General features: G+C 44.4%; 3 protein-coding genes and 1 non-coding gene across 6 annotated transcripts in view; 2 read left to right on the top strand and 2 right to left on the bottom strand.

Moving 5' to 3' along the window:
- The window catches only part of timm10b (translocase of inner mitochondrial membrane 10 homolog B (yeast)), a 5899-nt gene extending 3859 nt beyond the window's left edge, over positions 1 to 2040 (bottom strand). The window contains exons 1-2 of the mRNA XM_029699394.1: positions 1730 to 2040; positions 1521 to 1616 (exon numbers count right to left, since the gene is read on the bottom strand). Coding sequence (XP_029555254.1) covers positions 1521 to 1616; positions 1730 to 1756 — 123 coding nt within the window. The 5' untranslated portion in view covers positions 1757 to 2040. The remainder of the gene's footprint in view (positions 1 to 1520; positions 1617 to 1729) is intronic.
- Positions 2041 to 9053: 7013 nt separating this feature from the next.
- Positions 9054 to 16062, bottom strand: kpna7 (karyopherin alpha 7 (importin alpha 8)). The gene is made up of 13 exons (XM_029699291.1): positions 15929 to 16062; positions 15549 to 15686; positions 14596 to 14681; positions 14036 to 14204; positions 12901 to 13000; positions 12738 to 12820; positions 12091 to 12177; positions 11836 to 12012; positions 11594 to 11650; positions 10987 to 11163; positions 9770 to 9952; positions 9488 to 9634; positions 9054 to 9220 (listed from the first exon to the last, which is right to left on the bottom strand). Exons 1-13 carry the CDS (start codon positions 15992 to 15994, stop codon positions 9134 to 9136), a joined length of 1557 nt encoding a protein of 518 aa, XP_029555151.1. The 5' UTR covers positions 15995 to 16062; the 3' UTR covers positions 9054 to 9133.
- A 2818-nt stretch (positions 16063 to 18880) lies between these two features.
- Positions 18881 to 18954, top strand: trnaa-ugc (transfer RNA alanine (anticodon UGC)). The gene has a single exon. It is a non-coding gene; the product is annotated as a tRNA-Ala (tRNA).
- A 16473-nt stretch (positions 18955 to 35427) lies between these two features.
- Positions 35428 to 53545, top strand: LOC115153803 (ras-related protein Rab-38). Of its 3 annotated transcripts, none has more exons than XR_003867760.1 (6): positions 35428 to 35684; positions 35876 to 36041; positions 48770 to 48921; positions 49121 to 49249; positions 52486 to 52735; positions 52781 to 53545. XR_003867760.1 is itself a non-coding variant. In XM_029699393.1 (5 exons), the coding sequence occupies exons 1-5, from the start codon at positions 35613 to 35615 to the stop codon at positions 52636 to 52638; spliced, it is 672 nt and encodes a 223-aa protein (XP_029555253.1). In that variant the 5' UTR covers positions 35428 to 35612; the 3' UTR covers positions 52639 to 53545. The 3 variants fall into 3 exon arrangements, 1 of the variants encoding a protein (XP_029555253.1); XR_003867761.1 differs by having other exon boundaries at positions 52486 to 52750; positions 52796 to 53545; XM_029699393.1 differs by having other exon boundaries at positions 52486 to 53545.
- Positions 53546 to 72089: the final 18544 nt, after the last annotated feature.

Raw genomic sequence — 72089 nt, 5'->3', positions numbered from 1 at the left:
CCCTGTTTACATCACATACACAATCAAGCATTTCACACATATTATTTAGATACTGACTGTTAGCACTTGGTGGCCTATAGCAACACCCCAATAGAAAAGGCTGTAGATGTGCCAAGTGAACCTACAACCACAACACTTCAATAACACTTGACATAAGATCTTCTCTAAGCATTACAGGGATGTGGCTCTGAATATATATACATCATGAACAAAAGTATGTGGACACCTGCTCGTTGAACATCTCATTCCAAAATCATGGTCATCAATATGGAGTTAGTCCCCCCCTTTGCTGCTATAACAGCCTCCACTCTTCTGGGAAGGCTTTCCACTAGATGTTGGAACATTGCTGCTATAACAGCCTCCACTCTTCTGGGAAGGCTTTCCACTAGATGTTGGAACATTGCTGCTATAACAGCCTCCACTCTTCTGGGAAGGCTTTCCACTAGATGTTGGAACATTGTTGCTATAACAGCCTCCACTCTTCTGGGAAGGCTTTCCACTAGATGTTGGAACATTGCTGCTATAACAGCCTCTTCTCTTCTGGGAAGGCTTTCTACTAGATGTTGGAACATTGCTGCTATAACAGCCTCCTCTCTTCTGGGAAGGCTTTCCACTAGATGTTGGAACATTGCTGCTATAACAGCCTCCACTCTTCTGGGAAGGCTTTCCACTAGATGTTCGAACATTGCTGTGGGGACTTGCTTCCATTCAGCCATAAGACCATTAGTGAGGTTGGCCATTGATGTTGGGTGCTCCAGAGCTCTCAGGACCTCAGACAGGGGACGAAGGTTCACCTTCCAACAGGACAACGATCTTAAACACAGCCAAGACAACACAGGAGTGGCTTTGGGACAAGTCTCTGAATGTCCAGACTTGAACCAAATCTAACACTCTGGAGAGACCTGAAAATAGCTGTGCAGTGATGCTCCCCATCCAACCTGACAGAGCTGGAGAGGATCAGCAGAGAAGAATGGGAGAAACTCCCCAAATACAGGTGTACCAAGCTTGTAGCGTCATACCCAAGAAGACTCGAGGCTGTAATCACTGTCAAAGGTGCTTCAACAAAGTACCGAGTAAAAGGTCTGAATACTTAGGTAAATGTAATATTTCAGTTTTTTATTTTTAATAAATTTGCACAAATTTCTAAACCTGGTTTTCTTTGCCATTATGGGGTTATTGTGTGTAGATTGCGAAGAGAAAATCAATTTTAGAATAAGGCTGTAACGTAACAAAATGTCAAGGGGCTTGAATACTTTCTGAATGATGTGTGTGTGTGTGTGTATTCATTCAATAGGCTACATCGGTCAATACAAACTTTGAATGAGTTAACGATTTTTCCCTCTCACATAAAAAACTAAAATCTCTACACCACTGGGTAAAGACAGCCATGTCCCTGAGGAGTTTATCTACCTATCCCCCATTGTCATCTCTCACACACACACAGCCATGTAATGTGCCAGGCCTCTCACACACACACACACACACACACACACACACACACGTAATGTGCCAGACCTCACCTCGTCCATGGTGAGACTTCTGTAGTTGAAGTTACTGGTGCATCTCTGGAAACAGATCTCTGTCATACGGTTGTAGACCATCAAAAAGTCCCGTAGCTAAAACAACCAAACATAAGATCAACACAAAATGCCTCGTCTTGGAAGTCATCTCATGGGTACATTTATAACATGTCCGTGGATAAAAGCATGATCAAATGAGATGAACTTACGTTTCGTATTTGTGCTTCGGGCTCCATGGTGTAACGTCCTGTCAAAGCGGCTAGTTAGCTTAGCTAGCTTCCTAGCTTTTCAATGCGTTAGCGTTGAAATTATCTTGCCAGCCTCTATCGTTTGTAATTGAACTGAAAAGACGCCTCCACACGATGTGCAGTTCATGTATGAATAAGTAAAAAACATATAATAATAATAATAATTACAATGAAGAAAACATACGACTGAATAATAATCACGTTGCTATGACAGAATGGAGTAGGTTGACTTTCAGGTTAGTGCTATTCGGGATCCTTAGGACGTACCTTCTTCTTCTGTGGTGTTACGCCGGTCCAAAAAACCGACGTTAAAGGTGCATGCCGCCACCTACTGTATGGGTAATGAACGGGTACTGTATGGGTAATGAAAAATACATCCTTATTAAACCCATCCCACTCCTTCAGTCATAGTCCAGATCACATCCCTATACAGACTCAGGGGCCTGTGATGAAGGAGTCCCCAATAAACGTTCAGCCACACCCACAATTCCTATTTCCTTCTATTTTCCTCTCTGATATGTGCAGTTTATAACCAATGCAATAAACAATACAAAAGTCCACCTTTTTAACATGTCAGGATCCTGTTGGCGAGGAACATTTACTGATGTCTCTAATCCAACTACCATGGTTTGTTCAACGTTGCTCCCTTCTTCCACTCTTCTCACCGCCTCCGGATAGGAGACAGGTTGGACAGCCCTTATTCTCAACACCTCTGGATAGGAGACAAGCTGGACAGCCCTTATTCTCAACACCTCTGGATAAAAGACAAGCTGGACAGCCCTTATTCTCACCGCCTCTGGATAGGAGACAAGCTGGACAGCCCTTATTCTCAACACCTCTGGATAGGAGACAAGCTGGACAGCCCTTATTCTCACCACCTCTGGATAGAAGACAAGCTGGACAGCCCTTATTCTCACCACCTCCGGATAGGAATCAAATCAAATCAAATTTATTTATATAGCCCTTCATATATCAGCTGAAATCTCAAAGTGCTGTACAGAAACCCAGCCTAAAACCCCAAACAGCAAGCAATGCATGTGAAAGAGGCACGGTGGCTAGGAAAAACTCCCTAGGAAAAACTCCCTAGAAAGGCCAAAAACCTAGGAAGAAACCTAGAGAGGAACCAGGCTATGAGGGGTGGCCAGTCCTCTTCTGGCTGTGCCGGGTGGATATTATAACAGAACATGGTCAAGATGTTAAAATGTTCATAAATGACCAGCATGGTCAAATAATAATAATCATTGTAGTTGTCGAGGGTGCAACAAGCACGTCCGGTGAACAGGTCAGGGTTCCGTAGCCGCAGGCAGAACAGTTGAAACTGGAGCAGCAGCATGGCCAGGTGGACTGGGGACAGCAAGGAGTCATCATGCCAGGTAGTCCCGAGGCATGGTCCTAGGGCTCAGGTCCTCCGAGAGAAAGAAAGAAAGAGAGAAAGAGAGAATTAGAGAGAGCATATTTAAATTCACACAGGACACCGGATAAGACAAGAGAATACTCCAGATGAAACAGACTGACCCTAGCCCCCCGGCACATAAACTACTGCAGCATAAATACTGGAGGCTGAGACAGGAGGGATCAGAAGACACTGTGGCCCCATCCGATGATACCCCCGGACAGGGCCAAAGAGGCAGGATATAACCCCACCCACTTTGCCAAAGCACAGCCCCCACACCACTAGAGGGATGTCTACAACCACCAACTTACCGTCCGAAGACAAGGCCGAGTATAGCCCACAAAAATCTCCGCCATGGCACAACCCAAGGGGGGGGGGGGGGGCGCCAACCCAGACAGGAAGACCACGTCAGTGACTCAACCCACTCAAGTGACGCACCCCTCCCATGGACAGCATGGAAGAACACCAGTAAGTCAGTGACTCAGCCTCTGTAATAGGGTTAGAGGCAGAGAATCCCAGTGGAAAGAGGGGAACCGGCAAGGCAGAGACAGCAAGGGCGGTTCGTTGCTCCAGCCTTTCCGTTCACCTTCACACTCCTGGGCCAGACTATACTTAATCATAGGACCTACTGAAGAGATAAGTCTTCAGCAAAGACTTAAAGGTTGAGACTGAGTCTGCGTCTCTCACATGGGTAGGCAGACCATTCCATAAAAATGGAGCTCTATAGGAGAAAGCCCTACCTCCAGCCGTTTGCTTAGAAATTCTAGGGACAATTAGGAGGCCTGCGTCTTGTGATCGCAGCGTATGTGTAGGTATGTATGGCAGGACCAAATCGGAAAGATAGGTAGGAGCAAGCCCATGTAATGCTTTGTAGGTTAGCAGTAAAACCTTGAAATCATCCCTTGCCTTAACAGGAAGCCAGTGTAGGGAGGCTAGCACTGGAGTAATATGATCAAATTGTTTGGTTCTAGTCAGGATTCTAGCAGCCGTATTTAGCACTAACTGAAGTTTGTTTAGTGCTTTATCCGGGTAGCCGGAAAGTAGAGCATTGCAGTAGTCGAGCCTAGAAGTAACAAAAGCATGGATTAATTTTTCTGCGTCATTTTTGGACAGAAAGTTTCTGATTTTTGCAATGTTACGTAGATGGAAAAAAGCTGTCCTTGAAACAGTCTTGATATGTTCTTCAAAAGAGAGATCAGGGTCCAGAGTAACACCGAGGTCCTTCACAGTTTTATTTGAGACGACTGTACAACCATCCAGATTAATTGTCAGATTGAACAGAAGATCTCTTTGTTTCTTGGGACCTAGAACGAGCATCTCTGTTTTGTCCGAGTTTAAAAGTAGAAAGTTTGCAGCCATCCACTTCCTTATGTCTGAAACACAGGCTTCTAGCGAGGGCAATTTTGGAGCTTCACCATGTTTCATTGAAATGTACAGCTGTGTGTCGTCCGCATAGCAGTGAAATTTAACATTATGTTTTCGAATGACATCCCCGAGAGGTAAAATATATAGTGAAAACAATAGTGGTCCTAAAACGGAACCTTGAGGAACACCGAAATGTACAATTGATTTGTCAGAGGACAAAGCTGGAGACAAGCTGGACAGCCCTTATTCTCACCACCTCCGGATAGGAGACAGGTAGGACAGCCCTTATTCTCGCCAGCCAGCCAGTCAGCCAGCCAGTCAGCCAGCCAGCCAGCCAGTCAGTCAGTAGTCAGTCAGTCAGTCAGTCAGTCAGTCAGTCAGTCAGTCAACCAGCCAGTCAGTCAGTCAGTCAGTCAACCAGTCAGTCAGTCAGTCAGCCAGTCAGCCAGCCAGTCAGCCAGCCAGCCAGCCAGTCAGTCAGTCAGTCAGTCAACCAGCCAGTCAGTCAGTCAACCAGTCAGTAGTCAGTCAGTCAGTCAGCCAACCAGTCAGTCAACCAGCCAGCCACTCAGCCAGTGTGATTGTTTGGGCCAACCCCTCCCTGAGCTCTAAGCCATGTGATCTCAGCACTTTGATGTTATTTAGTTTCAATACAACCACTAGCATAAAAAAACAATGAGGCTGACGAAACAGATCAGAACATTTAGCTTAAAATGTTGATAAACTATTTGTCTATTTCTTCACATTATCAGCGCAGCAATGCTCACATGGCAGTAGGATATAAGCGTGAATGTTCCATTAGCTGGAAAACACCATTATCATCAGTGACCGTAAATGAGATTATGCAGGTAAGGCTTTTATTATAAAGGTGCATTTTTATTGTGAAAATGATCTTCCCCCAAACTGGAAACTCACGCGCTGCTTATATATGTATTAAGGCTCTACACCACTTGGAAAGTGGATTAATGTGCTTTGTTTTAACAAGTTATTTGGCCACTTTAGTTGTGATACAAACCTTATTAAAACATATAGGACTATGGACTACTAACCTTATTAAAACATATAGGACTATGGGCTACTAACCTTATTAAACATATAGGACTATGGGCTACTAACCTTATTAAAACATATAGGCCTATGGGCTGCTAACCTTAATAAACATATAGGACTATGGGCTACATGAGGTGTGATACTAACCTTATTAAACATATAGGACTATGGGCTACTAACCTTATTAAACATATAGGACTATGGGCTAGGCTACATGAGGTGTGATACTAACCTTATTAAACATATAGGACTATGGGCTAGGCTACATGAGGTGTGATACTAACCTTATTAAACATATAGGACTATGGACTACTAACCTTATTAAACATATAGGACTATGGGCTACTAACCTTATTAAACATATAGGACTATGGGCTACTAACCTTATTAAAACATATAGGCCTATGGGCTGCTAACCTTAATAAACATATAGGACTATGGGCTACATGAGGTGTGATACTAACCTTATTAAACATATAGGACTATGGGCTACTAACCTTATTAAACATATAGGACTATGGGCTAGGCTACATGAGGTGTGATACTAACCTTATTAAACATATAGGACTATGGGCTAGGCTACATGAGGTGTGATACTAACCTTATTAAACATATAGGACTATGGACTACTAACCTTATTAAACATATAGGACTATGGGCTACTAACCTTATTAAACATATAGGACTATGGGCTACTAACCTTATTAAACATATAGGACTATGGGCTAAGCTACATGAGATGTGGGACTATGATTAGAAAACGTTTCTTGCCTTAAGCTAGGCATCATTCACAAGTGATAATATATCTTTCACAACTGATAGGCTAATATTGTCACCAATCAGACTATTACTGATTTTTATCTTGTTTTTATATATACTAAATATTATGTTTTAGAATGGACCGTGATCATGTCTCGGAACAGGGGGAAAAATAAAAAATACATGTCATCTATGCACTTAAATAGCGGATGGGGGACGCTTTTTCCCCGTGGTTTATTTTCATGCCAGCCAGGTAGGCTTTATTCCTGTTGTAAAGAGAAGCGATGTGCTTAATATTAGGAAAGTTGATAAATAAATATAGTAGGTCTAGCCTATAGAAAGCTGATGGGATCCTCCTCTTTTTAATAGAGGAGGTAGAGCCAATCAGTTGTGTTGCGACAAGGTATACAGAAGATAGCCTTATTTGGTAAAAGACCAAGTCCATATTATGGCAGGAACAGCTCAAATGAGCAAAGAGAAATGACAGTCCATCATTACTTTAACACATGAAATTCAGTCAATGCTTAAAACTTGGAAAGTTTCTTCAAGTGCAGTCGCAAAAACCATCAAGCACTATGACTGGCTCTGAGTAGGACCGCCACAGGAAAAAGGAAGACCCAGAGTTACCTCTGCTGCAGAAGATAAGTTCATTAGAGTTACCAGCCTCAGAAATCGGCAATTGACTGCACCTCAGAAATTGCAGCCCAAATAAATGCCTCACAAAGTTCAAGCAACAGACACATCACAACATCAACTGTTCATGCCTTCATGGTCGAATTGCTGCAAAGAAACCAGTACTATTTAAAAAAAAAAAAAAAGTAACCTTTATTTAACTAGCCAAGTTTGGTAAGAACAAATTCTTATTTACAATGACGGCCTACACCGGCCAAACCCAGACGACACTGGGCCAATTGTGCACCTCCCTATGGGACTCCCAATCACGATCGGGTGTGATACAGCCTGGATTCGACCCAGGGTCTGTAGTGACGCCTCTCGCTCTGAGATGCAGTGCCTTAGATCGCTGCGCCACTCAGGAGCCGTAAAGGACACCAATAATGAGAAGAGACTTGCTTGGGCCAAGAAACACGAACAATGGACATTAGACTGGTGGAAATCTGTCCGTTTGTCTGAGTCCAAATTTGAGATTCTTTGTGAGACGCAGTGTAGCTGAACAGATGATCTCTGCATCTGGTTCCCACCGTGAAGCATGGAGGTGTGATGATGTGGGGGTGCTTTGATGGTGACACTGCTTTATTTTAGAATTCAAGGCACACTTAACCAGCATGGCTACCACAGCATTCTGCAGCGATATGCCATCCCATTTGATTTGCGCTTAGTGGGACTATAATTTGTTTTTCAACAGGACAATGACCCACCACACCTCCAGGCTGTGTAAGGGCTATTTGACCAAGAAGTAGAGTGATGGAGCGCTGCATCAGCCGACCTGAACCAAATTGAGAAGGTTTGGGATGAGTTGGACTGCAGAGTGAAGGAAAAGCAGCCAACAAGCGCTCAGCATATGTTGGAGCTCCTTCAAGACTGTTGGAAAAGCATTCCAGGTAATGCCAAGAGTGTGCAAAACTGTCAAGGCCAAGGGTGGCTACTTTGAAGAATCTAAAATGTGTTTAACACTTTTGGTTACATGATTCCATAGGTGTTATTTCATAGTCTTCACTATTATTCTACAATGTAGAATTGACTGTGTTTGTTTAATCCATGTGTAACTGTGTCAAACTGCTTTGCTTTATCTTGGCCAGGTCACAATTGTAAATGAGAACTTGTTCTCAACTGGCCTACCTGGTTAAAAGTGAAATGGTTGTTCAAACTTGACTGGGACTGCAAATAAGATTTTTTGGATTGGATTCGTTTTTGCTTTGTCAGTATGGGGTGTTGTGTGGATTGAGGGGGAACCCCCCCCCCTCCATTTTAGAGTAAGGCTGTAACAAAATGTGGAAAAGGGGGTCTGAATACTTTCCGAAGCCAATAACTTCAGTTTTTAGAAAGATACGCTTGAAATGGTCTAATTGGTTGACCCAGAAATACACATCCAGGTTTAGCTTTAATGAACCCCACAAAATAATAATTTCTGGTTGTTTCAAGTTGGCAAACTCATTGATCCTGCTTAGTATACCCCAAGGTCATTCACTACAATGAAGGTGAGCTAGCCAGGTGTCTGTACAAATAAAAACACCCAACTTCCACCATGCCTTATCTGAACACAATGGTCTGTTAGCCATCTATGGGTCTTTTCTCATCCATATAAAACGATGTTCCATCGAATGCAGTAGTGAGCCATAACCAAAGTACCTTGTCAATAGTACTCAAATGGGCTTCTGCAAGATATAACAGGGTGTGATTGAGATATAACAGGGCGTGATTATGATATAACAGGGCGTGATTATGATATAACAGGGCGTGATTATGATATAACAGGGCGTGATTGTGATATAACAGGGCGTGATTATGATATAACAGGGCGTGATTATGATATAACAGGGCGTGATTATGATATAACAGGGTGTGATTAAAAACTATTCTCAAAAGAGTTGGGATGAGGGTTGTGCGACAAACGCTCAGGAGCCAATTACACTCACCCTGGTATGACATAGAACCATGTGCACTGCATGTAATATCATTTTCTCCAGAAGGGTATGAATCTGATACCACCCCTAGTAAACAATGAAACATTACAGCGGGGATGATAAACAAGTCAACTGGTCCAGAAGTGCAAAAAAATATATTTATTACATATTCCAAAAATCATGTGGTATTTTAACACTGGACATCCTGTTGGATTATTAAAACCGGAAGGTCTTCTGGACATCCTGGGTCTTGAAGGCCAAGGCCGTGTCAGTGGCTTCAGTCTGCAGACCGTCAGCCTCCTCCTGGGACAATGCAAGGTGTTATTAGATCAATTAAGATTTAACTACAAATGGTTTCACAAAGTGAAAATGCAATAAGTCTGTCTGAAGGGGCCCCGTCTGAAGGGGCCCCGTCTGAAGGGGCCCCGTCTGAAGGGGCCCCGTCTGAAGGGTAAAAGCAGTCAACTCAATGAGTTCTCAAGCAAAAGCAAATTGGAGGAAGAGTAGCATTGCGCCAAGTGGAGGGGGACATGAGAGATCAAGGACTACTTCCTGGTGATATTTACTGACATCAGTGAAGAACTTCTCTATGAGTCCCTGGGCGCTACGGTACACGGTGTCATTCTCATGGTTCTGCAGCATCTCGATCTTATCCAGGCCTCCCAACTCCTCAACCAGTAGACACAGTTTGTCAGTCTCGCCCATCTTCTGTGCTGCCTGGAACAAGGGGGGGATGAATGAACATAATGAGGTTTGACAAGGCATCTCCTCAAACAGAACGCTTCTGCTGCCTAGGAGGAAAAGCGGGTCACCCTCTAAATTAAAAGTAGCAGCAATGACTAGGTATCTCACCATGAAGAGGTTGTTGATGGCATCCAATATGACGAGGATGGTCTTGGAGTCTTTGACAGTCAGTAGGTTGAGGATGGCTTCCAGGCCTCCTGATTGGACCAGTTGGATAACCTGCTCCACAGTGCCCCCGCTGGTGAAGTTAGTTACAGCCCACACTGCCTCACGCTGGGTCTTAAAGTCACCCTGAGAGAACACCAGATACAGGGATTAGACTGGTGTGGTTAGTTGTGGCCCACACTGCATCAGTCACCGAGAAACCAGAAACACAGGGTAAATGCTTATGCCCTTTACAGTAAAGTTATGTCCAAATTGCCACCTGTGAGTGCATCTAATGTGGAGCGAGTGGTGTTTAACTACCATTGCGTAGCAGAGGGGTATCCGCCTATACAAGTCAAACCCTGATCAGCCACGCCACAACCTAGCCAGCTGCACATTCCAGGGATCAGCCACGCCACGACCTAGCCAGCTGCACATTCCAGAGATCAGCCATACTACGACGTGGCTATTGCCTCCTGCTAACTCCAGCAGGCTTGTAACTGCATGTCCCACAAGGCTAGTCAAATGCTGAACTTATTGAAACAATGCTGAATCAAAACGAGTGTGAGGCTTTTAGAAGTCAGTCTATTACGGATCGTTAATGCAGACTTGAGCTTTTCAATGCACCACCTTTCTCCCCTCGCCTGTTGATATGTGTTATTATGTCTTACTGTGCATGAGGCTTATTTTAACTACTATTTCACAAAAAAATATTTCATTAAATGAAAAGGATGACAAATCTTTGCGAGGGAATCTGATCCATTTGGTCCTCAACTAATTGCTCAGACACTTCATTTCGGGGTGAGTGGAGTTGTCGATGGCAACGAACCCTTCAGAACATGTACCTGGCTAAAGGTCACCACACTTGTATGACTATTTATCCCGTGTTGAACTCAGCCAGCTAACTTCTGTAACTTAAACCCGCTTCGTAGGACACCTCTGGCCTATAAGTACAGTCGGTAGACTAGTGGTTCCAACCCCCCAGCCAGCCGTTCCAGAACTAGCTAATCTGATACAGCTAGTCAACTAATCAAGCCCCTTGCTTAGTATGTTCTAGTTCAGGGCTACAAATACATTGTAACATCTGGGGGTGGGGGTCCAAAGGAGAGGTTTAAAAAGCACAGGCGAGTAGCTGCTGTATCAGTTGGCTGAGGTGGCTAGTGTGGCGGTGTAGCACCAACGTTGCGTAGCAGGTCAATAAGCGGGGGCAGCAGGCCGCAGGTGAGCAGTTGTTGTATCTGTTGAGCGGGACCAGCAGCGATGTTGGATACAGCCCAGGCTGCCTCCTTCTGAACGCTGGGCTTGCTGTGTCTCATTAAACTAGGTAGGACAGACAGCACCCCTGCATCGATGGCCACCTGCCAGGAATACAATTAAAGTAACAAAGTTAAAAATCAAGCAATACAGGTAGTTCAGTATCCTTTAACCACCTGATCATAATGATTTACCCTAATGAACTCATAATACAAAATGATTTACCCTAATGAACTCATAATACAAAATGGACTGTCCAAAGCTTTGTAGTAATCATAGCGTAGTAGCAAGTTAATGTAATTAAAATTATCAAATGAATATTAGTTAACTACTAAAGCTTACAGGCAATCATAAAACCACTGGCTAAGTGCAGTGAAATGTGTTTTTTTTCTAGGGTCAGCCATAGTACAGCACCCTGGAGCAGGTTTGTGTGAAGTGCCTTGGTCAAGGGCACAGTCAAACGGTTCCACGAGCTGAACAGCAACTACAGGCCAAACACTAAGTGATAAAGTGCATCAGTCCATAGTTAGTCACCTGAGTCTGGATGTCTGAGCCACTCACTATGTTCCCTATGGAGCGCAGAGCTGGGGTCTGGAGAGGAAGAGAAGCTTTGAGTTACTGTCAGTTTAGAACACCATAGGCATTCAGATGTAGTGTTTAGAGTCTCCATAGCAAGCCCTGGGTCGGTCCCACCCGCCACAGCGAGCCCTGGGTCGGTCCCACTGACAGTAAAGAAGCACTAGTCTTTTAAAGACAAACCAATTAACTTTATTTACCACCACAGTGAGCGCCTCAAAGCCCATGAGGGACACCAGACGGGGGACAATACCGGTCTGGACCACAATATCAATACGGTCGTTGGCGCCATCAGTCAGGTAGGACACGGCCCAGCATGCGTCACTCAAGATATCCTGATCACTCAGGTGGAGGAGTTGAAGCAGAGAAGGCAGCACCTGGGGGGAGGAAGTGCACACTTCTAGATGAGGGGGTTGAGAACTGAGTGCAACGTAGTGTGCGTTTGTGGAGGTTACCTGTCGGACAGCAGATAGGGGAGGGAAAGGGTTCTTGTTCCTACAGAGGTTAGACAGGGTCCATGTCAAGTTACGAAGGTATCCCACCTGGAGAGGAGAGATGATTTGTAACCAGTTCAGGAAACTGAAAATGGGGGGGAAACCATATTCATTCTGTTCCTACCTTAAATGTTAGAATAAGTCAGTAATGTAACAGAACGTGGAATAAGCCAAGGGGTCTGAGTCCTTTCCGATGTACTGATACTGCAGGCCCAATTCAGCACTGGGCATCCTATGACATGCATTAAAGCCAAGCCTCCACCCTCACCTGCATCTTGCACCCTACTAAGTCGCTCTGGATAAGAGCGTCTGCTAAATGACGTAAATGTAAATGTACTCATCTGGTCAAAGCATGTAAATGCCCACTCCATAGAACAGCTGTTCGAGCAACACTAATTGGTGAAATCTTACAGTTTATTTGATTCAGAAGAGGTTAAGAATTGTATTTTGCAGGTCAGAACAGAATGTAAAATTGGTTCAAACATGGCAGGTGACAAAGGTAGCCCACCTGGTGGGTAGAGCCAAACCATCACATGAAAAGTAGATGAGCAGGTGTACATTAAGGACCCTACAGAGTGTTTACCTAGGACAGGTGTATGTGAACTTACAGGTGTGTCTGGGGTGATTCTAGAGAGCAGAGCAGGGATCACGTTACATTCTATCAGAGTATCTCGATACGCCGGACCGTCACCTGAAAACAGGAAACAGTCTTAGTCTGTAGGCTTTCGTTCAAGCCCAGTTGTCCCTCCTGTTTCCTGGGCTCTGTGTTACCTGCTATGTTGCCCAGGGCCCAGACAGCCTGCTCACTGATGTGCAACATGGGGGATGCCAGCAGAGCTATGAAAGCTGGGACTGCACCATGCTCTACCACCTGCAGAGGGAGACATTACACTAGTCAACTACAGCCAAGTAATACATCAAATCAAAGGTTACATCACATGGGTCAAATACAACAGGTGTAGACCTTAGTGAAATGTTTACTTACAAGCTCTAACCAAACCAGAAATGCAGTAGTTAAATTATAAAATAATTAAAGAGCGGGCACCAAGGCTGGTACTACTTGTGTTCTCCACATTAGTGCCATCTAGAGGATGCTGAGCAGAGCAACAGTTTGGAAATATACTGAACAAAAATAAACATTAACACAGTTCATAAGGAAATTAATTGAACGGTATGCCCTAATCTATGGATTTCACATGATTGGGCAGGGGACCAGCCCACTTGGCAGCCAGGCCCAGCCAATCAAAGTGTTTCCCCCATAAAAGCACTTTAGCTAGAAATACTTCAGTTTCATCTGTTGGGGTGGCTGTCTCAGACTATCCCCCAGGTGAAGCAGTCCTGGCACGTTTACATGTGGTCTGCCATTGTGAGGCCGGTTGGACATAATGCCAAATTCTCTAAAATGACATTTGAGCGGCTTATGGTAGAGAAATGAATCTTCAATTCTCTGGCAACAGCTCTGGTTGACATTCCTGCAGGCAGCATGCCAATTGCACTCACCTCAACTTGAGACATCTGTGGCATTGTGTTGTGACAAAACTGAACATTTACAGTGGCCTTTTGTCCCCAGCACAAGGTGCACCTGTGTATTGATCATGCTGATTAAACAGCTTCTTGATATGTCTCACCTGTCAGGTGGATAGTTTCTTGGCAAAGGAGAAATGCTCACTAACAGGGATGTAAACTGCACAAAATTTGAGAAATAAGCTTGGAACATTTCTGGGATCTTTTATTTCACTTCATGAAACATGGGACCAACACTTTACATTTTTTGCGTTTTATATAAATTTTTTGTTCAGTATAGTAGGCTTTCACCACCGAGAGGGACTCACCAGGTTATCCGAGCCATAGCTAACTGAGTGAGTGACTCCACATGGTTAAAGCCCAGGGTTGTGTGTGCATGCACCTGTTGTGTGTGCCAGGAGGTCCCCGAGGCGATGTTGGTAAGAGCCCAGGCGGCTTCAAACTGCAGACCGGGGTCATCATCTCTCCCTAGGAATTCAACAAATCTGGACAGCAGCCCTGCCTCCACAATCTCCTTTAGAGGGGGGTTACGCTCACGGGACAGCAGCTTCCTACGGGGGGGGGAATGAGTTACCCCTTAGTCCCTGTAGGTCTCGTCAACCTAGTCCTGTAATTAATGCATTCAGTGGTGCCACCGACTCCGTATCTCCCACAGCCATTAACACCGATGTATTAGAAACAGTCAATGTTTCAATGGTCCCTCGCTTGCCAGTGGACATGATTATGACCTTACCAGTGCCTTTACTACCTTCAAACCATCATTTGACTGATTAGTCTAAATTGAGATGAACAGCAAAGACTAAACAGGTTGTGAGAAATGAGTCTGCTGCCAAAGTGACAACATAACCAGAAGTGGTCATGCGTCTCATTAGGTAAGCGTTGCTAGTAACAACCAAAGTCAGGGTCAATTACCTGAGGAACCAACTCATTGGAGGACCTTACCTGGCAGCCTGACATCCTCTGGTCTGTCTCTCCATGCAGTCACTGTTCACATGACCAACAACCTCCGCGATGGTAGTAACAGTCACCTGGAGACAAAGCATGACAACCAAAATGTCATGACAGGAGTTAAAAAAAACTACTCTACAACAAAAAGCCATACTACAAAAACCTTAGAGGTGGGGTCATATCCTTTTCAATAGTAATTCAAGGGTCAATTTCAATTTAGTCAACTGACAGTTAAATATAGAATCCCCACAGTACTGACATGTGATATAGGAAATTTGAGGTTACTTCCTGAATTGACCAACCTTACCCAGACCTGCTTCCCAAATGACACCCTAGTCCCTACTAGAGGACTTTTAACCAGGGTGCATAGAGGCTAAAGTAGTAAACCATGTACAGAAGGGTGTTATTTGGAATGCTGTTTTAACTTCGATAAGCCAACAATATCCTGAAAGTGCCAAAACAAGTTATTATAAACGGGGTGGTTTGAGCCCTGAATGCTGATTGGCTGAAAGCCATGGTATATCAGACCATATAAAAATGGGCATGAAAAACATTTATGTTGGTAACTAGTTTATAATAGCAAGGCACCTCAGGGGGGGGGTTGTGGTATATGGCCAATATACCACAGCTAAGGGTTGTATCCAGACACTCTGTATAACACCCCTTAACCATGGTTTGATTGTAAGCCACAAATATGACTGTTAACTAGTGATTACTTTAAGGTACAGTTTGCCATCAATCCATGGTTTAGTTACCCCAGAAATTATTCCTCATTTGGTACTACAATTGTTGATAAAACATTGCATATGGAGACAGTGACAGTAAACTACGGATTACCGGCGTCATATCTTGTCCATAGACTTCACAGCCTAAGTAAAAACATTTTTTTCTCAAAAGACATTAATTTGGGAGAACCATCCCTTTACTGTAGCAACTCAAAGATGTACCTCGTTGTCGGTGTTGAACTCCGGTGACTGGACCGCATCCTCCGCTAGAGTGGAGATGTTCCTCCTCTTGAGGAAGTTCTCGTTCTTCGCGGCTTTACGCAGCTCTACGCACTCCGCTATCCGCCGCTCACGGAGCTTCTACAGACAAAAAGGAGATTGATATCAGGCTACAAGGTATTCAATAAAAATTAAAGTGACATTTATGGAAAATCGTTACGATTGAAGGCTATACGTGCTGTCATCCTGCGCTCACTGAGTTGGATGGAGGGAAAAGATCCAAACCGAAATGTGGAAAAATAAACGCAGAACAAAAACAAAAGGGAGGAAACATCAACTAACTCGACCGTTTAGAAAAATCAAAGTCTACGGATCTGACTTACCGACGGCTCTTTCCCCTTGTTCTTAAACTTATTCAGACGGTCATCAGTAGCATTCGTGGTGGGCATGTTGACCGTCGGGTTAGTTTAGACGAACAAAGTTCTCTCTTTGAGACACAACAGCCGAATACCTCCAGTAGTGTTGTCGGGAGTTTAAATACATCTTCAGTATTTAACGACAGGTGCGTCTCCATGCCGGTGATTGAGAGCGACGCCCGGTCTATCCAATGGTGCGCTTGATTAAGCTCGCCTGTGGCGCCGCTGGGCAAATATCCCGCTGGAAAACCAATGGATTTCCACCGTTAGCGCACAACCCGGACCATATCAAGCACATACATGATGTGAAACGGTGTCTTTTTCTTATATTTACAAACTCAATGCTCTGTTTAAAATATTTCATAAACCTGCTCTATATTAGTAGCCAAACGCAGTGTTAAAGGTCCAGTACAGTCAAAATGCTGTTTTTTTCTTCCTGTGTTTTGCATCATATTGCACATCACTTGATGAAATTAATGCTTTGAAAGTGGGACACATTTTGATCTGTGTTATGTTCTGATACACTGCCTTCAGAAAGTATTCACACCCACTTTTACCACATTTTGTTGTGTTACAGCTTGAATTAAACATTTAGATGTTGTGTCACTGATCTACACACAAAGTTATTATTATTTTAAAAAAGGTATTCATAAAAAATGTAACGCTGAATTTTTTAAAACAGTTTAGTCAAATATTATACATTTCTAATTTTGTCAGAAAGTCGTTTTCATTGCAAGTTAAAGCATACTGTTAGCTAGCTAGCTAATGTTAGCTGGCTGGCTGGCACGCTAACTAACATTAATTATGTGATCTGTATAGTAATATTATTCATATCTCAGAGTCATTTGCATTACTAGTTATAGCCTAATGTTAGCTAGCTAGTTGGTTAGCTTTAGCTACCTGTAGATTCATGCAGGGTAGTAATGTTATGAGTTGGGATTATGGATTATGGATCATTGTTTACCTAGCATTTCACTGTGAGGTCTACTACACCTGTTGTATTCAGCATTTCACTGTGAGGTCTACTACACCTGTTGTATTCAGCATTTCACTGTGAGGTCTACTACACCTGTTGTATTCAGCATTTCACTGTAAGGTCTACTACACCTGTTGTATTCAGCATTTCACTGTGAGGTCTACTACACCTGTTGTATTCAGCATTTCACTGTGAGGTCTACTACACCTGTTGTATTCAGCATTTCACTGTGAGGTCTACTACACCTGTTGTATTCAGCATTTCACTGTGAGGTCTACTACACCTGTTGTATTCAGCATTTCACTGTGAGGTCTACTACACCTGTTGTATTCAGCATTTCACTGTGAGGTCTACTACACCTGTTGTATTCAGCATTTCACTGTGAGGTCTACTACACCTGTTGTATTCAGCATTTCACAGTGAGGTCTACTACACCTGTTGTATTCAGCATTTCACTGTAAGATCTACTACACCTGTTGTATTCAGCATTTCACTGTAAGGTCTACTACACCTGTTGTATTCAGCATTTCACTGTGAGGTCTACTACACCTGTTGTATTCAGCATTTCACTGTGAGGTCTACTACACCTGTTGTATTCAGCATTTCACTGTGAGGTCTACTACACCTGTTGTATTCAGCATTTCACTGTAAGGTCTACTACACCTGTTGTATTCAGCATTTCACTGTGAGGTCTACTACACCTGTTGTATTCAGCAATTCACTGTGAGGTCTACTACACCTGTTGTATTCAGCATTTCACTGTGAGGTCTACTACACCTGTTGTATTCAGCATTTCACTGTGAGGTCTACTACACCTGTTGTATTCAGCATTTCACTGTGAGGTCTACACCTGTTGTATTCAGCATTTCACTGTAAGGTCTACTACACCTGCTGTATTCAGCATTTCACTGTGAGGTCTACTACACCTGTTGTATTCAGCATTTCACTGTGAGGTCTACTACACCTGTTGTATTCAGCATTTCACTGTGAGGTCTGTCTACACCTGTTGTATTCAACATTTCACTGTGAGGTCTACACCTGTTGTATTCAGCATTTCACTGTGAGGTCTACTACACCTGTTGTATTCAGCATTTCACTGTAAGGTCTACTACACCTGTTGTAATAGGAGCATGTGACTAAATTTGATTTAATTTGATTTGAAATGGCTTTTTGCTTCAAAATATGGCGAATTATCTACCCTTTTTTCCTTTAGACTTGATTGACATGGTATTGGACCAATGTTATTTGAGATTTTTTTATTTTTAAATACCCCTGATCCTGCACACGTTACTGTGCTGCCATACTTCCTCTGTCCAGCAGGGGCCGCTCTTCTACTATATATACCGCAGATGGAAACATGCTTCGCCTTATCAACTTTTAAGAAACCTTCATTATTTATGCCCTTTAAATAAATATTATGAGTATTCATGTTATTACGGCCTATATTATTCATGTTATTATGGTCTATATTATTCATGCTATTATGGCCTATATTATTCATGTTATTATGGCCTATATTATTCATGTTATTATGGCCTATATTATTCATGTTATTATGGCCTATATTCTTCATGTTATTAGGGCCTATATTATTCATGTTATTATGGCCTATATTATTCATGTTATTATGGCCTATATTATTCATGTTATTATGGCCTATATTATTCATGTTATTATGGCCTATATTAGACTAATCTTTCACAAGTTAATAGCAGTGTGACTATCAATAACACCTGAAACAATAATTCATTTCATAAGACTTCAACCTTTGCTCCGCGTTACACAGGCAAACCTGAAGTTGTAATTCAACCTATTCTGGGATCCTAGTGTTTTTGAAAAATGTTATATATAATTTCTGAAGATCCTGTATATATGGTAACAGCAGTGACCAAGAAAGTTCACCAAAGACTCTGTATGTGTTTGACTCCAGACAGTGGTATGTGGTCCCGTGTGGCTCAGTTGGTAGAGCATGGTGTTTGCAACGCCAGGGTTGTGGGTTCGATTCCCACCGGGGACCAGTACGGGGAAAAAAATGTATGAAATGTCTGCATTCACTACTAAGTCGCTCTGGATAAGAGAGTCTGCTAAGTGACTAAAATGTAAATATAACAAGAGTGAAAAAGAAAGTCCTTCTGTATCAGTTTGTTTGAATGTTGTTACTCTCAAGCCTAGTGTGTGTATGTGTATCAATTCAAATAACTTTTATTTCCTGGGACGGAACTTCATTTATGGTCAAGACACATAGCAACACATAACAACGTAGAACATGAAACATCCTGAAGGAAGTGTTCTGTGCTCTCAGCAGCATTGAACTGTGATGACCGTTCTGCCGCAGCACCCTCTCTCTTGACCTGGGTTTGGACCCGAACCCTGTTTCGTCACAGTTGTAGACGAGGTGTGGTTTGTCTTCAAAAACCATGTTTGATGTAGACTGGCTCGTGGCATTGCTCCGTGGACCCTGGCCTGCTCCAAACGGTCTGGAATTCTAGTGTTCAGTTCAGGGTGGCGAACTCGGAAACTGGACCATCCAGTTATCGCTCAACCCACTCTTCAGATTTACAATGGTCGGTCGGCCACTTTCTTTGATGAATGCGAGAGCCAAGAGCTTGACCACAGTCCGGCTCAAAGGGACAAGCTGGCGCGACGAGCTGGCGCGACGAGCTGGCGCTACTCTTCTGGGGTGATGGCCAGGTTAGAGTGAGGGGAATTGGGATATTTCCTCTTTTTATAATCGTGGAGAGTGGTGTGTGGCATCCCTAACTCTCGGGCCACCACAGCTACTCTCCTCCCCACCGCCAGCTCCTCAAGAACAGCCTCAGCCTGCTCAGGCATTTAGCGGCGCCATTTCCTGGGCTCTTGATTACCCTTACCTGCTGTTTCCTGGGCTCTTGATTACCCTTACCGGCCATTTCCTGGGCTCTTGATTACCCTTACCAGTCATTTCCTGGGCTCTTGATTACCCTTACCAGTCATTCCCTGGGCTCTTGATTACCCTTACCTGCTGTTTCCTGGGCTCTTGATTACCCTTTCCAGCCATTTGCTGTCAAAATTAAATCTAATTAGTTTTGTTTGGTGTTTAAGCAACATGCTGTTTTCCAAGTAAATGGACTTCCAAAATTGTAATTCAGTATATTGCTGTGTGTAACAGTTTGTGTAATTTAGAGAATTCCCTTCTGCCAGTGGAGCTGTCCCCCATGTTATCACATCTCACTCCACCCATCCTACTGATGTCACGTCCTGACCAATATTTAGGTACTATTTGTATTATTATTTGGTCAGGACGTGGCAGAGGTATATTTAGTTTGTATTGTGGGGTTTTGTGTGTGGTGTAGTGGGGTGTGTTAGTTTTGGTATAGGTTCTAGGTTTGTTTTTCTATGTGTGGTTTTGGGTGCTGGACTCTCAATTGGAGGCAGGTGTTTCTAGTTGCCTCTGATTGGGAGTCCTATAAGTAGGTGTGTGTTTGTTTGGTAGGTTGTGCGTAGTTATATTTTGCACTGCTAGTCATAGCCTGCGAAACTGTCATTTGTTGTGCTTGTTTTCACGTGTTCACATTCATTTAATAAATTAAGATGATGAGCACTAACTCCTCTGCGTATTGGTCCACGTTCTCCGACGATGATTTCGCTATATCGTCTGACGACGAAGAAATCTGTGACAACCGACAGTGCTACAGAGAAAGCTTCCCAGCTTCTGACCTCATGGAGGTCAAGAGATTTTGATGGGGGGGAAACATCCTGTCTAACACTGTGGGAGGATGGGTAGCCTTATAGGTTGACTGACAGCGCGTATGTCTGCTCAGGTCAGAGCCTCCTCAGTCTCTCTCCAAAGGGGATATGCGTCGGTGCTTTATATAGTCATTTACTAGCTGATATTATTATCGTTGCTCTTGTGCTAATCATTGTCATGCTTTGTTAATTATTTAAAGTAACATTTTTCATTCATCTCTCTCTTTTGAACCACATCTCATCTCATCTCATTCCGTCTGGAAATAAAGTTTCCTCATTGGTCTATTTACTTATCAATATATATCGTTAAGCAATGATTGGTGTAAAGTTAATAACTCCTGTGCTCATGGACAATCAAGGATTTTTACGACATCAATACATAACCTGCCACCATGACACCAACATCCGCGACTGGAGACAGCCAGAGTTTAGTTGAGTTGAAGCTAACATTAGCGGCGCCGTGGAAATGCATTTTTTTTTTAACACGGTTTTGTTTATTTTACAAAGCAAATCTTAAAGCAGATATGAAATGAAACATTTTATAAACTCTTTATGATGTTTTAATTACATTTTATATGTAATAAGTTTGATAAATTAGGTGAACAATGGCATTTTTCCACACAACACTCTTCCCTCGCGAGCCATCGCTTCCCCCCAGCATTTTTAAAGAGACAAGACAGAGCTCCATTACCTACTTATGTGTAGCATGGAAGTCTCGTCGTGGATTTGGTTGGAAAGGGGATTTTGCTGATTTTGCTGGAAAGGGGAGAAATTATGCTTTGCAACGGTATTAATATTCAATATTCAATCTCTCCCTATCCCAGTCTGTTGTCCCCACATGCTTCAAGATGTCCACCATTGTTCCTGTACCCAAGAAAGCGAAGGTAACTGAACTAAATGACTATCGCCCCGTAGCACTCACTTCTGTCATTATGAAGTGCTTTGGGAGACTAGTCTATGAAAAGCCAACTGACATTTACTCCTGAGGTGCTGACTTGTTGCACCCTCGACAACCACTGTGATTATTATTATTTGACCCTGCTGGTCATCTATGAACATTTGAACATCTTGGCCATGTTCTGTTATAATCTCCACCCGGAACAGCCAGAAGAGGACTGGCCACCCCTCATAGCCTGGTTCCTCTCTAGGTTTCTTCCCCAGGTTCTGGCCTTTCTAGGGAGTTTTTCCTAGCCACAGTGCTTCTTCACCTGCATTGCTTTCTGTTTGGGGTTTTAGGCTGAGTTTCTGTACAGCACTTTGAGATATCAGCTGATGTATGAAGGGCTTTATAAATACATTTGATTTGATTTTAGTCAAGGACCAAATCACCTCTAGTGTACCTGCCACCCTAGACCCACTTCAATTTGCTTACAGCCACAATAGATCCACAGATGATGCAATCGCCATCGCACTACACAGTGCACCTGTCCCATCTGGACAAGAGGAATACCTATGTAAGAATGCTGTTCATTGACTATAGTTCAGCATTCAACACCATAGTACCCTCCAAGCTCATCATCAAGCTGGAGGCCCTGAGTCTGAACCCCTCCCTGTGCAACTGGGTCCTGGACTTTCTGACGTGTCGCCCCCAGGTGGCGAAGGTAGGAAAAAACAGCTCCACTTTGCTGATCCTCAACACCGGGGTCCCACAAGGTGCTCAGTCCCCTCCTGTACTCCCTGTTCACCCATGACTGCATGGCCATGCACGCCTCCAACTCAATTATCAAGTTTGCAGATTATACAACAATAACGAGACAGCCTACAAGGAGGAGGAGAGGGCCCTGGGAGTGTGGAGGCTGTGCTTTGGCAAAGTGGGTGGGGTTATATCCTACCTGTTTGGCCCTGTCCGGGGGTTTCATCGGATGGGGCCACAGTGTCTCCTGACCCCTCCTGTCTCAGCCTCCAGTATTTATGCTGCAGTAGTTTATGTGTCAGGGGGCTAGGGTCAGTCTGTCACATCTGGAGTATTTCTCTTGTCTTTTCCGGTGTCCTGTGTGAATTTAAATATGCTCTCTCTAATTCTCTCTTTCTCTCTTTCTTTCTCTCTCTCTCTCGGAGGACCTGAGCCCTAGGACCATGCCTCAGGACTACTTGGCTTGATGACTCCTTGCTGTCCCCAGTTCACCTGGCCGTGCTGCTGCTCCAGTTCCAACTGTTCTGCCCGCAGCTATGGAACCCTGACCTGTTCACCGGACGTGCTACCTGTCCCAGACCTGCTGTTTTCAACTCTCTAGAGACAGCAGGAGCGGTAGAGATACTCTCAATGATCGGTTATGAAAAAGCCAACTGACACTTACTCTTGTGTTACTGACTTGTTGCACCCTCGACAACTACTATGATTATTATTATTTGACCATGCTGGTCATTTATGAACATTTGAACAACTAGGCCATGTGCTGTTATAATCTCTACCCGGCACAGCCAGAAGAGGACTGGCCACCCCTCATAGCCTGGATCCTCTCTAGGTTTCTTCATAGGTTTGGCCTTTCTAGGGAGTTTTTCCTAGCCACCGTGCTTCTACACCTGCATTGCTTGCTGTTTGGGGTTTTAGGCTGGGTTTCTGTACAGCACTTTGAGATATCAGCTGATGTAAGAAGGGCTATATAAATACATTTGATTTGATTTTGATTTGATTTGGTGTCAGGAAAATAACCCAGCATCAACAAAACTAAGGAGCTGATCATGGACTTCAAGAAACAGCAGAGGGAGAACCCCCCTATCAACATTGACGGGACCGCAGTGGAGAAGGGGGAAAGTTTCAAGTTCCTCGGCGTACACATCACTAACAAACTGAAATGGTCAGACAGTGTGGTGAAGAAGGCGCAACACCTCCTCTTCAACCTCAGGAGGCTGAAGAAATTTGTCTTGGCACCTAAACACTCCCAAACTTTTACAGATGCACAATTGAGAGCATCCTGTCGGGCTGTACGGCAACCACAGGGCACTCCTGAGGGTGGTGCGGTCTGCACAACGCATCACCGGGGGCAAACTACCTGCCCTCTAGGACACCTACGGCACCCAAAGTCACAGGAAAAACAAAAAGCTCATCAAGGACAACAACAACCCGAGCCACTGCCTGTTCACACCGCTATCATCCAGAAGGCGAGGTCAGTACAGGTGCATCAGAGCATCGACAGAGAGAATCAAGGCCATCAGACTTCTATCTCAAGGCACAGTGATTGTATTAGAGGAGCCGTAATGGCAGCCAGTCACAGTGATTGTATTAGAGGAGCCGTAATGGCAGCCAGTCACAGTGATTGTAGTGGACTATAAACTACTTGTATTAGAGGAGCCGTAATGGCAGCCAGTCACAGTGATTGTAGTGGACTATAAACTACTTATATTAGAGGAGCCGTAATGGCAACCAGCAGTGATTGTAGTGGACTATAAGCTCCTTGTATTAGAGGAGCCGTAATGGCAGCCAGCAGTGATTGTAGTGGACTATAAACTACTTGTATTAGAGGAGCCGTAATGGCAGCCAGCAGTGATTGTAGTGGACTATAAGCTACTTGTATTAGAGGAGCCGTAATGGCAGCCAGTCACAGTGATTGTAGTGGACTATAAACTACTTGTATTAGATGAGCCGTAATGGCAGCCAGTCACAGTGATTGTAGTGGACTATAAGCTACTTGTAGTAGAGGAGCCGTAATGGCAGCCAGTCACAGTGATTGTAGTGGACTATAAGCTACTTATATTAGAGGAGCCGTAATGGCAGCCAGCAGTGATTGTAGTGGACTATAAACTACTTGTATTAAAGGAGCCGTAATGGCAGCCAGCAGTGATTGTAGTGGACTATAAGCTACTTGTATTAGAGGAGCCGTCATGGCAGCCAGCAGTGATTGTAGTGGACTATAAACTACTTGTATTAGAGGAGCCGTAATGGCAGCCAGCAGTGATTGTAGTGGACTATAAACTACTTGTATTAGAGGAGCCGTAATGGCAGCCAGCAGTGATTGTAGTGGACTATAAGCTCCTTGTATTAGAGGAGCCGTAATGGCAGCCAGTCACAGTGATTGTAGTGGACTATAAGCTACTTATATTAGAGGAGCCGTAATGGCAACCAGCAGTGATTGTAGTGGACCATAAGCTCCTTGTATTAGAGGAGCCGTAATGGCAGCCAGCAGTGATTGTAGTGGACTATAAACTACTTGTATTAGAGGAGCCGTAATGGCAGCCAGCAGTGATTGTAGTGGACTATAAGCTACTTGTATTAGAGGAGCCGTAATGGCAGCCAGTCACAGTGATTGTAGTGGACTATAAACTACTTGTATTAGAGGAGCCGTAATGGCAGCCAGCAGTGATTGTAGTGGACTATAAACTACTTGTATTAAAGGAGCCGTAATGGCAGCCGGTCACAGTGATTGTAGTGGACTATAAACTACTTATATTAGAGGAGCCGTAATGGCAGCCAGTCACAGTGATTGTGGTGGACTATAAGTGTCTTCTGATCCCTCCTGTCTCAGCCTCCAGTATTTATGCTGCAGTAGTTTATGTGCCGGGGGGCTAGGGTCAGTCTGTTTCATCTGGAGTATTCTCTTGTCTTATCCGGTGTCCTGTGTGAATTTAAATATGCTCTCTCTAATTCTCTCTTTCTCTCTTTCTTTCTTTCTCTCGGAGGACCTGAGCCCTAGGACCATGCCTCGGGACTACCTGGCATGATGACTCCTTGCTGTCCCCAGTCCACCTGGCCATGCTGCTGCTCCAGTTTCAACTGTTCTGCCTGCGGCTACGGAACCCTGACCTGTTCACCGGACGTGCTTGTTGCACCCTCGACAACTACAATGATTATTATTATTTGACCATGCTGGTCATTTATGAACATTTTAACATCTTGACCATGTTCTGTTATAATATCCACCCGGCACAGCCAGAAGAGGACTGGCCACCCCTCATAGCCTGGTTCCTCTCTAGGTTTCTTCCTAGGTTTTTGGCCTTTCTAGGGAGTTTTTCCTAGGGAGTTTTTCCTAGCCACCGTGCCTCTTTCACGTGCATTGCTTGCTGTTTGGGGTTTTAGGCTGGGTTTCTGTACAGCACTTTGAGATTTCAGCTGATATACGAAGGGCTATAGAAATAAATTTGATTTGATTTGATTTGATTTGATACTTATATTAGAGGAGCCATAATGGCAGCCAGCAGTGATTGTAGTGGACTATAAGCTACTTGTATTAGAGGAGCCGTAATGGCAGCCAGTCACAGTGATTGTAGTGGACTATAAGCTACTTGTATTAGAGGAGCCGTAATGGCAGCCAGCAGTGATTGTAGTGGACTATAAACTACTTGTATTAGAGGAGCCGTAATGGCAGCCAGCAGTGATTGTAGTGGACTATAAACTACTTGTAGTAGAGGAGCCGTAATGGCAGCCAGTCACAGTGATTGTAGTGGACTATAAACTACTTGTAGTAGAGGAGCCGTAATGGCAGCCAGCAGTGATTGTAGTGGACTATAAACTACTTGTATTAGAGGAGCCGTAATGGCAGCCAGCAGTGATTGTAGTGGACTATAAACTACTTGTAGTAGAGGAGCCGTAATGGCAGCCAGTCACAGTGATTGTAGTGGACTATAAACTACTTGTAGTAGAGGAGCCGTAATGGCAGCCAGCAGTGATTGTAGTGAACTATAAACTACTTGTATTAGAGGAGCCGTAATGGCAGCCAGTCACAGTGATTGTAGTGGACTATAAACTACTTGTATTAGAGGAGCCGTAATGGCAGCCAGCAGTGATTGTAGTGGACTATAAACTACTTGTGTTAGAGGAGCCGTAATGGCAGCCAGCAGTGATTGTAGTGGACTATAAGCTACTTGTATTAGAGGAGCCGTAATGGCAGCCAGCAGTGATTGTAGTGGACTATAAACTACTTATATTAGAGGAGCCGTAATGGCAGCCAGTCACAGTAATTGTAGTGGACTATAAGCTACTTGTATTAGAGGAGCCGTAATGGCAGCCAGTCACAGTGATTGTAGTGGACTATAAACTACTTGTATTAGAGGAGCCGTAATGGCAGCCAGCAGTGATTGTAGTGGACTATAAACTACTTGTATTAGAGGAGCCGTAATGGCAGCCAGTCACAGTGATTGTAGTGGACTATAAGCTCCTTGTATTAGAGGAGCCGTAATGGCAGCCAGTCACAGTGATTGTAGTGGACTATAAACTACTTATGCAGACGACACACAATTAATCTTCTCCTTTCCCCCCTTCTGACAACCAGGTGGCGAATCGCATCTCTGCATGTCTGGCAGACATATCAGTGTGGATGACGGATCACCACCTCAAGCTGAACCTCGGCAAGACGGAGCTGCTCTTCCTCCCGGGGAAGGACTGCCCGTTCCATGATCTCGCCATCACGGTTGACAACTCCCTTGTGTCCTCCTCCCAGAGTGCTAAGAACCTTGGCGTGATCCTGGACAACACCCTGTCGTTCTCCACTAACATCAAGGCGGTAACCCGATCCTGTAGGTTCATGCTCTACAACATTCGCAGAGTACGACCCTGCCTCACACAGGAAGCGGCGCAGGTCCTAATCCAGGCACTTGTCATCTCCCGTCTGGATTTCTGCAACTCGCTGTTGGCTGGGCTCCCTGCCTGTGCCATCAAACCCCTACAACTCATCCAGAACGCCGCAGCCCGTCTGGTGTTCAACCTTCCCAAGTTCTCTCACGTCACCCCGCTCCTCCGCTCTCTCCACTGGCTTCCAGTTGAAGCTCTCAATCCGCTACAAGACCATGGTGCTTGCCTACGGAGCTGTGAGGGGAACGGCACCTCCGTACCTTCAGGCTCTGATCAGGCCCTACACCCAAACAAGGGTACTGCGTTCATCCACCTCTGGCCTGCTCGCCTCCCTACCTCTGAGGAAGCACAGTTCCCGCTCAGCCCAGTCAAAACTGTTCGCCGCTCTGGCACCCCAATGGTGGAACAAGCTCCCTCACGATGCCAGGACAGCGGAGTCAATCACCACCTTCCGGAGACACCTGAAACCCCACCTCTTTAAGGAATACCTGGGATAGGATAAAGTAATCCTTCTAACCCCCCCCCCCCCTTTAAAAGATTTAGATGCACTATTGTAAAGTGGTTGTTCTACTGGATATTATAGGTGAATGCACCAATTTGTAAGTCGCTCTGGATAAGAGCGTCTGCTAAATGACTTAAATGTAATGTAAATGTATTAGAGGAGCCGTAATGGCAGCCAGCAGTGATTGTAGTGGACTATAAGCTCCTTGTATTAGAGGAGCCGTAATGGCAGCCAGCAGTGATTGTAGTGGACTATAAGCTACTTGTATTAGAGGAGCCGTAATGGCAGCCAGTCACAGTGATTGTAGTGGACTATAAGCTCCTTGTATTAGAGGAGCCGTAATGGCAGCCAGCAGTGATTGTAGTGGACTATAAGCTACTTGTATTAGAGGAGCCGTAATGGCAGCCAGTCACAGTGATTGTAGTGGACTATAAGCTCCTTGTATTAGAGGAGCCGTAATGGCAGCCAGCAGTGATTGTAGTGGACTATAAGCTCCTTGTATTAGAGGAGCCGTAATGGCAGCCAGTCACAGTGATTGTAGTGGACTATAAGCTATTTATATTAGAGGAGCCGTAATGGCAGTCAGTCACAGTGATTGTAGTGGACTATAAACTACTTGTATTAGAGGAGCCGTAATGGCAGCCAGTCACAGTGATTGTAGTGGACTATAAGCTACTTATATTAGAGGAGCCATAATGGCAGCCAGCAGTGATTGTAGTGGACTATAAGCTCCTTGTATTAGAGGAGCCGTAATGGCAGCCAGCAGTAATTGTAGTGGACTATAAACTACTTGTATTAGAGGAGCCGTAATGGCAGCCAGCAGTGATTGTAGTGGACTATAAACTACTTGTATTAGAGGAGCCGTAATGGCAGCCAGTCACAGTGATTGTAGTGGACTATAAACTACTTATATTAGAGGAGCCGTAATGGCAGCCAGCAGTGATTGTAGTGGACTATAAGCTACTTGTATTAGAGGAGCCGTAATGGCAGCCAGCAGTGATTGTAGTGGACTATAAGCTACTTGTATTAGAGGAGCCGTAATGGCAGCCAGTCACAGTGATTGTAATGGACTATAAACTACTTATATTAGAGGAGCCGTAATGGCAGCCAGTCACAGTGATTGTAGTGGACTATAAGCTACTTATATTAGAGGAGCCATAATGGCAGCCAGCAGTGATTGTAGTGGACTATAAGCTCCTTGTATTAGAGGAGCCGTAATGGCAGCCAGCAGTGATTGTAGTGGACTATAAGCTACTTGTATTAGAGGAGCCGTAATGGCAGCCAGTCACAGTGATTGTAGTGGACTATAAGCTCATTGTATTAGAGGAGCCGTAATGGCAGCCAGCAGTGATTGTAGTGGACTATAAGCTACTTGTATTAGAGGAGCCGTAATGGCAGCCAGCAGTGATTGTAGTGGACTATAAGCTCCTTGTATTAGAGGAGCCGTAATGGCAGCCAGTCACAGTGATTGTAGTGGACTATAAGCTATTTATATTAGAGGAGCCGTAATGGCAGCCAGTCACAGTGATTGTAGTGGACTATAAACTACTTGTATTAGAGGAGCCGTAATGGCAGCCAGTCACAGTGATTGTAGTGGACTATAAGCTACTTATATTAGAGGAGCCATAATGGCAGCCAGCAGTGATTGTAGTGGACTATAAGCTCCTTGTATTAGAGGAGCCGTAATGGCAGCCAGCAGTGATTGTAGTGGACTATAAACTACTTGTATTAGAGGAGCCGTAATGGCAGCCAGCAGTGATTGTAGTGGACTATAAACTACTTGTATTAGAGGAGCCGTAATGGCAGCCGGTCACAGTGATTGTAGTGGACTATAAACTACTTATATTAGAGGAGCCGTAATGGCAGCCAGCAGTGATTGTAGTGGACTATAAGCTACTTGTATTAGAGGAGCCGTAATGGCAGCCAGCAGTGATTGTAGTGGACTATAATCTACTTGTATTAGAGGAGCCGTAATGGCAGCCAGTCACAGTGATTGTAATGGACTATAAACTACTTATATTAGAGGAGCCGTAATGGCAGCCAGTCACAGTGATTGTAGTGGACTATAAGCTACTTATATTAGAGGAGCCATAATGGCAGCCAGCAGTGATTGTAGTGGACTATAAGCTCCTTGTATTAGAGGAGCCGTAATGGCAGCCGGCAGTGATTGTAGTGGACTATAAGCTACTTGTATTAGAGGAGCCGTAATGGCAGCCAGTCACAGTGATTGTAGTGGACTATAAGCTCCTTGTATTAGAGGAGCCGTAATGGCAGCCAGCAGTGATTGTAGTGGACTATAAGCTACTTGTATTAGAGGAGCCGTAATGGCAGCCAGCAGTGATTGTAGTGGACTATAAGCTCCTTGTATTAGAGGAGCCGTAATGGCAGCCAGTCACAGTGATTGTAGTGGACTATAAGCTATTTATATTAGAGGAGCCGTAATGGCAGCCAGTCACAGTGATTGTAGTGGACTATAAACTACTTGTATTAGAGGAGCCGTAATGGCAGCCAGTCACAGTGATTGTAGTGGACTATAAGCTACTTATATTAGAGGAGCCATAATGGCAGCCAGCAGTGATTGTAGTGGACTATAAGCTCCTTGTATTAGAGGAGCCGTAATGGCAGCCAGCAGTGATTGTAGTGGACTATAAACTACTTGTATTAGAGGAGCCGTAATGGCAGCCAGCAGTGATTGTAGTGGACTATAAACTACTTGTATTAGAGGAGCCGTAATGGCAGCCGGTCACAGTGATTGTAGTGGACTATAAACTACTTATATTAGAGGAGCCGTAATGGCAGCCAGCAGTGATTGTAGTGGACTATAAGCTACTTGTATTAGAGGAGCCGTAATGGCAGCCAGCAGTGATTGTAGTGGACTATAAGCTACTTGTATTAGAGGAGCCGTAATGGCAGCCAGTCACATTGATTGTAATGGACTATAAACTACTTATATTAGAGGAGCCGTAATGGCAGCCAGTCACAGTGATTGTAGTGGACTATAAGCTACTTATATTAGAGGAGCCATAATGGCAGCCAGCAGTGATTGTAGTGGACTATAAGCTCCTTGTATTAGAGGAGCCGTAATGGCAGCCAGCAGTGATTGTAGTGGACTATAAGCTACTTGTATTAGAGGAGCCGTAATGGCAGCCAGTCACAGTGATTGTAGTGGACTATAAGCTCCTTGTATTAGAGGAGCCGTAATGGCAGCCAGCAGTGATTGTAGTGGACTATAAGCTACTTGTATTAGAGGAGCCGTAATGGCAGCCAGCAGTGATTGTTGTGGACTATAAGCTCCTTGTATTAGAGGAGCCGTAATGGCAGCCAGCAGTGATTGTAGTGGACTATAAGCTCCTTGTATTAGAGGAGCCGTAATGGCAGCCAGTCACAGTGATTGTAGTGGACTATAAGCTATTTATATTAGAGGAGCCGTAATGGCAGCCAGTCACAGTGATTGTAGTGGACTATAAACTACTTGTATTAGAGGAGCCGTAATGGCAGCCAGTCACAGTGATTGTAGTGGACTATAAGCTACTTATATTAGAGGAGCCGTAATGGCAGCCAGCAGTGATTGTAGTGGACTATAAACTACTTGTATTAGAGGAGCCGTAATGGCAGCCAGTCACAGTGATTGAATTGGACTATAAGCTACTTATGTTAGAGGAGCTGTAATGGCAGCCAGCAGTGATTGTAGTGGACTATAAGCTACTTGTATTAGATGAGCCGTAATGGCAGCCAGTCACAGTGATTGTAGTGGACTATAAGCTACTTATATTAGAGGAGCCATAATGGCAGCCAGCAGTGATTGTAGTGGACTATAAGCTCCTTGTATTAGAGGAGCCGTAATGGAAGCCAGCAGTGATTGTAGTGGACTATAAACTACTTGTATTAGAGGAGCCGTAATGGCAGCCAGCAGTGATTGTAGTGGACTATAAACTACTTGTATTAGAGGAGCCGTAATGGCAGCCAGTCACAGTGATTGTAGTGGACTATAAACTACTTATATTAGAGGAGCCGTAATGGCAGCCAGTCACAGTGATTGTAGTGGACTATAAACTACTTGTATTAGAGGAGCCGTAATGGCAGCCAGCAGTGATTGTAGTGGACTATAAACTACTTGTATTAGAGGAGCCGTAATGGCAGCCAGTCACAGTGATTGTAGTGGACTATAAGCTCCTTGTATTAGAGGAGCCGTAATGGCAGCCAGTCACAGTGATTGTAGTGGACTATAAACTACTTATGCAGACGACACACAATTAATCTTCTCCTTTCCCCCCTTCTGACAACCAGGTGGCGAATCGCATCTCTGCATGTCTGGCAGACATATCAGTGTGGATGACGGATCACCACCTCAAGCTGAACCTCGGCAAGACGGAGCTGCTCTTCCTCCCGGGGAAGGACTGCCCGTTCCATGATCTCGCCATCACGGTTGACAACTCCCTTGTGTCCTCCTCCCAGAGTGCTAAGAACCTTGGCGTGATCCTGGACAACACCCTGTCGTTCTCCACTAACATCAAGGCGGTAACCCGATCCTGTAGGTTCATGCTCTACAACATTCGCAGAGTACGACCCTGCCTCACACAGGAAGCGGCGCAGGTCCTAATCCAGGCACTTGTCATCTCCCGTCTGGATTTCTGCAACTCGCTGTTGGCTGGGCTCCCTGCCTGTGCCATCAAACCCCTACAACTCATCCAGAACGCCGCAGCCCGTCTGGTGTTCAACCTTCCCAAGTTCTCTCACGTCACCCCGCTCCTCCGCTCTCTCCACTGGCTTCCAGTTGAAGCTCTCAATCCGCTACAAGACCATGGTGCTTGCCTACGGAGCTGTGAGGGGAACGGCACCTCCGTACCTTCAGGCTCTGATCAGGCCCTACACCCAAACAAGGGCACTGCGTTCATCCACCTCTGGCCTGCTCGCCTCCCTACCTCTGAGGAAGCACAGTTCCCGCTCAGCCCAGTCAAAACTGTTCGCCGCTCTGGCACCCCAATGGTGGAACAAGCTCCCTCACGATGCCAGGACAGCGGAGTCAATCACCACCTTCCGGAGACACCTGAAACCCCACCTCTTTAAGGAATACCTGGGATAGGATAAAGTAATCCTTCTAACCCCCCCCCCCCCTTTAAAAGATTTAGATGCACTATTGTAAAGTGGTTGTTCTACTGGATATTATAGGTGAATGCACCAATTTGTAAGTCGCTCTGGATAAGAGCGTCTGCTAAATGACTTAAATGTAATGTAAATGTATTAGAGGAGCCGTAATGGCAGCCAGCAGTGATTGTAGTGGACTATAAGCTCCTTGTATTAGAGGAGCCGTAATGGCAGCCAGCAGTGATTGTAGTGGACTATAAGCTACTTGTATTAGAGGAGCCGTAATGGCAGCCAGTCACAGTGATTGTAGTGGACTATAAGCTCCTTGTATTAGAGGAGCCGTAATGGCAGCCAGCAGTGATTGTAGTGGACTATAAGCTACTTGTATTAGAGGAGCCGTAATGGCAGCCAGTCACAGTGATTGTAGTGGACTATAAGCTCCTTGTATTAGAGGAGCCGTAATGGCAGCCAGTCACAGTGATTGTAGTGGACTATAAGCTATTTATATTAGAGGAGCCGTAATGGCAGCCAGTCACAGTGATTGTAGTGGACTATAAACTACTTGTATTAGAGGAGCCGTAATGGCAGCCAGTCACAGTGATTGTAGTGGACTATAAGCTGCTTATATTAGAGGAGCCGTAATGGCAGCCAGCAGTGATTGTAGTGGACTATAAACTACTTGTATTAGAGGAGCCGTAATGGCAGCCAGTCACAGTGATTGTAGTGGACTATAAACTACTTATATTAGAGGAGCCGTAATGGCAGCCAGTCACAGTGATTGTAGTGGACTATAAGCTACTTATATTAGAGGAGCCATAATGGCAGCCAGCAGTGATTGTAGTGGACTATAAGCTCCTTGTATTAGAGGAGCCGTAATGGCAGCCAGCAGTGATTGTAGTGGACTATAAACTACTTGTATTAGAGGAGCCGTAATGGCAGCCAGCAGTGATTGTAGTGGACTATAAGCTACTTGTATTAGAGGAGCCGTAATGGCAGCCAGCAGTGATTGTAGTGGACTATAAACTACTTGTATTAGAGGAGCCGTAATGGCAGCCAGTCACAGTGATTGTAGTGGACTATAAGCTACTTGTATTAGAGGAGCCGTAATGGCAGCCAGCAGTGATTGTAGTGGACTATAAGCTACTTGTATTAGAGGAGCCGTAATGGCAGCCAGTCACAGTGATTGTAGTGGACCATAAGCTCCTTGTATTAGAGGAGCCGTAATGGCAGCCAGCAGTGATTGTAGTGGACTATAAACTACTTGTATTAGAGGAGCCGTAATGGCAGCCAGCAGTGATTGTAGTGGACTATAAGCTACTTGTATTAGAGGAGCCGTAATGGCAGCCAGCAGTGATTGTAGTGGACTATAAACTACTTATATTAGAGGAGCCGTAATGGCAGCCAGTCACAGTAATTGTAGTGGACTATAAGCTACTTGTATTAGAGGAGCCGTAATGGCAGCCAGTCACAGTGATTGTAGTGGACTATAAGCTCCTTGTATTAGAGGAGCCGTAATGGCAGCCAGTCACAGTGATTGTAGTGGACTATAAGCTACTTGTATTAGAGGAGCCGTAATGGCAGCCAGTCACAGTGATTGTAGTGGACTATAAACTACTTGTAGTAGAGGAGCCGTAATGGCAGCCAGTCACAGTGATTGTAGTGGACTATACGCTCCTTGTATTAGAGGAGCCGTAATGGCAGCCAGCAGTGATTGTAGTGGACTATAAATTACTTGTATTAGAGGAGCCGTAATGGCAGCCAGCAGTGATTGTAGTGGACTATAAACTACTTGTATTAGAGGAGCCGTAATGGCAGCCAGTCACAGTGATTGTAGTGGACTATAAACTACTTGTATTAGAGGAGCCGTAATGGCAGCCAGCAGTGATTGTAGTGGACTATAAACTACTTGTATTAGAGGAGCCGTAATGGCAGCCAGCAGTGATTGTAGTGGACTATAAGCTACTTGTAGTAGAGGAGCCGTAATGGCAGCCAGTCACAGTGATTGTAGTGGACTATAAACTACTTGTAGTAGAGGAGCCGTAATGGCAGCCAGCAGTGATTGTAGTGGACTATAAGCTCCTTGTATTAGAGGAGCCGTAATGGTAGCCAGCAGTGATTGTAGTGGACTATAAGCTACTTGTATTAGATGAGCCGTAATGGCAGCCAGTCACAGTGATTGTAGTGGACTATAAGCTACTTGTATTAGAGGAGCTGTAATGGCAGCCAGTCACAGTGATTGTAGTGGACTATAAGCTCCTTGTATTAGATGAGCCGTAATGGCAGCCAGCAGTGATTGTAGTGGACTATAAACTACTTGTATTAGAGGAGCCGTAATGGCAGCCAGTCACAGTGATTGTAGTAGACTATAAGCTATTTATATTAGAGGAGCCGTAATGGCAGCCAGTCACAGAGCCGGTATTGTTGGTTAACAACCAGATGATGTTTCTTCACAATCTCCCGTGATGCAGACATGACAATTCAACATGAATGTGGCTCTCACGAGCTTCCTAGCATGTGTCTCCCTCCCCGTGGCACGAGGCGAGTCCGGAGCTGTTGCTGCTGGGTCACATGTTCCCCTGCAGCTAGGCATTCCTCCCTGCCGTATGGGTGTGTGTGTGTGTGTGTGTGTGTGTGTGTGTGTGTGTGTGTGTGTGTGTGTGTGTGTGTGTGTGTGTGTGTGTGTGTGTGTGTGTGTGTGTGTGTGTGTGTGTGTGTCTGCTTGCGAGCAGAGCAGAGCGGAGGGGAGAAGACAGAAGAAAGGGAACTGCTATTTAAAACGACATTTCGAACCAAACACAGCTTTTCCTTCTAAACACATTATTAAACTACGGGGGTTTAAACAGTACCCTAAACTGGCATGACCAACCAACGACTTCCCCTGTCACCCGCCGGCGGGATGCAGAACCCCGGGAAGGAACACCTGTACAAGGTAACCTCATATTTATATTTTCAATGTATTTATTAAGTTATTATGATACGATAAGATATTTAGAATGAAATGTCTTATGATTTTAGTCTCCTATAGTGGAGAATGATGGGTGATGTCTTCTGACAATTTCTAATGATTTCTAACAGAGAATTATATACATGATGTGGATCTGCTTGTGCTCTGTGTTCCAGGTGTTGGTGATCGGGGACTTGGGTGTGGGGAAGACCTCAATCATTAAGCGATATGTCCATCAGACTTACTCTACGAACTACCGCGCCACCATTGGCGTGGATTTCGCCCTGAAGGTCCTGAACTGGGACTCTGAGACCGTCCGGTTACAACTTTGGGACATCGCCGGTAGGATAGACATCTCCTTATCTAGCCTACTGATTAATCACGTTTCTTATCTCAACTTCTGTTATACTGTATTCCTCTCTATCAATTAAATTAAATCACTATCAATTAGATAGACATATTTATCCAAACCTTTTTTTTTTGTCAAACTTCGTTCATACGGGAAAATGTTATTTGTATGGTTAACAGCTGTTGGGCAACACGACATCTTATTGGGTGGTAAAACTCTTGTTAATCCATTTGAAACACTGAGAATGATGTTGACTGTATGTAATATATTCATATGGACAGGTGAGAAGGATAATGTACGCTACATGGTCAACAGTATTTGGACACCCCTTTCAAATCAGTGGATTTGGCTATTTCAGCCACATCCAATTGCTCACAGGTGTATAAAATTTGAGGACACAACCATGCAATCTCCATAGACAAACATTGACAGTAAAATGGCCCGAACTTGAAGAACTCAGTGACTTTCAATGTGTAAAAGCTCCAACGCTTCACAATAACACCTTTCCAACAAGTCGTCTAATGTATGCCTTGCTAGAGCTGCCCTGGTCAACTGTGCTGTTATGTGAAGTGGAAACATCTAGGAGCAACAATGGCTCAGCCGCGAAGTGGCAGGCCACACAATCTCACAGAACGGGACCACTGAGTGCTGAAGCACGTAGTGGGTAAGAATTGTCTGTCCTCGGGTTGCAACACTCACTACCGAGTTCCAAACTGCCTCTGGAAGCAACGTCAGCACAAGAACGGTTCGTCGGGAGCTTCATGAAATGGGTTTTCCATGGCAGAGCAGCCGCACATAATCCTAAAATCACCATGCGCAATGACAAGCGTCGGCTGGAGCGGTGTAAAGCTCGCCGCTGTTGGACTGTGGAGCAGTGGAAATGAGATCTGTGGAGTGATGAATCACGCTTCACCATCTGGCAGTCCGACGGATGAATCTGGGTTTGGCAGATGCCAGGAGAACGCTACCTGCCCCAATGCATAGTGGCAACTGTAAAGTTTGGTGGAGGAGGAATAATGGTCTGGGGCTGTTTTTCATGGTTCGGGCCCCTTAGTTCCAGTGAAGGGAAATCTTAACGCTACAGCATATAATGACATTCTAAACGATTCTGTGCTTCCAACTTTGTGGCAACAGTTTTGGGAAGGCCCTTTCCTGTTTCAGCATGACAATATCCCCATGCACAAAGCGAGGTCCATACAGAAATGGTTGTCCGAGATCGGTGTGGAAGAACTTGAATGGCCTGCACAGAGCCCTGACCTCAACCCCATCGAACACCTTTGGGATGAATTGGGACACCGACTGCGAGCCAGGCCTAATCGCCCAACATCAGTGCCCAACCTCACTAATTCTCTTGTGGCTGAATGGAAGCAAGTCCTCGCAGCAATGTTCCAACATCTAGTGGAAAGCCTTCCCAGAAGAGTGGAGGCTGTTATAGCAGAAAAGGGGGGACCAACTCCATATTAATAGACATGATATTGGAATGAGATGTTCAACAAGTAGGTGTCCACACAGTTTGTATTATGAACAAGAAGAGAGCCTAGGCTGTGTATGTCAGCCAAGTACAACTTCCGTATGGAATGTGAGGTTGCTGCATCTTAGTATGTAACATGTGTTCATCATTCCTGCTGGTTTTGGATTGTACTGGTTTAAAAGCAGCGGTCCCATCAGAGTTCATAGATCAGAGTTCATGGATCAGAGTTAATCATAAGTTAATAGATCAGGGTTGAAGAGTTCATGAACTATCTCTGTTGGAGAAAACTCTCTGTATTTGATGCAGCATGTGCCTTTTCCTTTAGAAGGCTATTTTAATTGGCCTATCTAGTGTGCCAGGACTTCATATCTCTCTTTCTCTCTCTCTCTCTCTCTCTCTCTCTCTCACTCTCTCTCTCTCTCTCGCTCTCTCTCGCTCTCTCTCTCTCTGTCTCTCTGTCTCTCTCTGTCTTTCTCTCTCTCTCTCTGTCTCTCTCTCTCTCTCTCTCACGGTTCATCTATCTCGTGGAGGTATTGGTGGGATCATGTGAGCCCATGTGAGGGAGATTTAAGGGCAAGTCACAGTAGAACCATTGTAAACACACACACACACACACACACACACACACACACACACACACACACACACACACACACACACACACACACACACACACACACACACACACACACACACACACACACACACACACATACAGTTCTTGTCTCACTACCTGTCTGCCTATAACTGGCTTTACAGACTTGGCTGTCTGTTAATGAACAATACAATGTTACTATATCAACTTTTTATCCACAGACAGACAGACAGACAGACAGACAGACAGACAGACAGACAGACAGACAGACAGACAGACAGACAGACAGACAGACAGACAGACAGACACTCTCCTTGTCAGCCACACAGACAGGCAGACAGACAGACAGGCAGGAAGACAGACAGACACTCTCTTCATCAGACAGACAGACAGACACTCTCCTCGCACACAGACAGGCACACAGGCAGGCAGACAGGCAGGCAGACAGATAGACAGACACACAGGCAGGCAGGCAGGCAGGCAGGCAGGCAGGCAGGCAGGCAGGCAGGCAGGCAGACAGACAGACAGACAGACAGACAGACAGACAGACAGACAGACAGACAGGCACACAGGCAGGCAGACAGATACTCTCTTTTGAGTTAGTTATGACAGCTGTTTTTTTTACACAACAACCAGGGCCTGAAATACAACCTCTGTTGCTGTTCCATTTCCTCTTCTCCACCCCTGTTGCTGTTCCATTTCCTCTTCTCCACCCCTGTTGCTGTTCCATTTCCTCTTCTCCACCCCTGTTGCTGTTCCATTTCCTCTTCTCCACCCCTGTTGCTGTTCCATTTCCTCTTCTCCACCTCTGTAGCTGTTCCATTTCCTCTTCTCCACCCCTGTTGCTGTTCCATTTCCTCTTCTCCACCCCTGTCGCTGTTCCATTTCCTCTTCTTCACTTGCCCTGATATCTAATGTGAGCCACCAGCTACACACTGTTCATCTGCATTTTATTATTATCACTTTATATTAAAATGTTATTTGTTTTGTTTGAAAATAGGACAAAATAGAGTACAATAATCTACATTGTCATCCTGTGTGTGTGTGTGTGTGTGTGTGTGTGTGTGTGTGTGTGTGTGTGTGTGTGTGTGTGTGTGTGTGTGACTGAACACTGAGTTGACTCTAAACTCAGAGATTTGACTCTAAACTCAGAGATTTGACTATAAACTCAGAGAGTTGACTATAAACTCAGAGATTTGACTCTAAACTCAGAGAGTTGACTATAAACTCAGAGATTTGACTCTAAACTCAGAGATTTGACTTTAAACTCAGCGAGTTGAATCTGAACACAGAGTCGACTTCAAACACAGAGTTGACTCCAAATTCAGAGAGTTGACTATAAACTCAGAGATTTGACTCTAAACTCAGAGATTTGACTCTAAACTCAGAGATTTGACTCTAAACTCAGAGAGTTGACTATAAACTCAGAGATTTGACTCTAAACTCAGAGATTTGACTCTAAACTCAGAGAGTTGACTAAACACAAAGAGTTGACTCTCCCTCACCCTCCATTTGGTAAATCCGACCACAACTCTATCCTCCTGATTCCTGCTTACAACCAAAAATTAAAGCAGGAAGCACCAGTGACTCACTCAAAATGGAAGTGGTCAGATGAAGCAGATGCTAAACAACAGGAGTGTTTTGCTATCACAGACTGGAACATGTTCTGGGATTCTTCCGATGGCATTGAGGAGTACACTACATCAGTCACTGGCTTTATCAATAAGTGCATCGAGACGTCCTCCCCACAGTGACCGTACATACCTCAACCAGAAGCCATGGATTACAAGCAACATTCGCACTGAGCTAAAGGGTAGAGCTGCCACTTTCAAGGTGCGGGACTCTAACCCGGAAGCTTATAAGAAATCCTGCTATGCCCTGTGACGAACCATCAAACAGGCAAAGCGTCAATACAGGGCTAAGATTGAATCATACGACTAGACTATACTACACCAGACCATACTAGACTACACCAGACCAGACTAGACTACACCAGACCAGACTAGACTACACCAGACCAGACTAGACTACACCAGACCATACTAGACTACACCAGACCATACTAGACTACACCAGACCAGACTAGACTACACCAGACCAGACTAGACTACTCCAGACCAGACTAGACTACACCTGTCACGGTTGTCGTCGGTAATGGAGGACCAAAACGCAGCAGGTATGTGTATGCTCATCTTGATGTTTATTTACTTTCAAAATGAATATCAAAATAACAAAACCACGAGAACGAACGAACGAACGAACGAACGAACGAATAACAACAACAACAACAACAACAACAACAAACAGTCTGGCAAAGCATAAGGCTCAACACAGAACAATCTCCCACAAAATACAAGACAAATACACCCAACTAATATAGGACTTCCAATCAAAGGCAACACCAAACAGCTGCCTTCAATTGGAAGTCCAACCCCAATTAACTCAACATAGAAACACACACACTAGACTAACCATAGAATACATGAAAACCAAACAGTGCCCAAAAACCCCGGAATACTTAAATCAAATGCCCCTTCAACAAACACACCACCCCGAACCACATAAAACGAATACCCTCTGCCACGTCCTGACCAAACTACAATAACAATTAACCCTTATACTGGCCAGGACGTGACAGTACCCCCCCCTTAAAGGTGCTAACCCCGGAAGCACCTTACAAAAACAAAAAACAAAAAACAAACCACAACCCCAAACAACAAAACCAAATTTCCCCTCTACTAAAAGGGAGGGAAGGGAGGGTGGCTGCCATCAACGACGGCACTGTGCTACACCCCCCCTCCCCAACCCACCTATATCAGGAGGTGGCTCCGGTTCTGGCCGTTCCAGGCAGTCGGGCCACTCTGGCAGTTCGGGGCAGTCTGACCAGTCTGGCCGCTCGGGGCAGTCTGGGCAGTCTGGCGGCTCGGGACAGTCTGGGCAGTCTGGCGGCTCGGGGCAGTCTGGGCAGTCTGGCAGCTCGGGGCAGTCTGGGCAGTCTGGCGGCTCGGGACAGTCTGGGCAGTCTGGCGGCTCGGGGCAGTCTGGGCAGTCTGGCAGTTCAAGGCAGTCTGGCCACTCCGGCAGTTCAGGGCAGTCTGGCCACTCCGGACAGTCTGGGCAGTCTGGCGGCTCGGGACAGTCTGGGCAGTCTGGCAGCTCGGGACAGTCTGGCCACTCCAGCAGTTCAGGGCAGTCTGGCCACTCCGGCAGTTCAGGGCCATCTGGCCACTCCGGCAGTTCAGGGCAGTCTGGCCACTCCGGCAGTTCAGGGCAGTCTGGCCACTCCGGCAGTTCAGCGCAGTCTGGCCACTCCGGCAGTTCAGTGCAGTCTGGCCACTCCGGCGACTGTTGACTGGCGGGCAGCTCCGGTGACTGTTGACTGGCGGGCAGCTCCGGTGACTGTTGACTGGCGGGCAGCTCCGACGACTGTTGACTGGCGGGCAGCTCCGACGACTGTTGACTGGCGGGCAGCTCCGACGACTGTTGACTGGCGGGCAGCTCCGACGACTGTTGACTGGCGGGCAGCTCCGACGACTGTTGACTGGCGGGCAGCTCTGGTGACTGTTGACTGGCGGGCAGCTCTGGTGACTGTTGACTGGCGAGGCTGGGTTTACGCACTTGAAGCCTGGTGCGTGGTGCTGGTACTGGGCTTACCAGATTGTGAACACGCACCTCCAGGCTAGTGCGGGGAGCGGGAATAGGACGAGTCGGACTGGGTTGACGCACTTCCGGGTTCGCACGAGAGACAGGAGCTGGAAACCCAGGGCTATGGAGGCGCACAGTCGGTCTTGATCTTACCTCCTGCACAACCCGCCTTGGCTGGATGGAACTAGTAGCCCTGTACGAGCGGGGTGCTCGTACAGGGCAGACTGGGCTGTGCAGGGGCCTGATGGCAGCCGTGCATAGAGCGGGAGTTGGGTAGCCTGGTCCTCGGAGGCGTACCGGCGACCAGATGCGCTGCGCAGGCATCCTCCTACCAGGCTGGATGACCGCTCTAGCACGGCACCTGCGAGGGGCTGGAATAACGCGCACCGGACTGTGCGTGCGTATGGGTGAGATAGTGCGCTCCTCAGCGAAACATGGCGCTCTCCACCCCATACGCTCTTCCATATAACCACGGGTAGCTGGCTTCCGGCTCTTCCTAGGCCTAGCCAAACTACCCGTGTGCCCCCCCCAAAAAAATGATTGGGGGTGCCTCTCGTGCTTCTCCCTCAGCGTGTCCATGGCCTCGTACCTCCGCCTCTCTGCCTTGGCTGCCTCAATTTCCCACTGCGGGCAGCGATAATCCCCAGCCTGGTGCCAAAGTCCGGCCCTGTCCAGAACTTCCTCCCAGGTCCATTTCTCCTGCCAGTCCAACTCGAAGTCCCTCTGCTCCTTCCTCTGCTGCTTGGTCCATAGTTGGTGGGAGATTCTGTCACGGTTGTCGTCGGTAATGGAGGACCAAAACGCAGCAGGTATGTGTATGCTCATCTTGATGTTTATTTACTTTCAAAATGAATATCAAAATAACAAAACCACGAGAACGAACGAACGAACGAACGAACGAACGAATAACAACAACAACAACAACAACAACAACAACAACAACAACAAACAGTCTGGCAAAGCATAAGGCTCAACACAGAACAATCTCCCACAAAATACAAGACAAACACACCCAACTAATATAGGACTTCCAATCAAAGGCAACACCAAACAGCTGCCTTCAATTGGAAGTCCAACCCCAATTAACTCAACATAGAAACACACACACTAGACTAACCATAGAATACATGAAAACCAAACAGTGCCCAAAAACCCCGGAATACTTAAATCAAATGCCCCTTCAACAAACACACCACCCCGAACCACATAAAACGAATACCCTCTGCCACGTCCTGACCAAACTACAATAACAATTAACCCTTATACTGGCCAGGACGTGACAACACCAGACCAGACTAGACTACACCAGACCAGACTAGACTACACCAGACCAGACTAGACTACACCAGACCAGACTAGACTACACCAGACCAGACTAGACTACACAAGACCATACTAGACTACACCAGACCAGACTGGACTACACCAGACCATACTAGACTACACCAGACCAGACTAGACTACACCAGACCATAGAAGACTACACCAGACCAGACCAGACTACACTACTCCAGACCAGACTAGACTACACCAGACCAGACTAGACTACACCAGACCAGACTAGACTACACCAGACCAGACTAGACTACACCAGACCAGACTAGACTACACAAGACCATACTAGACTACACCAGACCAGACTAGACTAAAGTCTAAAGTCTTTGAAAGCCAAGTTAATAAACAGATTACTGACCATTTCGAATCCCATCGTACCTTCTCCGCTATGCAATCTGGTTTCAGAGCTGGTCATGGGTGCACCTCAGCCAGGCTTTCGACTCTGTCAATAATGGGGATCCATAATAAACCACAGGAAGAGTAGCTGCTGCCTTGGCAGGAACTAATGGGGATCCATAATAAATACATCAGTATTTGTCAATACTTTGTAGAAGCAGCGATTACAGTCTTTCTGGGTAAGTCTCTAAGAGCTTTCCGCACCTGGTGGGTGCAATATTTGCCAATTATTATTTTCAAAATTCTTCAAGCTCTGTCAAAATGGTTATTGATCATTGTAACTACAATGTTGTTGAACCATCCTCTGTTTTCTATCACAACCATTAAACTCTTTAACTGTCTTAAAGTTACCATTGGACTCCTGGTGAAATCCCTGAGCGGTTTCCTTCCTCTCCGGTAACTGAGTTAGGAAGGATGCCTGTATCTTTGTAGTGACTGGGTGTCTTGATATATAAAAAGTGTTTGAAATTCACTGAATGTGTGGGTAGTCATTCAAAAATCATTTTAAACACCAATATACACAGTCAGTTAGGAAAGCTAAGGCTAGCTTTTTCAAACAGAAATTTGCATCCTGTAGCACAAATTCCAAAACGTTTTGGGACACTGTAAAGTCCATGGAGAATAAGAGCACCTCCTCTCAGCTGCCCACTGCTCTGAGGCTAGGAAACACCACCGATAAATCTACGATAATCGAAAATATCAATAAGCATTTTGCTACGCCAACAGCTCTGCACCCCCCACAGCAACTTACCCAAGCCTCCACCGCTTCTCCTTCACCTAAATCCAGATAGGAGATGTTCTGAAAGAGCTGCAAAATCTGGATCCCGACAAATCAGCTGGGCTAGACAATCTGCACCCTCTCTTTCTAAAATGATTGTTGCAACCCATATTACTAGCCTATTCAAACTCTCTTTCGTATCGTCTGAAATCTCTAAAGATTGGAAAGCTGGCGTGGTCATCCCCCTCTTCAAAGGGGGAGACACTCTAGACCCAAACTGTTACAGACCTATATCTATCCTACCCTGCATTTCTAAAGTCTTCGAAAGCCAAGATAACAAACAGATCACTGACCATGAATCCCACCGTACCTTCTCCGCTATGCAATCTGGTTTCTGAGCTGTTCATGGGTGCACCTCAGCCAGCCTCAAGGTCCTAAACAATATCATAACCGCCATCGATAAAATACACGCTTCAAACAACTTTATAAAGATCGCTGACATCTAGTGGAAGCCGTAGGAGTTGCGAAATGAATCCTTTCTCACTGTGTTATCTATTAAACAATGACTCAAAAAAATAGTACAGCCACAAAATCCTTTTTTTTTCTCAGGTTTTTGCCTGCCATATGAGTTTTGTTTTTCTTACAGACACCATTCAAACAGTTTTAGAAAATTCAGTGTTTTCTATCCAAATCTGGTAATAATATGCATATCCTAGCTTCTGAGTTGGTGTAGGTGGCAGTTAAAAATGGGCACATATTTTTTTCAAAATTCTCAATACTGCCCCCTAGCCCCAACAGTCTTATTGCAACCCTATGCTTCAGTCTTATTGCAACCCTATGCTTCAGTCTTATTGCAACCCTATGCTTCAGTCTTATTGCAACCCTATGCTTCAGTCTTATTGCAACCCTATGCTTGATGTCGCTCTCGCTGCTGGTGATTCTCTGATCCACCTCTACGCAGACGACACCATTCTGTATACATCTGGCCCTTCTTTGGACATTGTGTTAACTAACCTCCAAACGAGTTTCAATGCCATACAACACTCCTTCCGTGGCCTCCAACTGCTCTTAAACGCTAGCAAATCAAATGCATGCTTTTCAACCGTTCGGTGCCTGCACCTGCCCGCCTGACTAGCATCACTACTCTGGACGGTTCTGACCTAGAATACGTGGACAACTACAAATACCTAAGTGTCTGGCTAGACTGTAAACTCTCCTTCCAGAGTCATATTAAAAATCTCCAATCCAAAATTAAATCTAGAATCGGCTTCCAATTTCACAACAAAGCCTCCTTCACTCACGCCGCCAAACTTACCCTAGTAAAACTGACTATCCTACCGATCCTCGACTTTGGCGATGTCATTTACAAAATAGCCTCCAACACTCTACTCAGCAAACTGGATGCAGTCCATCACAGTGCCATCTGTTTTGTTACCAAAGCGCCATATACTACCCACCACTGCGACCTGTATGCTCTCGTCGGCTGGCCCTCGCTACATATTCGTCGCCAGACCCACTGGCTCCAGGTCATCTACAAGTCTATGCTAGGTAAAGCTCCGCCTTATCTCAGCTCACTGGTCACGATAACAACACCCACCCATAGCACGCGCTCCAGCAGGTATATCTCACTGGTCATCCCCAAAACCAACACTTCCTTTGGCCGCCTTTCCTTCCAGTTCTCTGCTGCCAGTGACTGGAACGAATTGCAAAAATCGTTGAAGTTGGAGACTTACATTTCCCTCACTAAATTTAAACATCAGCTATCTGAGCAGCTAACTGAGTAGCTAACCATCTGTAAATAGCCCACCCAATCTACCTACCTCATCCCCATACTGTTTTTATTTAATTTGCTGCTCTTTTGCACACCAGTATCACTACTTAAACACCATCATCTGCTCATCATCATCTGCTCATCTATCACTCCAGTGTTAATCTGCTAAATTGTAATTACTTTGCTACTATGACCTATTTATTGCCTTACCTCCCCACGCCATTTGCACACACTGTATATAGAATTTGTTTTCTCTTTCTATTGTGTTATTGACTGTGCGTTTGTTTATTCCATGTGTTACTCTGTGTTGTTGATTCTGTCGCACTGCTTTGCTTTATCTTGGCCAGGTCGCAGTTGTAAATGAGAACTTGTTCTCAACTAGCCTACCTGGTTAAATAAAGGTGAAATAAAATAAAATAAAAATAAATAAACTAGACCAGAACAGACTAGACTACACTAGACCAGACTAGACCAGACTCAGACCTGCAGAATATGCTGCTTCACTGGGCCTATGTAATGACTTGGAATGTGGAGACTGTTGTTAACTCAATCTGGAATGGGTCTGTTCAAGATGGAATGTGAAGACTGTTAACTGTCACTGAAATGGACACTAATTTAACCACCTTATCCACTGATTTGCTGTTAGTCCCCTAGACTATAGAATGGAATGAGCTGTAGCTGTCTGTTTTGAAGAGTAGTAGCTACACCCATCACTAAGGAACCCCAGCAAGACTTTCTCTGCACGTTTTCCTTCTGTCTCCTGAACAGTGGTGGTAACATTTTTCTGCCTGAGACATGGAAGATAATGTTACTGAGCAGTCCTGTCTGAGACATGGAAGATAATGTTACTGAGCAGTCCTGTCTGAGACATGGAAGATAATGTTACTGAGCAGTCCTGTCTGAGACAGAAGATAATGTTACTGAGCAGTCCTGTCTGAGACAGAAGATAATGTTACTGAGCAGTCCTGTCTGAGACATGGAAGATAATGCTACTGAGCAGTCCTGTCTGAGACAGAAGATTATGTTACTAAACAGTCCTGCCTGAGACATGGAAGATAGTGTTACTGAGCAGTCCTGTCTGAGACAGAAGATAATGTTACTAAACAGTCCTGCCTGAGACATGGAAGATAATGTTACTGAGCAGTCCTGTCTGAGACATGGAAGATAATGTTACTGAGCAGTCCTGTCTGAGACAGAAGATAATGTTACTGAGCAGTCCTGTCTGAGACAGAAGATAATGTTACTGAGCAGTCCTGTCTGAGACATGGAAGATAATGTTACTGAGCAGTCCTGTCTGAGACAGAAGATAATGTTACTGAGCAGTCCTGTCTGAGACAGAAGATAATGTTACTGAGCAGTCCTGTCTGAGACATGGAAGATAATGTTACTGAGCAGTCCTGTCTGAGACAGAAGATAATGTTACTGAGCAGTCCTGTCTGACACAGAAGATAATGTTACTGAGCAGTCCTGTCTGAGACAGAAGATAATGTTACTGAGCAGTCCTGTCTGAGACAGAAGATAATGTTACTGAGCAGTCCTGTCTGAGACATGGAAGATAATGTTACTGAGCAGTCCTGTCTGAGACAGAAGATAATGTTACTGAGCAGTCCTGTCTGAGACAGAAGATAATGTTACTGAGCAGTCCTGTCTGAGACATGGAAGATAATGTTACTGAGCAGTCCTGTCTGAGACAGAAGATAATGTTACTGAGCAGTCCTGTCTGAGACAGAAGATAATGTTACTGAGCAGTCCTGTCTGAGACAGAAGATAATGTTACTGAGCAGTCCTGTCTGAGACAGAAGATAATGTTACTGAGCGGTCCTGTCTGAGACAGAAGATAATGTTACTGAGCAGTCCTGTCTGAGACAGAAGATAATGTTACTGAGCAGTCCTGCCTGAGACATGGAAGATAATGTTACTGAGCAGTCCTGCCTGAGACAGAAGATTATGTTACTGAGCAGTCCTGTCTGATACAGAAGATAATGTTACCGAGCAGTCCTGTCTGAGACAGAAGATAATGTTACTGAGCAGTCCTGTCTGAGACAGAAGATAATGTTACTGAGCAGTCCTGTCTGAGACATGGAAGATAATGTTACTGAGCAGTCCTGTCTGAGACAGAAGATAATGTTACTGAGCAGTCCTGTCTGACACAGAAGATAATGTTACTGAGCAGTCCTGTCTGAGACAGAAGATAATGTTACTGAGCAGTCCTGTCTGAGACAGAAGATAATGTTACTGAGCAGTCCTGTCTGAGACATGGAAGATAATGTTACTGAGCAGTCCTGTCTGAGACAGAAGATAATGTTACTGAGCAGTCCTGTCTGAGACAGAAGATAATGTTACTGAGCAGTCCTGTCTGAGACAGAAGATAATGTTACTGAGCAGTCCTGTCTGAGACAGAAGATAATGTTACTGAGCAGTCCTGTCTGAGACAGAAGATAATGTTACTGAGCGGTCCTGTCTGAGACAGAAGATAATGTTACTGAGCAGTCCTGTCTGAGACAGAAGATAATGTTACTGAGCAGTCCTGTCTGAGACAGAAGATAATGTTACTGAGCGGTCCTGTCTGAGACAGAAGATAATGTTACTGAGCGGTCCTGTCTGAGACAGAAGATAATGTTACTGAGCAGTCCTGTCTGAGACATGGAACCCAATTGTCATCCTTTTATCACAAGGATGTCCTCTTGGTCTAATGATGAACATTTTGCGTTACTATGTTGGAGGAACAATGTTCATATCCCACCAGTTACAATAACAGTATATCTCTATCTCTCTCTCTCTCCCCTGTAGGTCAAGAGCGGTTTGGGAACATGACCCGTGTGTACTACCGAGAGGCCATGGGGGCGTTCATCGTGTTTGACGTGACGCGGCCGACTACTTTCGAAGCCATCACCAAGTGGAAGGAGGACCTGGACTCTAAACTCATGCTGACCAACAGAGAGGTGAGTACAGGACAGTGATTTGATTCTACCAGTTTATTGTGTTAGTGGCTTGTTTATTGTTTACTCCATGTGTAACTCTGTGTTGTTGTCTGTGTTAAATAAATAAATAAAGGTTAAATAAAGGTGAAATAAATAAATACCATTGGTAAAGTACTATTTAAATCATCACCTTCTTGTCTTTTACCGTTATATTGGACAGAGCATCGCCACGGTCCTATTGGCTAATAAATGTGACCATGGGCGGGAGGTTCTGACCAATAACGGCGTGAAGATGGACCAGTTCTGTAAAGACAACGGCTTTGTGGGCTGGTTCGAGACCTCCGCCAAGGTGGGAACACGCACGCACAAAGCACACACATACGTGCACACACACACACACACACACACACACACACACACACACACACACACACACACACACACACACACACACACACACACACACACACAAAACATGCACAACAGCTTTGTGGGGGGGGGGGTCCTCATTCAGCCACCCTCTATGGGCCTCACTCCCCCCTATCTGAGATATCTACTGCAGCCCTCATCCTCCCCATACAACACCCGTTCACTCCCCCCTATCTGAGATATCTACTGCAGCCCTCATCCTCCACATACAGCACCCGTTCACTCCCCCCTATCTGAGATATCTACTGCAGCCCTCATCCTCCCCATACAACACCCGTTCACTCCCCCTATCTGAGATATCTACTACAGCCCTCATCCTCCCCATACAACACCCGTTCACTCCCCCCTATCTGAGATACCTACTACAGCCCTCATCCTCCCCATACAACACCCGTTCTGCCAGTCACATTCTGTTAAAGGTCCCCAAAGCGAACACATCCCTGGGTCGCTCCTCTTTTCAGTTCACTGCAGCTAGCGACTGGAACGAGCTGCAACAAACACTCAAACTGGACAGTTTTATCTCCATCTCTTCATTCCATGACTCAATCATGGCTCAATGTGGCTGCTTTGCGTGATGTATTGTTGTCTCTACCTTCACACCCTTTGTGCTGTTGTCTGTGCCCAATAATGTTTGTACCATGTTTTGTGCTGCTACCATGTTGTGTTGCTACCATGTTGTTGTCATGTTGTGTTTCTGCCTTGCTAGGTTGTTGTCTTAGGTCTCTCTTTATGTAGTGTTGTGGTGTCTCTCTTGTCGTGATGTGTGTTTTTGTCCTATATTTTAATTGTATTAATTGTTTTATTTTTAATCCCTGCAGGAGGCCTTTTGCCTTTTGTGAGGCCGTCATTGTAAATAAGAATTTCTTCTTAACTGACTTGCCTAGTTAAATAAAGGTTAAATAAAATAAAATAAGTAAATACAAATACAGACACATCAACTTAATCTCCAAATAGTCTTCCCTGTGGCTCAGTTGGTAGAGCATGGTGTTTGCATGCTCTACCATGAAATGCATGAAATGTATGCATTCACTACTGTAAGTTGCTCTGGATAAGAGCGTCTGCTAAATTACTAACATGCCAACCAGTGGCATAACTGCAGCAACAGAATTACGCCATGAGTAGCTGTTTCTTAGCTGTCAGTCAAATTCCACAAAAGTGAAACTCAAACTTAAGTTTAGTTCATCAATTCTGAGTGGTTAAGTTAAGAGTTAAGGTTAGGGATATGGGTTTAGGGTTAGGGATATGGTTTAGGTTTAGGGTTAGGGATATGGTTTAGGGTTAGAGACAGGGTTTAGGTTTAGGGTTAGGGATATGGTTTAGGGTTAGGGATATGGTTTAGGGTTAAGGTTAGGGACAGGGTTTAGGGTTAGGGATATGGTTTAGGGTTAGGGATATGGTTTAGGGTTAGGGATATGGTTTAGGGTTAGGGACAGGGTTTAGGTTTAGGGTTAAGGTTAGGGATATGGTTTAGGGTTAGGGATATGATTTAGGGTTAAGGTTAGGGACAGGGTTTAGGGTTAGGGATATGGTTTAGGGTTAGGGATATGGTTTAGGGTTAAGGTTAGGGACAGGGTTAGGAGGTTCTACAGGGGTCAGAGGTCATGGGCTAAAACTGCTGTCGAATCAGATAGTTGCTACACATTCCCACTGCTTCTAAATCAGTTGATCCAGGCTGTTTAACCTGTGTACAGTGGATACGGAAAGTATTCAGACCCCTTTGACTTTTTCCACATTTTGTTACGTTACAGCCTTATTCTAAAATAGATGAAATTGTTTTTTTTTCTTATCAATCTTCACAAAATACCCCATAATACCCCACGATGACAAAGTAAAAACAGGTTTTTAGAACATTTTGTACATTTATTAAAAATAAAAAACAGAAATATCACATTTACTTAAGCATTCAGACCCTTTACTCAGTACTTTGTTGAAGCACCTTTGGCAGCAATTTCTTCAATTTCTTAAGTCTTCTTGGGTATGACGCTACAAGCTTGGCACACCTGTATTTGGGGAGTTTCTCCCATTCTTCTCCGCAGATCCTCTCAAGCTCTGTCAGGTTGGATGGGGAGCACCGCTGCACAACTATTTTCAGAGAGGAACTCTGGAGCTCTGTCAGAGTGACCATCGGGTTCTTGATCACCTCCTTGACCAAGGCCCTTCCACTCCGATTGCTCAGTTTGGCCGGGCGGCCAGCTCTAGGAAGAGTCTTGGTGGTTCCAAACTTCTTCCATTCAAGAATGATGGAGGCCACTGTGTTCTTGGGGACCTTTAATGCTGCAGAAATGTTTTGGTACCCTTCCCCAGATCTGTGCCTCGACACAATTCTGTCTCAGAGCTCTACAAACAATTCCTTTGACCTCGTGGCTTGGTTTTTGCTCTGACGTGCGCTGTCTACTGTGGGACCTTTATATAGACAGGTGTGCCTTTCCATATAATTTCCAATCAATTGAATTTACCACAGGTGGACTCCAATCAAGTTGTAGAAACATCTCAAGGATGATCAATGGAAACAGGATGCACCTGAGTTCAATTTAGAGTCTCATAGCAAAGGGTCTGAATACTTATGTAAATAAGGTATTTCTGTTTTTTTTATTTTTTATTAATCTGCAAACATTTCTAAAAACATGTTTTCTCTTTGACATTATAATATATTGTTTGTAGATTAATGAGGAAAATATAATTTAATACATTTTAGAATAAGGCTGTAACGTAACAAAATGTGCAAAAAGTCAAGGGGTCTGAATACTTTCTGAATGTACTGTAAGGATCAATAAAAACATTGCCATTTCATACAATGAAAATGTGTTAATATAAGTGTACTGAACCATGTTAACGTAGCACCTGTTTTTGTTTAACCAAGGCAACAGCTCTGAGTACTCTGAGATTAGCCACTAGCTTTTAACCTTAACTCTGAGACTAGCCACTAGCTTTTAACCTTAACTCTGAGACTAGCCACTAGCTTTTAACCTTAACTCTGAGACTAGCCACTAGCTTTTAACCTTAACTCTGAGACTAGCCATTAGCTTTTAACCTTAACTCTGAGACTAGCCACTAGCTTTTAACCTTAACTCTGAGACTAGCCACTAGCTTTTCCTTAACTCTGACACTAGCCACTAGCTTTTAATCTTGTTGTTTTATTCTGCCGTGTCCCTTTAGGAGAACACCAACATCAGTGAGGCAGCGAACTTCCTGGTGAAACACATCATGGCTACAGAGAATGATTTCCTAAAGTCAGTGGTCCCAGACACCATCTCTCCAAAACTAAACGACTCACAACCTGGGACCTGCTCTGCCTGCTACAAATCATAGAGGGAGGAGAGGAGGAGAGGACTGGGGATGATGCGAGCGGAGGAGAAGATAGGAGGAGAGAACTGGTTCAAAACATAGAGGAAGGAGTGGAGGAGAGGTGAAGAGAGGAGAGGTGAAGAGAGGAGAGGTGAAGAGAGGAGAGGTGAAGAGAGGAGAGGAGACAGACCCTGGAGAAGAGGAAGTGGAAACGGGGCTACGTTGGTCCTCTGTAGTTCAGTTTGTAGAGTATGGTGCGTTTAACACCAGGGTAGTGGGTTCAATACCAGGGACCACTCATACATAAACTGTATGCACACATGACTGTGAGTCGCTTTGGATAAAAGTGTCTGCTAAATGTAATATATTATTATTATTATTATGTTAGGGAGCAGAGAGTGGAGAGATGATTGAATGTCACTACAAGTTCCCTCCCTATCCACCTCTCCAGAAGACAGAGGCGCTGAGTTCAAAACATCCCCTTCTCCTCGATCCTCGATCCTCGATCCTCGATCCTCGATCCATTTACGCAACTTTGTGCGTAACTTCGTGTCCCAAAGCTGAGGGAATTAGACCCTCATATAACCACTCCAACCGGGTCAGAGCGAAGTGGTATCCCGACACGCACTGCGATATGTTTGGAGTTTGCACAATTTTATACAAAAATAACGGGGAGGCGTGCCTAATTATATGTCACGTAAATTTGTTTATGTCTGATTTGGAGATTCGACACATGTAACAGATGAAATACCTCCCAAATGAAATGTTTAACTGTTACTGAGGTTATACAGTCAGAAATTATAAAATGGATCAAATAAAAAAAAATGTTTTTGTCAATATTCACACAATACCTTATACTGACAAAGACAAAACAGTTTTAAAAATTTTTTTTGCTGATCTTTTCAAAATAAAAACCTTATTTGCATAAGTATTCACACCCTTTGCTATGAGACTCAAAATGTTGCTCAGGTGCTGAGATCACTGGTCATCCTTGAGATGTTTCTAGAACTTGATTGGAGTCCACCTGTGGTAAATTCAATTGGACATGATTTGGAAAGGCACACACCTGTCTAGTTAAGATCCCACAGTTGACAGTGCATGTCAGAGCAAAAACCAAACCATGATGTCGAAGGAATTGTCCATAGAGCTCTGAGACAGGATTGTGTCGAGGCACAGATCTGGGGGGTACCAAAACATGTCTGCAGCCTTGAAGGTCCACAAGAACACAGTGGCCCCCATCAATCTGAAATGGAGTCAGTACAACTGTTTTTTTGTTTTTTTTTAAGGAGTAGTTCAGCTTTATTATTGCAGATAGATTGTATTTTCCATCAATATAATTGGCTGCATCATTTACAATTCCCCAAATATTCAAAAATATATTTTCCATCTTTATTATTTTCCCCTAACCCTACCACCCCTCCCCTAATTGGAGTAAACTAATGGACAACACCACCTAGGCTTCTACTTCCAGTTTATACATACTATATACATTTTATGGACACAATGTATTTTACAATAGTTATCTTCTGTTTGTTTTTAATCCCATTCTTCAGCTACCATCAACCCCTCCCATCTATTTCCGTAGATCATCCAGTTTTGACTTTTCAAATCACCCAGCAGTACTATCTGCAGGGTTTGCTCCAGATAAATGAAGAAATCTTCAGCAATTCCTGAACCTGCGACCAAGAACAAGCTACATATGGACAGTACCAAAACAAATGATCTAATGACTCTGCCTCCTCACAGCAACATCTGCAGAGCTGGGATGGTTGTATCTTATCAAATCAAAGCAAAATTAAATCAAATGCATTTTTCTTTGTTACATGCACCGAATACAACAGGTGTAGACCTCACAGTGAAATGCTGAATATAACAGGTGTAGTAGACCTCACAGTGAAATGCTGAATACAACAGGTGTAGTAGACCTTACAGTGAAATCCTGAATACAACAGGTGTAGTAGACCTCACAGTGAAATGCTGAATACAACAGGTGTAGTAGACCTCACAGTGAAATGCTGAATACAACAGGTGTAGTAGACCTCACAGTGAAATGCTGAATACAACAGGTGTAGTAGACCTCACAGTGAAATGCTGAATACAACAGGTGTAGTAGACCTCACAGTGAAATGCTGAATACAACAGGTGTAGTAGACCTCACAGTGAAATACTGAATACAACAGGTGTAGTAGACCTCACAGTGAAATGCTGAATGCAACAGGTGTAGTAGACCTTACAGTGAAATGCTGAATACAACAGGTGTAGACCTCACAGTGAAATGCTGAATACAACAGGTGTAGTAGACCTTACAGTGAAATGCTGAATACAACAGCTGTAGTAGACCTTACAGTGAAATGCTGAATACAACAGGTGTAGTAGACCTCACACTGAAATACTGAATACAACAGGTGTAGTAGACCTCACAGTGAAATGCTGAATACAACAGGTGTAGGAGACCTCACAGTGAAATGCTGAATACAACAGGTGTAGTAGACCTCACAGTGAAATGCTGAATACAACAGGTGTAGTAGACCTCACAGTGAAATGCTGAATACAACAGGTGTAGTAGACCTCACAGTGAAATGCTGAATACAACAGGTGTAGTAGACCTCACAGTGAAATGCTGAATACAACAGGTGTAGTAGACCTCACAGTGAAATGCTGAATACAACAGGTGTAGTAGACCTTACAGTGAAATGCTGAATACAACAAGTGTAGACCTCACAGTGAAATGCTGAATACAACAGGTGTAGTAGACCTTACAGTGAAATGCTGAATACAACAGGTGTAGTAGACCTCACAGTGAAATGCTGAATACAACAGGTGTAGTAGACCTCACAGTGAAATGCTGAATACAACAGGTGTAGTAGACCTCACAGTGAAATGCTGAATACAACAGGTGGTGTAGACCTCACAGTGAAATGCTGAATACAACAGGTGTAGTAGACCTCACAGTGAAATGCTGAATACAACAGGTGTAGTAGACCTCACAGTGAAATGCTGAATACAACAGGTGTAGTAGACCTTACAGTGAAATGCTGAATACAACAGGTGTAGTAGACCTTACAGTGAAATGCTGAATACAACAGGTGGTGTAGACCTCACAGTGAAATGCTGAATACAACAGGTGTAGACCTCACAGTGAAATGCTGAATACAACAGGTGTAGTAGACCTTACAGTGAAATGCTGAATACAACAGGTGTAGTAGACCTCACAGTGAAATGCTGAATACAACAGGTGTAGTAGACCTCACAGTGAAATACTGAATACAACAGGTGTAGTAGACCTCACAGTGAAATGCTGAATACAACAGGTGTAGTAGACCTTACAGTGAAATGCTGAATACAACAGGTGTAGACCTCACAGTGAAATGCTGAATACAACAGGTGTAGTAGACCTTACAGTGAAATGCTGAATACAACAGGTGTAGTAGACCTTACAGTGAAATGCTGAATACAACAGGTGTAGTAGACCTCACACTGAAATACTGAATACAACAGGTGTAGTAGACCTCACAGTGAAATGCTGAATACAACAGGTGTAGGAGACCTCACAGTGAAATGCTGAATACAACAGGTGTAGTAGACCTCACAGTGAAATGCTGAATACAACAGGTGTAGTAGACCTCACAGTGAAATGCTGAATACAACAGGTGTAGTAGACCTCACAGTGAAATGCTGAATACAACAGGTGTAGTAGACCTCACAGTGAAATGCTGAATACAACAGGTGTAGTAGACCTCACAGTGAAATGCTGAATACAACAGGTGTAGTAGACCTTACAGTGAAATGCTGAATACAACAAGTGTAGACCTCACAGTGAAATGCTGAATACAACAGGTGTAGTAGACCTTACAGTGAAATGCTGAATACAACAGGTGTAGTAGACCTCACAATGAAATGCTGAATACAACAGGTGTAGTAGACCTCACAGTGAAATGCTGAATACAACAGGTGTAGTAGACCTCACAGTGAAATGCTGAATACAACAGGTGGTGTAGACCTCACAGTGAAATGCTGAATACAACAGGTGTAGTAGACCTCACAGTGAAATGCTGAATACAACAGGTGGAGTAGACCTCACAGTGAAATGCTGAATACAACAGGTGTAGTAGACCTTACAGTGAAATGCTGAATACAACAGGTGTAGTAGACCTTACAGTGAAATGCTGAATACAACAGGTGGTGTAGACCTCACAGTGAAATGCTGAATACAACAGGTGTAGTAGACCTCACAGTGAAATGCTGAATACAACAGGTGTAGTAGACCTTACAGTGAAATGCTGAATACAACAGGTGTAGACCTCACAGTGAAATGCTGAATACAACAGGTGTAGTAGACCTTACAGTGAAATGCTGAATACAACAGGTGTAGTAGACCTCACAGTGAAATGCTGAATACAACAGGTGTAGTAGACCTCACACTGAAATGCTGAATACAACAGGTGTAGTAGACCTCACAGTGAAATGCTGAATACAACAGGTGTAGTAGACCTTACAGTGAAATGCTGAATACAACAGGTGTAGTAGACCTTACAGTGAAATGCTGAATACAACAGGTGGTGTAGACCTCACAGTGAAATGCTGAATACAACAGGTGTAGTAGACCTCACAGTGAAATGCTGAATACAACAGGTGTAGTAGACCTCACAGTGAAATGCTGAATACAACAGGTGTAGTAGACCTCACAGTGAAATGCTGAATACAACAGGTGTAGTAGACCTCACAGTGAAATGCTGAATACAACAGGTGTAGTAGACCTCACAGTGAAATGCTGAATGCAACAGGTGTAGTAGACCTCACAGTGAAATGCTGAATACAACAGGTGTAGTAGACCTCACAGTGAAATGCGGAATACAACAGGTGTAGACCTCACAGTGAAATGCTGAATACAACAGGTGTAGTAGACCTTACAGTGAAATGCTGAATACAACATGTGTAGACCTCACAGTGAAATGCTGAATACAACAGGTGTAGACCTCACAGTGAAATGATGAATACAACAGGTGTAGTAGACCTTACAGCGAAATGCTGAATACAACAGGTGTAGTAGACCTCACAGTGAAATGCTGAATACAACAGGTGTAGTAGACCTCACAGTGAAATGCTGAATACAACAGGTGTAGTAGACCTTACAGTGAAATGCTGAATACAACAGGTGTAGTAGACCTCACAGTGAAATGCTGAATACAACAGGTGTAGTAGACCTTACAGTGAAATGCTGAATACAACAGGTGTAGGAGACCTCACAGTGAAATGCTGAATACAACAGGTGTAGTAGACCTCACAGTGAAATGCTGAATACAACAGGTGTAGTAGACCTCACAGTGAAATGCTGAATACAACAGGTGTAGTAGACCTCACAGTGAATTGCTGAATACAACAGGTGTAGTAGACCTCACAGTGAAATGCTGAATACAACAGGTGTAGTAGACCTCACAGTGAAATGCTGAATACAACAGGTGTAGTAGACCTTACAGTGAAATGCTGAATACAACAAGTGTAGACCTCACAGTGAAATGCTGAATACAACAGGTGTAGTACACCTTACAGTGAAATGCTGAATACAACAGGTGTAGTAGACCTCACAGTGAAATGCTGAATACAACAGGTGTAGTAGACCTCACAGTGAAATGCTGAATACAACAGGTGTAGTAGACCTCACAGTGAAATGCTGAATACAACAGGTGGTGTAGACCTCACAGTGAAATGCTGAATACAACAGGTGTAGTAGACCTCACAGTGAAATGCTGAATACAACAGGTGTAGTAGACCTCACAGTGAAATGCTGAATACAACAGGTGTAGTAGACCTTACAGTGAAATGCTGAATACAACAGGTGTAGTAGACCTTACAGTGAAATGCTGAATACAACAGGTGGTGTAGACCTCACAGTGAAATGCTGAATACAACAGGTGTAGACCTCACAGTGAAATGCTGAATTCAACAGGTGTAGTAGACCTTACAGTGAAATGCTGAATACAACAGGTGTAGTAGACCTCACAGTGAAATGCTGAATACAACAGGTGTAGTAGACCTTACAGTGAAATGCTGAATACAACAGGTGTAGTAGACCTCACAGTGAAATGCTGAATACAACAGGTGTAGTAGACCTCACAGTGAAATGCTGAATACAACAGGTGTAGTAGACCTCACAGTGAAATACTGAATACAACAGGTGTAGTAGACCTCACAGTGAAATGCTGAATACAACAGGTGTAGTAGACCTTACAGTGAAATGCTGAATACAACAGGTGTAGACCTCACAGTGAAATGCTGAATACAACAGGTGTAGTAGACCTTACAGTGAAATGCTGAATACAACAGGTGTAGTAGACCTTACAGTGAAATGCTGAATACAACAGGTGTAGTAGACCTCACACTGAAATACTGAATACAACAGGTGTAGTAGACCTCACAGTGAAATGCTGAATACAACAGGTGTAGGAGACCTCACAGTGAAATGCTGAATACAACAGGTGTAGTAGACCTGACAGTGAAATGCTGAATACAACAGGTGTAGTAGACCTCACAGTGAAATGCTGAATACAAAAGGTGTAGTAGACCTCACAGTGAAATGCTGAATACAACAGGTGTAGTAGACCTCACAGTGAAATGCTGAATACAACAGGTGTAGTAGACCTCACAGTGAAATGCTGAATACAACAGGTGTAGTAGACCTTACAGTGAAATGCTGAATACAACAAGTGTAGACCTCACAGTGAAATGCTGAATACAACAGGTGTAGTAGACCTTACAGTGAAATGCTGAATACAACAGGTGTAGTAGACCTCACAATGAAATGCTGAATACAACAGGTGTAGTAGACCTCACAGTGAAATGCTGAATACAACAGGTGTAGTAGACCTCACAGTGAAATGCTGAATACAACAGGTGGTGTAGACCTCACAGTGAAATGCTGAATACAACAGGTGTAGTAGACCTCACAGTGAAATGCTGAATACAACAGGTGTAGTAGACCTCACAGTGAAATGCTGAATACAACAGGTGTAGTAGACCTTACAGTGAAACGCTGAATACAACAGGTGTAGTAGACCTTACAGTGAAATGCTGAATACAACAGGTGGTGTAGACCTCACAGTGAAATGCTGAATACAACAGGTGTAGTAGACCTCACAGTGAAATGCTGAATACAACAGGTGTAGTAGACCTTACAGTGAAATGCTGAATACAACAGGTGTAGACCTCACAGTGAAATGCTGAATACAACAGGTGTAGTAGACCTTACAGTGAAATGCTGAATACAACAGGTGTAGTAGACCTCACAGTGAAATGCTGAATACAACAGGTGTAGTAGACCTCACACTGAAATGCTGAATACAACAGGTGTATTAGACCTCACAGTGAAATGCTGAATACAACAAGTGGTGTAGACCTCACAGTGAAATGCTGAATACAACAGGTGTAGTAGACCTCACAGTGAAATGCTGAATACAACAGGTGTAGTAGACCTCACAGTGAAATGCTGAATACAACAGGTGTAGTAGACCTTACAGTGAAATGCTGAATACAACAGGTGTAGTAGACCTTACAGTGAAATGCTGAATACAACAGGTGGTGTAGACCTCACAGTGAAATGCTGAATACAACAGGTGTAGTAGACCTCACAGTGAAATGCTGAATACAACAGGTGTAGTAGACCTCACAGTGAAATGCTGAATACAACAGGTGTAGTAGACCTCACAGTGAAATGCTGAATACAACAGGTGTAGTAGACCTCACAGTGAAATGCTGAATACAACAGGTGTAGTAGACCTCACAGTGAAATGCTGAATACAACAAGTGTAGACCTCACAGTGAAATGCTGAATACAACAGGTGTAGTAGACCTTACAGTGAAATGCTGAATACAACAGGTGTAGTAGACCTCACAATGAAATGCTGAATACAACAGGTGTAGTAGACCTTACAGTGAAATGCTGAATACAACATGTGTAGTAGACCTCACAGTGAAATGCTGAATACAACAGGTGGTGTAGACCTCACAGTGAAATGCTGAATACAACAGGTGTAGTAGACCTCACAGTGAAATGCTGAATACAACAGGTGTAGTAGACCTCACAGTGAAATGCTGAATACAACAGGTGTAGTAGACCTTACAGTGAAATGCTGAATACAACAGGTGTAGTAGACCTTACAGTGAAATGCTGAATACAACAGGTGGTGTAGACCTCACAGTGAAATGCTGAATACAACAGGTGTAGTAGACCTCACAGTGAAATGCTGAATACAACAGGTGTAGTAGACCTTACAGTGAAATGCTGAATACAACAGGTGTAGACCTCACAGTGAAATGCTGAATACAACAGGTGTAGTAGACCTTACAGTGAAATGCTGAATACAACAGGTGTAGTAGACCTCACAGTGAAATGCTGAATACAACAGGTGTAGTAGACCTCACACTGAAATGCTGAATACAACAGGTGTATTAGACCTCACAGTGAAATGCTGAATACAACAAGTGGTGTAGACCTCACAGTGAAATGCTGAATACAACAGGTGTAGTAGACCTCACAGTGAAATGCTGAATACAACAGGTGTAGTAGACCTCACAGTGAAATGCTGAATACAACAGGTGTAGTAGACCTTACAGTGAAATGCTGAATACAACAGGTGTAGTAGACCTTACAGTGAAATGCTGAATACAACAGGTGGTGTAGACCTCACAGTGAAATGCTGAATACAACAGGTGTAGTAGACCTCACAGTGAAATGCTGAATACAACAGGTGTAGTAGACCTCACAGTGAAATGCTGAATACAACAGGTGTAGTAGACCTCACAGTGAAATGCTGAATACAACAGGTGTAGTAGACCTCACAGTGAAATGCTGAATACAACAGGTGTAGTAGACCTCACAGTGAAATGCTGAATACAACAGGTGTAGTAGACCTCACAGTGAAATGCTGAATACAACAGGTGTAGTAGACCTCACAGTGAAATGCTGAATACAACAGGTGTAGACCTCACAGTGAAATGCTGAATACAACAGGTGTAGTAGACCTTACAGTGAAATGCTGAATACAACAGGTGTAGACCTCACAGTGAAATGCTGAATACAACAGGTGTAGACCTCACAGTGAAATGATGAATACAACAGGTGTAGTAGACCTTACAGTGAAATGCTGAATACAACAGGTGTAGTAGACCTCACAGTGAAATGCTGAATACAACAGGTGTAGTAGACCTCACAGTGAAATGCTGAATACAACAGGTGTAGTAGACCTCACAGTGAAATGCTGAATACAACAGGTGTAGTAGACCTCACAGTGAAATACTGAATACAACAGGTGTAGTAGACCTCACAGTGAAATGCTGAATACAACAGGTGTAGTAGACCTTACAGTGAAATGCTGAATACAACAGGTGTAGACCTCACAGTGAAATGCTGAATATAACAGGTGTAGTAGACCTTACAGTGAAATGCTGAATACAACAGGTGTAGTAGACCTCACAGTGAAATGCTGAATACAACAGGTGTAGTAGACCTCACAGTGAAATGCTGAATACAACAGGTGGTGTAGACCTCACAGTGAAATGCTGAATACAACAGGTGTAGTACACCTTACAGTGAAATGCTGAATACAACAGGTGTAGTAGACCTCACAGTGAAATGCTGAATACAACAGGTGTAGTAGACCTTACAGTGAAATGCTGAATACAACAGGTGTAGTAGACCTCACAGTGAAATGCTGAATACAACAGGTGTAGTAGACCTCACAGTGAAATGCTGAATACAACAGGTGGTGTAGACCTCACAGTGAAATGCTGAATACAACAGGTGCAGTAGACCTTACAGTGAAATGCTGAATAAAACAGGTGTAGTAGACCTCACAGTGAAATGCTGAATACAACAGGTGTAGTAGACCTCACAGTGAAATGCTGAATACAACAGGTGGTGTAGACCTCACAGTGAAATGCTGAATACAACAGGTGTAGTAGACCTCACAGTGAAATGCTGAATACAACAGGTGTAGTAGACCTCACAGTGAAATGCTGAATACAACAGGTGCAGTAGACCTTGCAGTGAAATGCTGAATACAACAGGTGTAGTAGACCTTACAGTGAAATGCTGAATACAACAGGTGTAGACCTCACAGTGAAATGCTGAATACAACAGGTGTAGTAGACCTCACAGTGAAATGCTGAATACAACAGGTGTAGTAGACCTCGCAGTGAAATGCTGAATACAACAGGTGTAGTAGACCTCACAGTGAAATGCTGAATACAACAGGTGTAGTAGACCTTGCAGTGAAATGCTGAATACAACAGGTGTAGTAGACCTTACAGTGAAATGTTGAATACAACAGGTGTAGTAGACCTTACAGTGAAATGCTGAATACAACAGGTGTAGTAGACCTCACAGTGAAATGCTGAATACAACAGGTGTAGTAGACCTCACAGTGAAATGCTGAATACAACAGGTGTAGTAGACCTCACAGTGAAATGCTGAATACAACAGGTGTAGTAGACCTCACAGTGAAATGCTGAATACAACAGGTGTAGTAGACCTCACAGTGAAATGCTGAATACAACAGGTGTAGTAGACCTTACAGTGAAATGCTGAATACAACAGGTGTAGTAGACCTCACAGTGAAATGCTGAATACAACAGGTGTAGTAGACCTCACAGTGAAATACTGAATACAACAGGTGTAGACCTCACAGTGAAATGCTGAATACAACAGGTGTAGACCTTACAGTGAAATGCTGAATACAACAGGTGTAGTAGACCTCACAGTGAAATGCTGAATACAACAGGTGTAGTAGACCTCACAGTGAAATGCTGAATACAACAGGTGTAGTAGACCTCACAGTGAAATGCTGAATACAACAGGTGTAGTAGACCTCACAGTGAAATGCTGAATACAACAGGTGTAGTAGACCTCACAATGAAATGCTGAATACAACAGGTGTAGTAGACCTCACAGTGAAACGCTGAATACAACAGGTGTAGTAGACCTCACAGTGAAATGCTGAATACAACAGGTGTAGTAGACCTTACAGTGAAATGCTGAATACAACAGGTGTAGTAGACCTCACAGTGAAATGCTGAATACAACAGGTGTAGTAGACCTCACAGTGAAATGCTGAATACAACAGGTGTAGTAGACCTCACAGTGAAATGCTGAATACAACAGGTGTAGTAGACCTCACAGTGAAATACTGAATACAACAGGTGTAGTAGACCTCACAGTGAAATGCTGAATACAACAGGTGTAGTAGACCTCACAGTGAAATGCTGAATACAACAGGTGTAGTAGACCTCACAGTGAAATGCTGAATACAACAGGTGTAGTAGACCTCACAGTGAAATGCTGAATACAACAGGTGTAGTAGACCTAGAAAAATAAGAGTTACAAATAAACTGAAGAAGAGAGAAAGGAGCTACAGTAAAATAACAATAATGAGGCTTCATACAGGGGTACCACTACCGAGTCAATGTGTTACCGCTACCGAGTCAATGTGTTACCGCTACCGAGTCAATGTGTTACCGCTACCGAGTCAATGTGTTACCGCTACCGAGTCAATGTGTTACCGCTACCGAGTCAATGTGTTACCGCTACCGAGTCAATGTGTTACCGCTACCGAGTCAATGTGTTACCGCTAACGAGTCAATGTGTTACCGCTAACGAGTCAATGTGTTACCGCTACCGAGTCAATGTGTTACCGCTACCGAGTCAATGTGTTACCGCTAACGAGTCAATGTGTTACCGCTACCGAGTCAATGTGTTACCGCTACCGAGTCAATGTGTTACCGCTACCGAGTCAATGTGTTACCGCTACCGAGTCAATGTGTTACCGCTACCGAGTCAATGTGTTACCGCTACAGAGTCAATGTGTTACCGCTAACGAGTCAATGTGTTACCGCTAACGAGTCAATGTGTTACCGCTAACGAGTCAATGTGTTACCGCTACCGAGTCAATGTGTTACCGCTAACGAGTCAATGTGTTACCGCTACCGAGTCAATGTGTTACCGCTACCGAGTCAATGTGTACCGCTACCGAGGTCAATGTGTTACCGCTACCGAGTCAATGTGTTACCGCTACCGAGTCAATGTGTTACCGCTACCGAGTCAATGTGTTACCGCTACCGAGTCAATGTGTTACCGCTACGAGTCAATGTGTTACCGCTACCGAGTCAATGTGTTACCGCTAACGAGTCAATGTGTTTACCGCTAAAACCAGAGTCAAATGTGTTACCCGCTAACGAGTCAATGTGGTTACCGCTAACCGAGTCAATGTGTTACCGCTACCGAGTCATGTGTTACCCGCTAAACCGAGTCAATGTGTTACCGCTACCGAGTCAATGTGGTGACCGCTACCGAGTCAATGTGTTACCAGCTACCGAGTCAATGTGTTACCGCTACCGAGTCAATGTGTTTCCGCTACCGAGTCAATGGTGTTACCGCTAACGAGGCATGTGTTACCGCTACGAGTCAAATTGTTTACCGGCTAACGAGTCATGTGTTACCGCTACGGAGTCAATGTGTTACCGCTGGGGACGCGGGAGTCAATGTGGTTACCGCTACCGAGTCAATGTGTTACCGCTACCGAGTCAATGTGTTTACCGGCTACCGAGTCAATGTGTTACCGCTACGAGTCAATGTGTTACCGCTACCGAGTCAATGTGTACCGTACCGCTACGGTCAATGTGTTACCGCTACCGAGTCAATGTGTTTACCGCTACCGAGTCAATGTGTTACCGCTACACGAGTCAATGTTTACCGCTACCGAGTCAATGTGTTACCGCTACCGAGTCAATGTGTTCCGCTACCGAGTCAATGTGTTACCGCTACCGAGTCAATGTGTTACCGCTACAGAGTCAATGTGTTACCGCTACCGAGTCAATGTGTTACCGCTACCGAGTCAATGTGTTACCGCTCCGATTCAATGTGTTACCGCTAACGAGTCAATGTGTTACCGCTACGAGTCAATGTGTTACCGCTACCGAGTCAATGTGTTACCGCTACCGAGTCATGTGTTTACCGCTAACGAGTCAATGTGTTTACCGCTACCGAGTCAATGTGTTACCGCTACCGAGTCAATGTGTTACGCAACGAAGGCATGTGTTACCGCTACGAAGTCAATGTGTTACCGCTACCGAGTCAATGTGTTACCGCTACCGGTCAATGTGTTACCGCTACCCGAGTCAATGTGTTACCGCTACCGAGTCAATGTGTTTTTTTTTTTTTACGCTACCGAGTCAATGTGTTACCGCTACCGAGTCAATGTGTTACCGCTACCGAGTCAATGTGTTACCGCTACCGAGTCAATGTGTTACCGCTACCGAGTCAATGTGTTACCGCTAACGAGTCAATGTGTTACCGCTACCGAGTCAATGTGTTACCGCTACCGAGTCAATGTGTTACCGCTACCGAGTCAATGTGTTACCGCTACCGAGTCAATGTGTTACCGCTAACGAGTCAATGTGTTACCGCTACCGAGTCAATGTGTTACCGCTACCGAGTCAATGTGTTACGCTACCGAGTCAATGTGTTACCGCTACCGAGTCAATGTGTTACCGCTACCGAGTCAATGTGTTACCGCTAACGAGTCAATGTGTTACCGCTACCGAGTCAATGTGTTACCGCTACCGAGTCAATGTGTTACCGCTAACGAGTCAATGTGTTACCGCTAACGAGTCAATGTGTTACCGCTAACGAGTCAATGTGTTACCGCTACCGAGTCAATGTGTTACCGCTAACGAGTCAATGTGTTACCGCTACCGAGTCAATGTGTTACCGCTACCGAGTCAATGTGTTACCGCTACCGAGCCAATGTGTTACCGCTACCCGAGTCAATGGTTACCGCTAACGAGTCAATGTGTTACCGCTACCGAGTCAATGTGTTACCGCTTACCGAGTCAATGTGTTACCGCTACCGAGTCAATGTGTTACCGCTACCGAGTCAATGTGTTACCGCTAACGAGTCAATTGTGTACCGCTTAACGAGTCAATGTGTTACCGCTAACGAGTCAATGTGTTACGCTACCGAGTCAATGTGTTACCGCTACCGAGTCAATGTGTTACCGCTAACGATGTCAATGTGTTACCGCTAACGAGTCAATGTGTTACCGCTAACGAGTCAATGTGTTACCGCTACCGAGTCAATGTGTTACCGCTAACGAGTCAATGTGTTACCGCTACCGAGTCAATGTGTTACCGCTACCGAGTCAATGTGTTACCGCTACCGAGTCAATGTGTTACCGCTACCGAGTCAATGTGTTACCGCTAACGAGTCAATGTGTTACCGCTAACGAGTCAATGTCTTACCGCTACCGAGTCAATGTGTTACCGCTACCGAGTCAATGTGTTACCGCTACCGAGTCAATGTGTTACCGCTAACGAGTCAATGTGTTACCGCTACCGAGTCAATGTGTTACCGCTACCGAGTCAATGTGTTACCGCTACCGAGTCAATGTGTTACCGCTACCGAGTCAATGTGTTACCGCTAACGAGTCAATGTGTTACCGCTACCGAGTCAATGTGTTACCGCTAACGAGTCAATGGTTTACGTACCGAGTCAATGTGTTACCGACGAAGTCAATGTGTACCGCTACCGAGTCCAATGTGTTACCGCTAACGAGTCAATGTGTTACCGCTAACGAGTCAATGTGTTACCGCTACCGAGTCAATGTGTTACCGCTAACGAGTTCAATGTGTTACCGCTAACGAGTCAATGTGTTACGCTACCGAGTCAATGTGTTACCGCTACAGAGTCAATGTGTTACGCTTAACGAGTCCCAATGTCTTTACCGGCTACCGAGTCAATGTGTTACCGTACTACAGAGTCAATGTGTTACCGCTTAACGAGTCAATGTGTTACCGCTACCGAGTCAATGTGTTACCGCTACCGAGTCAATGTGTTACCGCTACCGAGTACAAGTGTGTTACCGCTAACGAGTCAATGTGTTACCGCTATCCGAGTCAATGTGTTACCGCTACCGAGTCCAATGTGTTACCGCTTACCGAGGTCAATGTGTTACCGATACCGAGTCATCGTGATTACCGCTACCGAGTCAATGTGTTACCGCTAACGAGTCAATGTGTTACCGCTACCGAGTCAACTTGTGTTATCCGTACCGAGTCAATGGTTTACGCTACCGAGTAGTCACTGTGTTACCGCTACCGAGTCAATGTGTTACCGCTAACCGAGTCAATGTGTTACCGCTACGAAGTCAATGTGGTTAACGCTACAGAGTCAATGTGTTACCGCTAACCGCGTCAATGTGTTACCGCTACCGAGTCAATGTGTTACCGCTACCGAGTCAATGTGTTACCGCTACCGAGTCAATGTGTTACCACTAACGAGTCAATGTGTTACCGCTAACGAGTCAATGTGTTACCGCTACCGAGTCAATGTGTGGAGGTTTATCAATAAAAGCACTATTCTTTTTTTATTTTTTATAAAATGTGATTTTTGTAAACAAAAATAAATTATAATCAAGACATGGGTGGAATAAATCATTTTTATCTTGAGCAAATATAAATTAAAAAAAGGTTTCCATCACTATTATTTTGGACTGAAGAAATTGGAAGGACACATTTTACACACAGTATTTAATGGAAATGATAAACGAGCCCCATTGAACACAAATCAAGGCTGGTCTACACACCACATGATGGACAGAGTTTTACTGTGTGTGTGCTGCAAATGTATGTCTTGCACTTGAAGCATGTGTACTGTGTCTTCTTGCCCTTCACACATCACAACACTTCTTGTTGCTACCGGCAAGAACAGCTCAATTAAGCAAAGAGAAACGACAGTCCATCATTACTTTAAGACAAGAAGGTCAGTCAATCCAGAAAATGACAAGAACTTTGAAGGTTTGTTCAATCGAGATGAAAACACTTAGTTCAGGAATTTTACTAACATGTCACTCACTCACTCACTCACTCACTCACTCACTCACTCACTCACTCACTCACTCACTCACTCACTCACTCACTCACTCACTCACTCACTCACTCACACTCACTCACTCACTCACTCACTCACTCACTCACTCACTCACTCACTCACTCACTCACATATATAGTTACATCAGGCCAAGGTAGGAGAGTCAGACACACACACATACAACAACATCCCTCACACTTACTTCCTGTATTGGAGTTGTTGGTTCTGTGGGTCGGGGCGGATGGGGCACCAGCATCCTCCTCCTGAATCCTCTTCACGATGGCTGCAGAAGCTGGGGTCCTTGGGAAATGTTTCCTCCTCTGGATTGGAGGTCTTACCAATGCCTTGCCCAGCTCCTTGAGAAAGAGCCGTCTCTTCTGGAGCTTCCCTCTGTTCCAATCTGGGTTCAACACCATCCAGATGACAAATGCGTTGTATTGCCGAGATGTCCAAGGTATTGAAGAATATCACAAGTGTCCAGCGTAGGGTTCTTCTTTTGCAGCTGTAGCCAGTCACCAGCTTGTCTAAATTGTCCACCCTTCCTTTTGTGGCATTGTAATCCATTATGATTTCCTGTTTTTGATGTTCCTGGCCACAGAGTCTCCCTACCCAATGCAGCGTACTCATGAGTACCACATTTTTGCCTTTCTTTAGCACATAGGACACTAGGGATGTGTCGGCCGTGAACACAAACTTAGAGGAGTTGATAGGTCTTTTCCGTGTATTAAACAGCTGAGGTGGGATCTCTGGCTTGTTTTTTTCATAATGTTCCTACCATAGTCAGCTTCCTCTTGAGGAGCACCTGTCCCAGCTTGTGTGAAGTGAAAAAAGTTATCACATGTGATGTTGTGGCCACGGAGTCCTTGTCACGTCCAGGACAACCCGCATCCCTTGGTTCTTCTCAGGGGCTCCTCCATCGGGATTCCCCATATACACTTGAAAGTTCCACGTATATGACGAAGCAGCATCACAGGCAGCCCAGATCTTGATTCCATATTTTGCAGGTTTAGACGGTATGTACTGCCTGAAGGGACAGGAAGCTGCTCATCAACAGTAACGTTGGGACCAGGGTTGTAAAACAGGGGAAGGTGGTCCACCCACTTGTCCCACACTGACCTCATTGCAGCTTTATTTTATTTATTTATTTAACTAGGCAAGTCAGTTAAGAACAAATTCTTATTTACAATGAAGGCCTATCAAATGGTAAAAGGCCTCCTGCGGGGGCTGGGACTGGGATTAAAAAAATAATAATAATAAATAAATATAGAACAAAACACACATCACAAAAAGAGCGAGAACACAGCACTACGTAAAGAGAGACGTAAGACAACAATATAGCAAGGCAGCAAAAAGTCAAAGGGGTCTGAATACTTTCCGTATCCACTGTACACAGGTTAAACAGCCTGGATCAACTGATTTAGAAGCAGTGGGAATGTGTAGCAACTGTCTGATTCGACAGCAGTTTTAGCCCATGACCTCTGACCCCTGTAGAACCTCCTAACCCTGTCCCTAACCTTAACCCTAAACCATATCCCTAACCCTAAACCATATCCCTAACCCTAAACCCTGTCCCTAACCTTAACCCTAAACCATATCCCTAACCCTAAACCATATCCCTAACCTTAACCCTAAACCTAAACCCTGTCCCTAACCCTAAACCATATCCCTAACCCTAAACCATATCCCTAACCCTAAACCCTGTCCCTAACCTTAACCCTAAACCATATCCCTAACCCTAAACCATATCCCTAAACCTAAACCTAAACCCTGTCCCTAACCCTAAACCATATCCCTAACCCTAAACCTAAACCATATCCCTAATCCTAAACCCTGTCCCTAACCTTAACCCTAAACCATATCCCTAACCCTAAACCATATCCCTAACCCTAACCCTAAACCTAAACCTAAACCCTGTCCCTAACCCTAAACCATATCCCTAACCCTAAACCCTGTCCCTAACCTTAACCCTAAACCATATCCCTAACCCTAAACCTAAACCATATCCCTAACCCTAAACCCTGTCCCTAACCTTAACCCTAAACCATATCCCTAACCTTAACCCTAAACCTAAACCTAAACCCTGTCCCTAACCCTAAACCATATCCCTAACCCTAAACCATATCCCTAACCCTAACCCTAAACCTAAACCTAAACCCTGTCCCTAACCCTAAACCATATCCCTAACCCTAAACCCTGTCCCTAACCTTAACCCTAAACCATATCCCTAACCCTAAACCTAAACCATATCCCTAACCCTAAACCCTGTCCCTAACCTTAACCCTAAACCATATCCCTAACCCTAACCCTAAACCTAAACCCTGTCCCTAACCCTAAACCATATCCCTAACCCTAAACCATATCCCTAACCCTAAACCCTGTCCCTAACCTTAACCCTAAACCATATCCCTAACCCTAAACCCATATCCCTAACCTTAACTCTTAACTTAACCACTCAGAATTAATGAACTAAACTTAAGTTTGAGTTTCACTTTTGTGGAATTTGACTGACGGCTAAGAAACAGCTCCTCATGGTGTAATTCTGTTGCTGCAGTTATGCCACTGGTTGGCATGTTAGTCATTTAGCAGACACTCTTATCCAGAGCAACTTACAGTAGTGAATGCATACATTTCATGCATTTTTTAATTTTTTATATATATTTTTTTTGTACTGGCCCCCCGTGGGAATCGAGCCCACAACGCTGGCGTTGCAAACACCATGCTCTACCAACTGAGCCACAGGGAAGACTATTTGGAGATTAAATTGATGTGTCTGTATTTGTATTTACTTATTTTATTTTATTTAACCTTTATTTAACTAGGCAAGTCAGTTAAGAAGAAATTCTTATTTACAATGACGGCCTCACAAAAGGCAAAAGGCCTCCTGCAGGGATTAAAAATAAAACAATTAATACAATTAAAATATAGGACAAAAACACACATCACGACAAGAGAGACACCACAACACTACATAAAGAGAGACCTAAGACAACAACCTAGCAAGGCAGAAACACAACATGACAACAACATGGTAGCAACACAACATGGTAGCAGCACAAAACATGGTACAAACATTATTGGGCACAGACAACAACACAAAGGGTGTGAAGGTAGAGACAACAATACATCACGCAAAGCAGCCACATTGAGCCATGATTGAGTCATGGAATGAAGAGATTGAGATAAAACTGTCCAGTTTGACTGTTTGTTGCAGCTCGTTCCAGTCGCTAGCTGCAGCGAACTGGAAAGAAGAGCGACCCAGGGATGTGTGTGCTTTAGGGACCTTTGACAGAATGTGACTGGCAGAACGGGTGTTGTATGTGGAGAATGAGGGCTGCAGTAGATATCTCAGATGGGGGGAGTGAGGCCAAACAAGGTTTTATAAATAAGCATCAACCTGTGGGTCTTGTGACGGGTATACAGAGATGACCAGTTAACAGAAGAGTACAGAGTGCAGTGATGTGTCCTATAAGGAGCATTGGTGGCAAATCTGATGGCTGAATGGTAAAGAACATCTAACTGCTCGAGAGCACCCTTACCTGACAATCTATAAATTATGTC

Source organism: Salmo trutta, chromosome 19 (assembly GCF_901001165.1).
Source record: "Salmo trutta chromosome 19, fSalTru1.1, whole genome shotgun sequence".
Taxonomy (NCBI): Eukaryota; Metazoa; Chordata; class Actinopteri; order Salmoniformes; family Salmonidae; genus Salmo; species Salmo trutta.
This window is presented reverse-complemented; position numbering and strand designations above follow the sequence as displayed.

Coding starts and splice junctions, on each gene's coding strand:
- LOC115153803 (XM_029699393.1), top strand. CDS start 35,613: ATGACCAACCAACGACTTCCCCTGTCACCCGCCGGCGGGATGCAGAAC. Junction 36,042..48,769: donor ACAACTTTGGGACATCGCCG/GTAGGATAGACA, acceptor TCTCCCCTGTAG/GTCAAGAGCGGTTTGGGAAC. Junction 48,922..49,120: donor TCATGCTGACCAACAGAGAG/GTGAGTACAGGA, acceptor TATATTGGACAG/AGCATCGCCACGGTCCTATT.
- kpna7 (XM_029699291.1), bottom strand. CDS start 15,994: ATGCCCACCACGAATGCTACTGATGACCGTCTGAATAAGTTTAAGAAC. Junction 14,205..14,595: donor AGAGGATGTCAGGCTGCCAG/GTAAGGTCCTCC, acceptor CCCCCCCCGTAG/GAAGCTGCTGTCCCGTGAGC. Junction 11,164..11,593: donor GCTCAGACATCCAGACTCAG/GTGACTAACTAT, acceptor TATTCCTGGCAG/GTGGCCATCGATGCAGGGGT.